Raw genomic sequence first — 72,089 nt, forward strand, 5'->3', positions numbered from 1 at the left:
TTCATTAAGTATGTTTCAGCAATGCTTTTAAAACAAAAATCGTATCATCTGATTAAATCAACGTGGTCAATCCAGAAGAAGACTTGCCATGATGGAGACAGGGCAGTTGCAGGTACGTTCAAGGTCACCCTGGGGCCAGGCATGTTTGACAATTTCATTCCTTTTTGATAGTCAAACAAGTGAGTTTGGAAAGAGGAAACCAACAGCTGCATAACACTTGGATTCCCAAGAGGCATTTTGTAGGGTGTCACACTGGTAGCTAATAGATAAGAGAAGGGCTCTGGAACTGAAGGTAATGTATGAGCATGAATAGAGAGTTTGTGAACATGCAGGACATAACAGTAAGTGTTGTGATTGTGATGAGAGGAGTGCAAAGGATTCGAAGGTCAATGTAAAGGTTAAATTAACCTCAGGGATGTTTTTAAGGGACTTTCAGGACAGATGAGACCATCCATCCTCTTGACAGCTGACCAGCCAGTCTGGCCACCAAATAAATTAATCGCCGTATTGGTCACATGTGGGCAGGCCTCCTGGTGCCTTTACCCCCATGGGCAATATACCAGGAAGGCCGTTAAGGGAAGATGGCGGAGATGGGAAACTGCTTCCATGACATGATGCCCACGTTTACAAACAAGCCCTCCCCACATGACAACCGCGTACACGGAGATGAAGTGGAAAACAGCAGGTAACTGCTCGAACAGGTTTTGTGTTCTTTCTCAGGAAGGTTTTCTTTTAAAAAAGAATAAGCCCAGTGACGTCACAATGGTTTGCCTGTGATGTCATAAACACAAACAAGAATAAACAATAACTGCTGTGTGTCTTCACTTCATGTTGAGACAACGTGAGGTGAACATTGCAGACTTGTAGCTCTGCAGTTTCAAGTGCGAATCGCTTATTTCTTTTCTCTCCCTCATCAGTGTAATTAGAACTAACACTAATTGAAGCGGAGGGAAAGGAGCAATACCTTCGTGGTATCACTCTTGGTTGTGAGAAGAGTTTTGAGGTAATTTGAATTCAATATATACTGGACACTATTTGTAAAGAAATTGGATTTTAGTACGAATTTCAAAGACGGGAAAACTGGAAAAATGATGTGAATTTGGGGTAACCCGATTGAATTAATGCGTGTATGTTGTGGGTCGCAATGGTTCCAGTACTTGCCAAAACCAAAATTATATTGGCCACATTTTTGTGTCCGCTCTTTGATGGAGCAAAATGTTTCTTCTGGTCTTTGCTGAAGGTGATATTAGCAGGAAAAATGTTCATCTCGGATGACCATAAGATCCCATTATCACAACAATTCGCAAAAAAAACAAGAATGGAATTCTCCCGTATAAATCATCTCCTATTTATCCCTCAGTGAATGTTATTTCAATGGAAAAGCTAATCATTACCAATTGTTATTCATGAAAACGTGCTTTCTGCACATTAACCAGTGCCTTTCCTACATTACAGCAGCCAAAAAATAGTATTTAGATGAAAAAGGCCCTTTGGGAAATCATTCCAGATGTTCAAGGTGTTGGATTAGAGCAAAGCTTTGTTGAGTTTGATTTTGAACTGAAGTATCTGAAGGGTGATGTCCTGGCTGCTCAGTTGACAAGTTAAAATGTTAAATTGTTGAAGGAAGACCAAGTAGACAGTGAAGGCGCAAATGAATATTTGACATATGTAATGAGGCTGAAGTCAGCATATTTTTTGGTCTAGTATTTAAGTGTGATCGTACTCTTTCTCTTTTCATGTTGAATTTGGTTTTTACTTTTATGGTGTTTTCATTTGTCTTTTAGGTTTGACGATACTTCACCTTTCTCATTCCTCAGACTCCAACCCACTTTGATTCTGAAAGGTATGAGTTATCATTAATTTTTCACAAAGCACAAGCTTCAATCCAGTTCCTTGTCTCCCTGTGTTCAGTCAGACATCAACTCACTTATTCCAGACCTCACATGGAAATTTGCCTTTAGAGACAATGGGAACTGCAGATGCTGGAGAATCCAAGATAACAAAGTGTGGAGCTGGATGAACACAGCAGGGAACTGCAGCTGCTTGGCCTGCTGTGTTCATCCAGTCCCACACTTTGTTACCTTGGAAATATTCCTGCTCCTTTGTTCCATTTGCTCATACTCATCTGTGACATATTAAATTAGATTAGATTCCCTACGGTGTGGAAACAGGCCCTTCAGCCCAACAAGTCCAAACCGCCCCTTGAAGCATCCCACCCAGACCCACCTTCCTTTCACCCACACACCCCTCAACACTACGGGCAAATTAGCATGGCCAATCCACCTAGCCGACACATCTTTAGACTGTGGGAGCACCCAGGGGAAACCCATGCAGACACGGGGAGAATATGCAAACTCCACACAGTCAGCCTGAGCCTGGAATCGAGCCCGAGTTCCTGGCACTGTGAGGCTGCAGTGCTAATCACTGAGCCACCGTGCCTCCCGTATCCGACGAGATTAAAACAGCAGCGGTCCATCACACCTGTGAAAAGTAGTAGTTGTCAGCCTTGCATCAATGACAGCAGCCTGACCCTGGAGTCAGACAGTTCTCAGTGTAATATCTTTGAGCACAATGAGGACTGATGTGGCAGCCCCCTTTTGCGACCTTGACAGACTGAGCAATAGGTGACCCGACATCTAACTGATGTCTCTACAGTTTCCCAGCTGTTTTCTCCCCACTCCCCACACCGGGTTCGGTCTCCCACTGGGCTGACTGTGTCCCACTCTCTGGACTGCAGAGGTGTGGATTCTGAGAAGCTGACTGCCTCAGGTGTCCATCTGGCAGAGCCCATTACCCTGTATTAATGCCAGAGACTGCTCTTGGTGAACCTATCCTGCATGAAGGCAGCCTCCCTTGCTTTGACTCTGGGTTACTCCCTTTAGATTCTGAGACAGTGCTTCCAGGGTGTGTAGAGTGATTTTTATTCATATATTGATGTGAAAGCTTTGTTGATTTTTATTTTGAGTGGCCTAAAAAGTCTGAATCCTGACGTCCGTGTTGGCTCAGTTAGGATTTTAAAGTTGTGTTTTCTGAACAAGAGCAACATGATATCAGAAGAGCAAACAGATCATGGACACATGTAACTACACTGAAGTCAGCATTTTATCTTTTTTGGTCCAGTATTTAATTTTTTTATGGCAGTCTTTCTCTTTACATGTTGAATTTGGTTTTGTCTCTCATGATGTTTTCATTTATCTTATAGATTTGACTGTTGTTTCCGGTCAGTCAGCTTGCCGAAGCAGTCAGATTTCCGTCATACTACTCAGAATAAAAATGGTATGTACTATCCTTGCTTTTTCACACACAACAAATTCCAATCCCCTGATTACTTATTCTTCATATTCCTATATACCATCCAACACTCACTCACTCGCACATTCTTCCACGATGTGCAAGATGTTTTATATATTTGGTCACAGGTTTGTCCCGTTTCATTTTGAGGGAGCTGAAATGTTTGAAGGCTGATGCTCTCATCTGCTCACTTGGCCTTTTAAAGTTTCAATTGTTCTAAGGAAGAGCAAGGTGATATTGAAAGAGTAAATAAACATTTGTGTTGACCATGAGGGTTCGTCCTTATCAACGTCTCCCCGTGCCTGACATGCAGGTTAAACAACCACCAGCTGTCTCTCTCTCTCTCTCACTGATGTGAGCACAGCCCTATGATGTGGTGTGGTAATGGTGACTTTTTTTTCGAAGGTGGGTCACTTTGGAACAGACAAGCTGGGTTTTTTTGTGATAATCACTGACTGTTTATGTCAGGAAATATCTATTGCTGCACTTTTCAAATCTGAGCGACGTCCGATGGGTGTGAAATCTGGCGACAGACGTTTTTCCAAAAAATGTCGTCCATTGGAGGTTCTGAAGTTGAAGTCTGTTGGGTTCATTCAGAACTTCAAGACTGCCATTTATGTTATGCTAGTGTATTCACAGTAAATGGATAAATGGAATTAAGAGAGAAATGCATCATGATGTGATACAATGGAGCAAACTCAAGAGACCTTATTCCTATGAATTCAAAAAATATAGTTTAAGTTCTGAGATATTCAGCAAGCAAACTGTAAGACAAATGGAGTAACAAAAGTATGCTGTGTACTAGGATAGAGATCTGTTCAAACTTTTCTAATTGTTATTAATTAAGTAAGCGACATGTGCAAATTCTTCTTTTCAATTTAAGACTGAGATAGAATAGTCACCCAATTTACATTCATGATGAACATAGAGCAACGATATAATCATGAAGAGGGATTGTGTCCCTTGATGTAGTGTAGTGGGGGTGGTGAAAATAACTGTCATGTTTTTCATAAATTTTTGACAATCATCATGACTAGAACTAACTTATAGCCACAAACTGGAGTGTGTTAATAGGGGTTAAGAGTGGGCATTAGATGGTGTTTCAATCACTGGCCACTTTCCACTGCTCTGCCACATGCTGTGCCTGGCAACCTTCAGTGAACAAAGTCCAAATTTGAACCAGATTTGCAAACCAGTTCCTGAATTCGAAACAAGAAAAGAACATGTCATCTGTCAGGCAAGCTAGTGTGTTGTGGCATTTTGACTACGAGAGGGAAATAAAACAATGTTCATGTGGAACTCCACTTAATATTTGAAACCTGAATGTGCACACTTCAGTTGATTCTCTCCGCTGCATAATTAACTTCAACTCTTCCATCCTGCTTTTATTGACATATTAATATCTGCTTGAGAGATTTCCTCCATGCCTGTTGATTGCTTACTGACTGCATGTGTACAATATACTGAGAAAACGCAGCAGTTTTGAATTATCGCCGCAAAAACTGTGCATTGAGGGACCGTGATTTACTGCGCTCGATTGTATTTTTTTTTCCTTTTTGCTGGCATTGTGAAAACTTAGAACACTGGAGGGCACATCCTTCCATAGATATCCTGCCCTTTCTTCTGTTACACCGTGCAATGAATGGGAAGGAAAGGAGCGGGAAGAATGATTATGAAGTAAATTTGAGTAGGGGAGCTGATAGCCTTTTACCACAACAGCAGAACAGATGGAAGGAATGAGTAGGCGGGTGAGAGAGAAAGGAACAGAGATTTCACCATTAAAAATGTTGAAGGCAATGTATTGGCAGCTGGTAGCCTTTATTTTAGTAATGTATTGCAAACATTCAATAGTTTTGCTCTTTTAATATTTAAAGATGGACATTACATAATTTCTCTCACTGAGATTGTCATCATCGTCATAAAACATCAATTTATTTTTAATGTTATTTGTCTTACTGGATCAAAATATGATGACACATAAACAAATTGAGCTTCAAAATCTCCCCTTCCCCTACCGCATCCCAATACCAGCCCACCTCGTCCCCGCCTCCCTAACCTGTTCTTCCTCTCACCTATCCCCTCCTCCCACCCCAAGCAACACACCCATTTCCTTCTGTCTAACCTCATCCCACCCACTTGACCTATTCGACCTCCCCAGCCTGACCTATCCCCTCCCTACCTCCCTACCTACAATCACCTCTACTGGCTCCATTCCTGCCTCGAAATTTGTCTGTCTCCTCTCCACCTATATTCTCCTCTACCCATCTTCGGTCCGCCTCCCCCTCTCTCCCCATTTATTTCAGAACCCTCTCCCCCTCCCCCTTTTCTGATGGAGGGTCTAGGCCCGAAACGTCAGCTTTTGTGCTCCAAAGATGCTGCCTGGCCTGCTGTGTTCATCCAGCTCCACACTTTGTTATCTTTGTTTGGAGGTTATGCTTTTCTGCAGTCATGCTTTTTTATACTTGTGTGGGGTAAAGTTCTTAAAACGGCAACTTCATTTAATTGAAACACATTTTGTACAATTTTCTATTACTTGGAACAAGTCTTGGAAATACATTTCCTGTGAATACAGACGATTCATAATTCTGACAGAACCGGTCAGCTACTCTGGCAAAGTTGAGAGGTTCGCATTGGATTTCACATTTCAAATCAGGCTCCTTCAAGAGTGCTCCAATTCCCTCCTTTGCTGACATGCTCCACCCTGACCCCTGCCCAATCCCAAAGGTATATTCATCTGCTGACATGAAGGAAACTGAATTTGATATCGGGGTGCTTGATGTGATTTGAACTATGAAGTTCTTTGTGAGAGTTCTTAATTTCTTTTGCACACTCCACAGTATCAAGTATGATAACCCTTCGGCAGCACATTGGAAGAGACCTTGCATGGCACGAGTTGTGGAACAAAAAAAAACAGAGGTTTCCTTTTATCTTCAGTTTCTCCCTCCTTCTATTTTCCGCCAAGTCAGCAAACATTTTATACCTCTCTGCTTTCCTTCCAGTTATGTAAGCTTGCTTTCAAGAGTAATTAGATTCCTCAAAACAATATTGTTCAGAAATGTGAAGTCAGTGATATTGTTAGCAGAGAATTCAAACAGGATTGAAGCCAGACTGTCATGTTTCCTGTTGCTGGCTGTGGCCTTGAGCTGTAGACAGAAGTTGCTGCACATAATTCCACATTTTCTCTGTTGTGGAAACTTTCTGGCCCGTCTGATGACTGGATTAAAGTAGAAATTGAGAAATAGTGGGTAGTCAGCTGAAGGGATTTAATATTAAATGTTTATTTACTTAAAATGATGGTTTAATATTCTTGAGATCGATACAAAATAACTCCAAGGCTCAAATTTCTGTTTTGTATGAATCTAGCTGGCCATGTTTCTGTGATGTTTTGACTTTAACTTTGTGTTTTTTTGAATGGTTCAAGCAATACATGAAGTGACCAGCTGCTTTATCATTGGATTGAACATATTGTATCTCCTCATCAATGGTATTCCCCTCCAACCCTTCAATGCTCATATCTTTGCACTTCTAATTCCGGCCACTTTGATCTTGCCTGCATGCTTGATCTTCTTTATTCTGTCATTGGTGTGTTCAGCTACCCAGTTCTGGGACACTGTTCCAAAACATCTCCTCTTTGTCCTCAAAACCAATCTTTCTGACCAAGCTTTTGGTGACCTGCCCTAGTTTTAGCTTCATGAATCTTGGAGCGATTTTTAAATGATTATGTAAATGTGAAGCATTTTGAAATATTTCTGCCATGTCAGAGATCGATACAAATAAACGTTGTTCCTGCATCACATTTACTTTTTAAATTTGTATTCTCTGTAGGCATCAGGAGATGAGCTTCCATCCTATCTCGCTGTCGATACCTCCAACGTTCAAATTCTTAACTCTGAGACCTCAAAAAGACTCGTCGAAAATTTTGTAATCGCTCTCATGAACAAGGAGCGTTTCTACATCCGCACATTCTTTTCGACATACAAAGCATATACCACTGCTGAAAGTGTGTTGTACATCCTCCTGGACAAGTGAGCATAAATCTAATGAGCATCTCCTTTGTTTAATGGTAATGATAGAAAAGTATGTTCTGTCGAGTAATTTTTGTTATTAATCCTTCTGGCAATGAATCGCTGAAACTAGCCATATGGAAACAACTCTCAGTAAACTGAGAATCTCCATCCAACCCTCAGTCAGGGAGACGATTTTTTGTTCATTGAAGACATAAACTTACCTGCACCCCAATCCCTTGGACGTTAAGCTCTGCAAATTTGGGCTTTAACTTTCACCCAGTTTCATCAGAAAAGTCCACATTTTTTAAAGTATTCTGGAGGATTTTATCCTCCACACAGATGGTTTTATCCTCCACCTTCTGCCCAAAAGGTCCGGATTCAAATTCTATCTCCTTTGTCATGTGTCATAATAAGTTTGAATAACTTGATTAAAAGTAATTAGACTTGAAGTCCTTCATAAAGAGAGACTGCAGTGGGACTGATGAGCTTGTTTGTTTACAACAAGGCAAAGCAGTCCTGCTTTCAGCTCTCCTGTTTTGTGCCCCCATCGCTTTCCAATATCCCTGATCCCAAATGGTGGCACAAATCATGTTTAAGCACCCGGCTAGTGATTTGGGACAGAAGTGAATAAAACATACTCACAAAACATAATGCTGAGACAGGTGCCAATGTATTTTTGATTATTTTTTCGCAATAACGAAGCGATCGAGAACCAGTACAATACAACGATTGAAAAGTGTGGTGAATGTATTGGGACAATGTCTAGACCTTGGTATTAAAGATAAACAGTGACGTTGACTTCCTTCAATGCTTTTTATGTAGTTTGGAGCATCCTACAACTATGGAATGTTTAAGTTTCTGCATGTAGTGAATGGAAAAATGTTATTTTAATTGAAAGAAGCCTATCAATTGTCTGTAGTAACAAAGTGTGGAGCTGGATGAACACAGCAGGCTAAGCAGCATCTTAGGAGCACACACACTGACGTGTCAGGCCTAGAGCCAGCTTTTGTGCTCCGAAGATGCTGCTTGGCCTGCTGTGTTCATCCCGCTCCACACTTTGTTAATTCGATTCTCCAGCATCTGCAGTTCCCATTATCTCTGATCAATTGTCTGTAAGTCTGTGTTGGGCATAACAATCAAAGTTTGGAAGCTGAGTTCAGGGTGAGGAACCTTCATTGCAAAACTGAAATGTTGGTCAAATGAATGTCTGCTTCCAACTGAAATATGCAGGAATACCACAATTCTGTAATAATGGGTGAAATGTTTTTCAAATGACATCAGTGATGGTTTCTCTTGTCACCTCAGTTTTTATACATTAGTTTTTTTGCATGTTGGGTGAGGATTGAACAGTTTATGTACTTCACAAATGGTGTTTTGGGGTAATTTATCAAAACTCAGTTCGGAGACAAAGCGATTCTCACCACTGCTGACCTTCAATTGATGTATCTCTGACATTAGAGGGATATCCCTGGGTAGGAAAATTTTCCCAAATGTGCTATGGTTATAAAATTTGAGAAAATCAGCAAATAACCAGAGATGATTAGATTTTTCTTCAAAACAGTAAGCTGATGAGCTGGCTTTCATGAACCCAATGGGTTGCAGAAATCGATCCAGCTGGACCTTTCAAAAGTGAATTTGGGTTTCTCTTTTTGCCTGTTGCCAAAATATTCTCTTTCTTTGCCCAACTAAATAAATGTTCCAGCAGAATAATTCCAACAATAAGCTTCTGAGTTTTTAAAAAAAGATGACCCATACTTGCCGTAGAATTTGAAACATCACAGCTCACTCATGTGTCTCATGTTATCTCTCAGAGGTGAGATAGTGGACAACGATTCTTCGCAGGTTATTACTTTCTTATTTGCTTTTGTGTTAGGACCGGATGATGGTATTCTTTTAAAGGTAAAGCGAAAATTTCGTAAAACGAAGGAATCTCAGCAAACTGTGGTTTGTTGAAATTTGAGGAGTTTGGTTCTCATTAAACTCTAAGGTAGCTGTGGTTAAGACAATCATCTGTTATATTTACTGTTTCCTCCTTTCACAATGTAGCTGTTTATTACTTTGGCTGCTTAGATCTCTAACTTGTCCATTGTCTTTTGGTGAAAGTCTCCATCTGCAGGGAGATTCTTGGAGTTTTTAAAAAGTCACCAACAAAATGGCTTCCATGCCATTCAAAAGTTCAAACCCATTTTACCAATTGGACAGATTTTGTGTTTAAGATTAGTGTTTGAGCCAACCATTTTAATTCGGCTAAAAGATCATCATAATTCAACGGATGTTTATAGCATCCGTTCACCTTACATGCACCCGACATTTCAAAATTTTCCTTTATCCGTGGTGAAAGGGAGAAACAGTCTGACTAGATGCTACAGTTATTTTGGTGTTCTGCAATTAGATCCAGGGAATTCATCTCTTTTTACTTGAGTGTTCTCATTTACTGAGGTTTTTATTTGAGACTGAGAATTAACTTGAGTTCAAAATGGTTAGGATCGTATAGTATGAGTATAATTTAAAAAATCTGTTCCTGCCCAAGTTTTCCAAGTGTTGACGATCAGTCCATGACTTCTGAAGGAATGAATTTATGACTGACAGATTTGGTGACGTGACAAAGATGCGCTAAAAAATTAACCTTAGAGGACTTCAGAATACTGCAGAGAAATATAGGTTTAGCAAGTAGTCAACGATCTGACAAATAGAGTTGTATATGGGTAAATTTGAAGTCCATTTTGGCAGAAAGAATAGCAGTTTTGTTTTTATTGAGGGAGATTGCATTGCTCTGAGATACAGTGGAATCTGGGTATCCTCGTGCATGAATCACAAAATGATCGTGTACAGACACATGAAGTAATTTGGAAAGCAATTAAATGTTTTCATTTTATCATGAGGGAATTTAAGCACAAAATTAGGGATCACTGGTGAGCCAATATCTTGAATGATTTTCTCTGTATTGGGAAGTGTATTTCAAGGATGGAAGTAAATATATTAGACACAGTTCAGAGCAGGTTTACCAGAATAACACCGAGACTAAGTGACTTGTCTTACAAGGAAAATTTGCACAGGCAAGGCTTGCGTCAGTTGGTGTTTAGGGAAGGAAGAGGCAACGTGTTTGAAACAAAAAAAAACTGACGATTTGGACAGGGTAGACATGGAGACAATGTTTCCTCCTGTAGAAGAGACTAGAATGAAGGGTGAGTGTCTAAAGGGCAGTGGTTGTCAATTTAAAACAGTGATTTTTTAAAATCTCTCACAATGTAGGTATTCTTTGGAGTTTTCTTCCAGAAAAGATGGTAAAAGCAGAGCTCTGGAATATTGTAAATGCAAAGATAAACAGATACTTGTTGAGGGAGAGGAGGTGAAAGGTCATTAGGAGAGGCAGGAATGTAGATTTGAAGTTACGATCAGATGAGACAGAACCACATTGAATGCTTTACTCTTCCCTGTTTGTATGGGATGTGGCAGGTATGCTGTAAAATGCCAAATTGGAGTTTCAATGCAAAGTATTAACAAACTCGGTAATCAAGGCTTCAAATGCCGAAATCCTGAACCTTCAGATGTTTTTCAGTGGCTGAATGCAAATTGTAGATTCAAGCTTGTTTAAAATCACTTAGTTTGTGCTGTCTGACCAATTGCAGATATGGAAGCTTTGACACCTCAGAGGCAGAAGAGATTCCAGTAATCGATTCAGTGAGCACAAAGTAAGATTTAATCTTATGTGTGACTTAATTAAGTTTCATCCAAAATACAACAATGTTAAAAAACCTGCTGGCACTTCCTGTAAGATCTGTGGAGGGCCTTCCTCCCACAGCAATGCAGCAAACACTAGACAGCAGCAGTCACATTAACAAAGTTAATAAAATGTGAGGCTGGATGAACACAGCAGGCCAAGCACATGAAGGGTCTAGGCCCGAAACGTCAGCTTTTGTGCTCCTGAGATGCTGCTTGGCCTGCTGTGTTCATCCAGCCTCACATTTTATTATCTTGGAATTCTCCAGCATCTGCAGTTCCCATTATCTCTGATACTACATTAACAAAGTTGCTTGATTACATCAAAAATCTACACAGATTTTGTTTGTTTAAAAAGAAAAGTTGTTTCAACAGAAAAGATCCAGAAGTGTTCAGTGAAAAATTGCTCATCCATTCACTATTCAGATCTCCATTTGTCGCCAAACATTTAGATAGCTGAACTCTGAATTAAGGATACAACATGTCGAAGAATTGAGGTTCCTACCTCCTCTCCTCCCCTCAGCCTGCCTGTGGTGTCTTTCAAATCTCCTGTGAAGGTTTTGAAGAAAAACCTACTCCCAGTACATCTGAAGGGTGATCTATTTTATAAAAACAGTTGACCAAGAATGAAATAGAGGCAGAACTGCAATCTTTTCTTTGCTGTTATTCCGGTTGGTATTGCTGAGCTTATACAAAAGAGGTCTGCAGGCCAATGTCCACTGTAGGAGTTGAGGAGCTCCAATATTTGCCAGAGAGACAGACATGTGCACCTCTCAGCTGGTGACTTAATTCATGCCCAGTGTGTCGTTAAGCCGGCTACTTTGCCCACCGCTGACAATACAGTATAATGGTGCAGAAGAGACTTCAGCTTTCCTCCTGAACTCCCCTCCACTTTGCGAAGAATGTCATGTCTCAGGCCAAGGCCAGTTGACTTGGGACATTCAGCCCTGTATGTAGAGACACGATCTGAAGTTCTTCTATATTTGGGCCAGGAGCTCTTTGTTTGAGATATTTTTAGACTTTGCAACAAATATAAAATGTTGAAGAAATGAATCTGTTACATCCTTCTATCTGTCTCTCTCTCTCTCTTTACTACCACACTCCAGTCTCACGGTCTTATCCTGTAAACTATCATTCAGGGTTTTGGGGAGACCAATCATCATATTCTGTAGTTGCGTCTTGACCCGTTGTTAGAAAATTAGCTCTCAATGGCACGAAATGCCGACTCAATGTCTTTCAGGTGTATGGAGATAATTTTCTTGTGGATGTGGATGTTTGCTCAAATTTACTTGATAACACTTTTAGGACCATTTGCAGATCACCTGACGGTGCAAACTACAAGGTAGATGGGAAACCATGCACTCTAAAATCTGTCATGAAAGAGTAAATTTGAATACAATATGTGGTTAAGGTTTGCTTTATTCAGAGTACAAGGAATACAAAGGAAACTACCGATGAGCTAAGAATTACTGGGTACAAGTGTTTGTTTAAAATGACATTCTTCACAACTAATTTCAGCAGCGGAAACAATGATAACATTCCGAGCTGTGAGGAGCTTGAAAATGCAATTCCTCTAGAGACAGTTGCAGAGATCAAAAAGTAAGTATTGATCCAATGTGTGAGGAAATGATGCTTTAATCAGAATACAACTATGTGAAGGGCAACCGCTGGAGGCCGCCATTTTCAGGAACATTATTTAGAGACTTTCTCCTGAAACGTAGCAGCATCTGTGGAGAGAAAGCAGAGTGGGCAATTTGAGTTGAGGTTCTCCTGTTCAGAACTTCGCATCTCTGAAGACGTGTCGCTTGGCTCAACTTGAACTCTGTTTTCTGTCTGTAGATGCTGCAAAACCTGTTGAGTTTCTCCAGCAATGTCTGCTTTTCTTTCAGCTTTTCGGCTTCTGTAGTTTGTTCTTTTACATAAAAGAAACAGTTGGCTGTTGTTCTAATATTTGCTCTGTTCTTAGTGTTGTAAAAAGAAATTTTAGATGGAAGATTGTGGTTCATGCTGCAGGCCTTCTGCTGGAACTGCAACCTGGAGGCCTTGGCGGATTCCAGCGGTGACCAATAAAGAGATTATTGCTGGGTTACTCACCAGTTGACGGTTTGGCTCAGTTTTGACAGCTGCTAGTCCAGTGAAAGGGATGGCAGATCAGCACCTTTCTCAGCCCTACTGTTAATGCTGATTGTCACTGAGGTTGTTTAAGTGGGCGCCATCAGGGAAATGAGGGAGGCAGTCCTTAGATGTCAGGGAGAGCCCAGGTGAAAAAGAGAACTGGCCCATCTCACATAGCTTTGCAATGTGTAGGTGGTAAACTCCCTCCCTGCCATTTTCCTAATCCTCCCACCTCCAATTTAATTGTCAGCGAATGATTGGCCATGCATTAACACACAGTCTTTAATGGAATATTTCTTTTCCAAACATTGGACTGTGCACTGCCGGTAAATATACTGAAAAACTTGACTCTCTAACTCTGTTTGCAGTGTTATTACATGTCCCACCTCCCCGCATCGCCCAAAAAAATCCAGACCATTGTGCTTTGAGAACTTGTGTGAAAGTTGAAATTCCTTCTTCCTTGCAACTCCCCCAGCTTCTCTTCCAGACTCAACTCCTGTCACTTGCAAACCACCTGTTAGAGCTTGGAAGGGAAAAACAAATCTCGATCTATTGTAGTTACATACATCAGAAATGTTGCCTGTTTAACAAATCCAGTTGAATAGGACTTGAAAACTTGAGAGGGCTTGTCATCTGAAGAGTGGTTGAGGGTTTTGGTTCAGTTTGGGATGGAGTTTAGAAGGATGGGAGGGAATTTCATTGGCACTTACAGAATACTGAGAGGCCTGGAAGGATTGTACATGGAACAGAGAAGATGTTTCCACTAGGAGGAGAGATTAGGACATGCGGGCACAGTCGCGGAGTGAAGAGGCCAACCTTTAGAACTAAGGTAAGAAAGAATTTCTTCAATCAGCGAGTGGTTAATCTGAGGAAAACATTGCAGGAAGCCGACGTCATTAGGACTATTTAAGATAGAGAGAGAGATGGGTTCTTGATTAATAAGGGGATCAAGGGTTTCAGAAGAAGGCTGGCGATTGGGCTTCAGAAACATCACAGCCAGAATTGAATGGCAAAGCAGACTGAGGAGGTCGAATGAGCTAATTCTGCCCCTATATCTTATGGTCTTATGGATTTGACACTAAATATTTCATTGGTCCTTTTGTGATGAAGCCACTTCTGGGTGCAAGTGCTTGTTTAAAATGTCTTTAATTTTTGCCTTATATAGTCAGGAAGGCAAATGCAATGTTGGCATTTATTGTGAAAAGACATGAATCTAAAAACAGGGCTGTACCTCTGAGGCTTTATAAGGCTCTGGTCTGGCCATACTTGGAGTACTGCGTGCAGAGTTGTGTCCCATATCTCAGGAAGGATGTAATGTCCCTGGAACGGGTTCAGAGGAGGTTCATGAGAATGGTCCAGGGAATGGAAACCTTAAAATATGAGGAACGGTTGATGACTCTGAGACTATACTCATTGGAGTTTAGAAGGATGAGGGGTGATCTAATTGAAACTTTCAGAACACTGAATGGCCTGGACAGAATGGTTGTTGGGAAGATGCTTCCATTGGTAGGAGAGATGAGGCCCCGAGGGCACAGCCTTAGAATGAAGACAAGACCTTTTAAATTGGAGATTTGCAGAAACTTCTTCAGCCAGAGAGTTTTGAATCTGTGAAATTCACTGCCACAGAAGGCTGCGGAGGCCAGGAAATTTAAAACTGAGACAGATAGGTTCCTGATTATCACGGGGATTAAGGGCTATGGGGAGAGAGCAGGAGAATGGTGTTGAGGAACTTATCAGCCATGTCTAAATGGCAGAACAGACTCAATGGGCCGAATGGCCTACTTTCTGCACCTATGTCTTACGGTTTTGTGGTCTTAAATAACTGCAGGTCTAAAACCTTTGACAGCCCAAACTCTGAGAAAGATGAAGAACCAAGTTCACCAAAAGAGACAGCAACAATTTCAAAGTAAGTTTCATCCTTCTGTGTTTCATTCGTAATAAATACCATGAAAAGAAATTGCTGTGAATATAGTAGCTCTTGAAAGATTATATCGCCATTCGAGACGATAAAAATCACATTAAAGAAACAGCTTTAATCCCTCCGAGGCCATTGCCAGTAATTAAATCAATGACACATTTCAGCCTTTGATCGATAGAAAACATTTTAAAATGTTCAGTGAAAATTTGATTGGCCCTCAACATCCAGACCTTGGTGGTCTAACTTGCAACAATGCTAAACTGCGAAACCTCCCACCTCCCCTCAAATGCACCAGCCGATGTAACTGGAGTGACCTACATATTTTCTCTGAAAAATTGGAAAGCAAACCATCTAGTGTAGTCATTCATCTGGACTTTGACCAAATGAGGACTTGAAATACAGAGCATTTTGGGATTCAAAATTTATTTTCAATGTTTACAAGTCATTTGTAGATGCAAATCCTTTCCTTAATTTGTGCTTAATGAGCACTTGCAGTTGCAGATATTTTGGCCGTATAGATTGTCGGGTGGATGGGAATCAAAGTTTGCCAGGCATCTGTGTAACCATGAGGAAGCAAGTTTGATCGGAAATACTTTTGATATGTTTTAATTCTGCAACATTTGGAATGGAGCAGCGTGAAAAGGGAATGATGGAGAATCATTGATTTCAAAACTTTTTGTGCAATGTAATGAATGCCACTCCAGACTATGGCAGTCACATTAAAGTGTCTGCTGGACTGCTTTCCTAGAAAATTCATGGTAGAGACATTTGCCTTTAATGATAGCATCACCATTGAAGCATCCAAAACACTGAGATGGGAAATTGTTTTCAGTTCAATATTGAGGTTATATTTCTGGACAATGTGGCTCTGGTAAAAATACTAAAGCAATGGGTTAATCTCCTCTACCCCACCTCAGCACTTCTCTGTGTTCCTCCTTCCTGCTTCAGCTGCGCCCTCCCCACAAACGCCCTCCAAGTTCATTGAAGTGTCCTCCAAACGTCTGTGACATTTGAAGAAATATTTCTTCAATTAAGAATGTGACCTGCTCCCCGTGTCCGAGCCTTGGTATTTCTCCCATACAATATTGCCATTGAATAATTTGCATTTTGAATTATCTAAGTTGGCCATCTGCCATTTGTATCCATGGAGTCAGGCAGAGACCTGGAATTAATCCTGAGTTTATTCTGTCCAGGTCTTTAAGGAAACTCAGAACTGTTAAAGGAGCAGGAAAGAAAAATGATTTTTTTTTTCAGCAAAACAGCCAATGGTGACTAATCTGACCTTAAGCTTCAGTGAATTTGAGCAATGACAAATTCCTACATCAGTTCTCCGAATCAAACTATGAGTTACAAGCTGTGCTTGTGAGGGTTGAATTGTCAATAGTCTGTAAAGAGCTTGAGTTTCTTTGTCAGAGATGAGGAAGTTAAACTTAAATCCTCTCTTTTGGGATGTTTATTGTCTGTCCCAGTGCAGAGGTTCTTTATTTGACCTCTTTACTCCTCATCTACCCACTGGCTCCCCCTCACAGCCAAAATAAGATGAGTGCCAGAAATTAAAAATGTGATCATGTGCACAAGTAAAATGATTTATTTGGTGTTTTGTGACCAGTTGCAGCTGTGAAAATATTGACATGTCACACTGTGTGGTGGGTAGAAACCGAAGTTTGTCAGAAACTGAAGGAGTAATTGACAAGTAAATTTGATGTGACGACAGATTAAACCTGTTGTATGGTATTTGGAATCTAATACTGTGAAAGCAAGCTGTTGGGATTTGCTGTAAGATTATGTCAGGGTTGCCTCAGGAAGATACCCCAATTGGCAGTGCAGTGAGCACCAATCCAGACAATAGCAATCACATGAAGCAACTGCTTCACTGCTTCTGCAATGTTTGGCTTATTTTGGGAGGTGAGATAATGTTGAATTAGCATAAAGCTTTCAAAGCTTTTCAATGGTAGACTGAATTTTGCTTGTCTTTCAGTATCAAGTTCTTGCACAGCGCAGGAACGGCTTTCAACAAGGGTGAAATACTGAAGAGATAATGGGAACTGCAGATGCTGGAGATTCCAAGATAATAAAATGTGAGGCTGGATGAACACAGCAGGCCAAGCAGCATCTCAGGAGCACATCCTCTCTGATGAAGGGTCTAGGCCCGAAACGTCAGCTTTTGTGCTCCTGAGATGCTGCTTGGCCTGCTGTGTTCATCCAGCCTCACATTTTATTATCTTGAAATACTGAAGAAATGGTTTTCTCTCCTTATTGCCCTGCTCTATCTCTTCCAACCCCCACCCCAGCACTGCCTCAGTATGAAGGCCTGAGGGCATCCTGTGGAAGTCAAAAGAACCCCTCTCTCAAGACTGTGATTTTTTGTTGTTGAATTGGGTTGGATTTAATTCTGGACGGGTTTGCCTGTTCTAAATGACTTAATTTGTTCTCTTTGATCAATTGCAGTTCTGGAAATGTTGACAGTGCAAATGGTGAGGAAAATGGAAGTTGTGGTTCTTCAGGATCCAGCGAAATAATTGCTGAGTAAGTTTAATTGCATGCATGACAAAGTGAATCATTATTCAGAATATGACAAAGCGGTAGGAAATAGCTGGGGAGCTAGCAGTTTGTGCAATGTTATACAGCCATCAAATGGTATTAGCCCAGAGACAATGATTTGATGTTTGTACCAGCTCTCAAAGAGGGATTTGCCTACGTTCACTCCTAAGTCCTTTTACTGTGTAATACTGCGAAACTTCTTCTTTCGAAAATTGTAGTTCACTTTTGAAGACCGCAATTGAAGCTGCATCCACCACACTATTCGGCAGAGCTTTCCAGTTCCTGAATAGTCTATTGAAAAAAAAAATTCCTTGTCACCATTGGTTCTTTTTGCTGATCATCTTAAATCAGTGTCCTTTTCTCCTTAAGTCTTCTGTCACAAGGCACCGATTGTTCTTATCCATTCTAACCAAATCCCTTATAATTTTGAACACTTTTAAAATCACTTTTTAGTCTTCTCCAAGAGCAGCCCAATCTCCTTCAGGCTCTCCACAGGGCTGTCTAGTTTGTCATCTCTGGTAATATTTTTTGGGAATGTTTTGTGCACCCTCTCAAATCCCTTCCTGAAGTGTGGTTGGTAAATACCAGAGTTGAGGGCATATCAGGAGTTTTTTTTATAATGATTAGTCAGAACATATTTGTTTTTCATACAATGCTCCAATTTTTAAAGTTCAGAATCCTGATGAGATCTTCAACCTGCACTACCACTTCTATAATTATTGTGCACACACATACACACACACTATCGATCAAATATCAGACATGGATCATTTCAGGAAGCACCATATCATAAGGTATTTATTTTGGCTCCAGAAGAGAGGAAGGAACAATCCAGAATAATTTTGATTTGGAGGAGGTCCAACTTCAAAAGGAGCAATAAGGCGTTTGCAGCAGGTAAATTTCAACACAAGTTTAGGCAAAACTGCAATGAAACAGCAGTCTGTCTTACAGCAGGAGGTTGTTTAGTGACAGTGTCAGAGTGTTCCCACAAGCAGGAGAGAGTGGCAAATGGTACAAATGATGAGGATTATTGATGACCCCAATGTGTACAGAGTTAAATATAGGTACTTCAGAAGGGAAGTGTAGAAGGAAAGGAGACTGGCAAACATTTTCAGGTGCCTTGCAGCATTCAGTAATCTCTTGCTAAATGTGGATTTGCATGCATAAGAGATTTAAAGGACCCACAAAATATTGTGCCATATTAATGCAGTCAGAATGATTTCACGGGCAATACACAACTGTTCTAATTTTCAAAATGAAAAGAAAAGAGATGTGGAATCCAGTGTGTGACGTTCATTCTGCTTCCCCGACATTTACATTAGATTTTATTTTCTCGAAGATGAACTTGTAACTATTTTGGGCTCTCCCATTTCCTGCAGGAATCCTTGACAACATCCTGTGATGAACTTGTTTGTTTACAACAAGGCAAAGCAGTCCTTCAGTTCTCCTGTTTTGTGCCCCTATCCCCTTCCAATATCCCTGATCCCAAATGGTGGCACAAATCATGATTAAGCACCCCGCTAGTGGTTTGGGACAAAAGTGAATAAAACATACTCACAAAACATAATACAGAGACAGGTGGCAAAGTATTTTTGATTAATTTTTCGCAATAATGAAGTGATTTTGACCCAGTACAACACAAAGTTTAATAAGTGCGGTGAATGTGTTAGGACAATGACTAGACCTTGAGATTAAGGATAAAATGTAACGTTGACTTCCTTCAATGCTTTTTATGTAGTTTGGAGCTTCCTGAAACAATGTTTGGGATGTCTAGGTTTCTGCATGTAGTGAATGGAAGAGTGCTATTTTAATTGAAAAAAATCTATCAATTTCTGTAAGTCTGTGTTGGGCATAACAATAAAAGTTTGGAAGCTGAATGCAGTATGAGGAGCCTTGTTGCAAAACTGAAATGTTGGTCAAATGAATGTCTGTTTACCACTGAAATATGCAGGAGTACCGCAATTCTGTAATAATGGGTTGCATATTTTTCAAATGACATCAGTGATGGTTTCTCTTGTCACCTTAGTTTTTTTTAATACATTAGTTTTCTGAATGTTGGTGAGTATTTAACAGTTTATGCAATTCACAAATGGTTTTTTGGGGTAACTGATCAAAACTCAGTTCAGAGACAAAGCGATTCTCACCGCTGCTGACCTTCAATTGATGTGCCTCTGACATTATAGGGACACCCCGGGGATGAAAAGTTTCACAAATGTGCTATGCTTATAAAATTTGAGAAGATCAGCAAATAATCAGAGGTGATTAGATTTTTCTTCAAAGCAGTAAGCTCATGAGCTGGCTTGCATGAACCCAATGGATTGCAGAAATGATCCAGCTGGTCCTTTCAAAAGTGAATTTGGGTTTCTCTTTTTGCCTGTGGCCAAAATATTCTCTTTCTTTGCCCAAGTAAATAAATGTTCCAGCAGAATAATTCCAGCAATAAGCTTTTGAGTTTTAAAGAAAAAGATGACCCATACTCGCCCTCGAATTTTAAACATGACAGCTCACTCATGTGTCTCACATTATCTCTCAGAGGTTCAATAGTGCAATTCTTCGCAGGTAATTACTTTCTTATTTGCTTTTGTGTTGTGCCTGTAGTCGTCTTAGATGATGGTATTCTTTTAAAGGTCAAGCGAAAAATTTGTAAAACGAAGGAATCTCAGCAAAATGTGGTTTGTTGAAATTTGAGGATGTTGGTTCTCATTAAGCTCTGAGATAGTTCTGGTTAAGACAATCATCTGTTATATTTACTGTCTCCTCCTTTCACAGTGTAACTGTTTATTACATTGGCTGCTTAGATCACTGACTTGTCTATTGTCTTTTGGTGAATGTTTCCATTTGCAGGGAGATCCTTGCGAGATTTTAAAAAGTCAACAACAAAATGGCTTCCATGCCATTCGAAAGTTCAAATCCATTTTACTAATTGGACAGATGTTGTGTTTAAGATTCGTGTTTGAGTCAACCATTTGAATTCGGCTAAAAGATCATCATAATTCAATGGATGCTAATAGTATCCATTCACCTTACACACATCCTACATTTCAAGATTTTCCTGTATCCGTAGTGAAAGGGAGAAACAGGCTGACTAGATGCTACAGTTATTTTAGTTTTCTGTAATTAGATCCAAGGAATTCATCCCTTTTTGCATGAGTGTTCTCATTTACTTAGGTGTTTATTTGAGACAGAGAATTAACTGGAGCTCAAAATTGTTCGGATCACATAATTTCAATGTAATTTTAATAATCTGTTTCTGGCCAAGTTTTTGAAGTATTGACGAACAGTCAATGACTTACGAAGGAATGAATTTATGGCTGACAGATGTGCTGAAGAGACAAAGATGCATTTAAAAATTAACCTCAGAGGACATTGGAATACTGCAGAGAAAGAGAGGTTGAGCAAGTAGTCAAAGATCTGCCAAAGACAGTTGTACATGGGCAAATTTGAAGTCCATTTTGGCAGGAAGCAGAGCAGTTTTTTTTTGTTGAAGGAGATTGCATAGCTCTGAGATACAGTGGATTCTGGGTATCCTCATGCATGAATCACAAATTGCTTATTACATTAAGTAATTAGGAAAGCAAATAAATGTTTTCATTTTATCATGAAGGAACTTAACAACAAAATTCGGGATCACTGGTGAGCCCATATCTTGAATGTTTTTCTTTGTGGTGGTCAGCCTTATTTAAGGATGGAAGTAAATATATGAGAGGCAGTTCAGAACAGGTTTACCAGAATAATACCGAGACTAAGTGACTTGCCTCACAAGGAAAATTTGTACAGACAAGGCTTGCATCAGTCGGTGTTTCGGGCGGAAGGCGCAATGTGATTGAAAGAAAAAAACCTGAGCATTTGTACAGGGTAGATATGCAGACGGTGTTTCCCCTTACAGAAGAGACTAGAATGAAGGGCGAGTGTCTAAAATTCAGTGGTTGTCAACTTAAAACAGTGGTTTTTAAAAATATCTCAAAATGTGGGTATTCTTTTAAGTTTTCTTCCTGAAAAGATGGTAAAAGGAGAGCACTGGAATACTGTAAATGCAAAGATAAATAGATACTTGTTGAGAGCAAGGGAGTGAAAGGTCACTCAGATAGGCAGGAATGTATTTTTGAAGTTACGATCAGATGAGGCAGAACCACATTGAATGTTTTACTCTTCTCTGTTGTATGGGATGCGGCAGGTATGCTGTAAAATGCCAAATTGGAGTTTCAATGTAATGTTTTAACAAACTCGGTAATCAAGGCTTCAAATGCCGAAATCCCGAACCTTCAGATGTTTTTCAGTGGCTGAATGCAAATTGTAGATTCAAGCTTGTTTAAAATCACTTAGTTTGTGCTGTCTGACCAATTGCAGATATGGAAGCTTTGACACCTCAGAGGCAGAAGAGATTCCAGTAATCGATTCAGTGAGCACAAAGTAAGCTTTACTCTAATGTGTGACTTAATTAAGTTTTATCCAAAATACAACAATGTTAAAAAACCTGCTGGCACTTCCTGTAAGATCTGTGGAGGGCCTTCCTCCCACAGCAATGCAGCAAACACGAGACAGCAGCAGTCACATTAACAAAGTTGCTTGATTGTATCAAAAATCTACACAGATTTTGTTTGTTTAAAAAGAAAAGCTGTATCAACAGAAAAGATCCAAAAGTGTTCAGTGAAAAAAATTGCTCATCCATTCACTATTCAGATCTTCATTTGTCGCCAAACATTTAGATAGCTGAACTCTGAATTAAGGATACAACATGTTGAAGAATTGAGGTTCCTACCTCATCCCCTACCCTCAGTCTGCCTGTGGTGTCTTTCAAATCTCCTGTGAAGGTTTTGAAGAAAAACCTACTGCTGTCCATGAACACACTAAATCTGGAGGGTGATCTTTTTTCATAAAAACAGTTGACAAAAGGATGAAATAGAGGCAGAGCTGCAATCTTTTCTTTGCTGTCATTACAATTGTCATTGCCGAGCTTATAGAAAAGAGATTTGCAGGCCAATGTCCACTGCGGGAGTTGAGGAACTCTAATATTTACCAGAGAGACAGACAGACGCAAGTGACTGTCAGCTGGTGACGTGATTCATGCCCAGTGAGTCATTAAACCAGCTACTTTGCCCACCGCTGACAATACAGTATAATGGTGCAGAAGAGAGTTCAGCTTTCCTCCTGAACTCCCCTCCACTTTGCCAAGAATTTCATGTCTCAGGCCAAGGCCAGTTGACTTGGGACATTCAGCCCTGTATGTAGAGACGCTGTCTGAAGTTCTTCACTGGAAAGTTGGTTGCCTTTCTATATTTGGGCCTGGAGCTCATTGTTTGAGATATTTTTAGACTTTGCAACAAATATAAAATGTTGAAGAAATGGATTTGTTGCATCCTTCTCCCTCTCTCTCTCTTTCTTTACTCCAGTCTCACGGTCTTATCTTGCAAACTACCGTTGAGGGTTTCGGGGAGACCAATGACCATATTCTGTAGTTGCGTCTTGACCCGTTGTTCGAAAATTAGCTGTCAATGGCACAAAATGCCGACTCAATGTCTTTCAGGTGTATGGAGATAATTTTCTTGTGGATGTGGATGTTTGCTCAAATTTACTTGATAACACTTTTAGGACCATTTGCAGATCACCTGAAAGTGCAAACTACAAGGTAGATGGGAAACCTTGCACTCTAAAATCTGTCATGAAAGAGTAAGTTTGAATACAATAAGTGGTTAAGGTTTTGCTTTATTCAGAGTACAAGGAATACAAAGGAAACTGCCGATGAGCTAAGAATTACTGGGTACAAGTATTTGTTTAAAATGACATTCTTCACAACTAATTTCAGCGGCGGGAACAATGCTAACATTCCGAGCTGTGAGGAGCTTGAAAATCCACTTCCTCCAGAGACAGTTGCAGAGATCAGAAAGTAAGTATTGATCCAATGTGTGAGGAATTGATGCTTTAATCAGAATACAACTATGTGAAGGGCAGCTGCTGGAGGTCTGGCATTTTCAGGAGCATTACGTAGAGGCTATCTCCCGAAACTGAGCAGCATCTGTGGAGAGAAAGCAGAGTGGGCGCTTTGAGTTAAGGTTCCCCTGTTCAGAACTTCACATCTCTGAAGAAGTGTCACCTGGCTTCACTTGAACTCTGTTTTCTGTCTGTAGATGCTGCAAAACCTGTAGAGTTTCTCCAGAAACATCTGCTTTTCTTTCAGGTTGTCGGTGTCCGTAGTTTGTTTTTTTTACATTAAAGAAACAGTTGGCTGTTGTTCTAATATTTGCTCTGTTCCTCGTGTTGTAAAAAGAAATTTTAGATGGAAGCTTGTGGTTCTTGCTGCAGGCCTTCTGCTGGAACTGCAACCTGGAGGCCTTGGCCGATTCCAGCAGTAACCAATACAGAGATTGCTGCCGGCGTTACTCACCAGTTGACGGTTTGGCTCAGTTTTGACAGCTGCTGGTCCAGTGAAAGGGATGGCAGATCAGCATCTTTCTCAGCCCAACTGTTAATGCTGATTGTCACTGAGGTTGTGTATGTGGGCGCCATCAGGGAAATGAGGGAGGCAGTCCTTAGAAGTCAAGGAGAGTCCAGGTGTCAAAGAGAACCGGCCCATGTCAACATAGCTTTGCAATGTGTAGGTGGCAAACTCCCTCCCTGCCATTATCCTAATCCTCTCACCTCCAATTTAATTGCCAGTGAATAATTGGGCATGCATTACCCACGGTCTTTAATGGAATGTTTCTTTTCCAAACGTTGGACTATGCAATGCAAGTAAAAGTATTGAAAAACTTGACTCTCTATCTCTCTGCTTTCCAGTGTTATTACATGCCCCACCTCCCCCCATTGCCCAAAAATAAACAGACCGTGGTGTTCTGAAAACTTGTGTGAAAGGTGAAATTCCTTCTTCCTTGCAGCTTCCCCCAGCTACTCTTCCAGACTCAATCACAATCACTTGTATACCACCAGTTAAAGCTTGGAAGGGAAAAACAAATCTCGATCTATTGTAGTTACATACATCAGAAATGTTGCCTGTTTAACAAAGCCAGTTGATAAGTACTTGAAAACTTGAGAGGGCTTCTCATTTGAAGAGTGGTTGAGTGTTTTGGTTCTGTACAGGATGGAGTTTAGAAGGATGGGATGGAATTTCATTGAAACTTACAGCATACTGAGAGGCCTGGAAGGATTGCACATGGAACGGAGAAGATGCTTCCACGAGTAGGAGAGATTAGGACATGCGGGCACAGTCGTGGAGTGAAGAGACCAACCATTAGAACTCAGGTCAGAAAGAATTTCTTCAGTCAAGGAGTGGCTAATCTGAGGAAAACATTGCAGAAGCCATGGAGGCCAAGTCATTAGGTCTATTTAAGATAGAGAGAGAGAGAAGCGTTCTTGATTAAGAAGAGGATCAAGGTTTCGAGAAGAAGGCTGGAAATTGGGCTTGAGAAAGATCTCAGCCAGAATCGAATGGCAAAACAGACTCAGTAGGCAGATTGAGCTATTTCTGCCCCCATATCTTATGGTCTTATGGATTCCACATGAATTTTTTCAATGTTCGCTTTGTAAGGAAGCCATTTCTGGGTGCAAGTGCTTGTTTACAATGTCTTTAATTTTTGCCTTATATAGTCAGGAAGGCAAATGTAAAGTTGGCATTTATTTTGAAAGGATTTGAATGTAACAGCAGGGCTGTACCTCTGAGGCATTATGAGGCTCTGGTCAGGCCATACTTAGAGTACTGCGTACAGACTTGGGCTCCGTATCTCAGGAAGTATGCACTGTCCCTGGAACGGGTTCAGAGGAGGTTCATGAGAAAGGTCCAGGGAATGGAAAGCTTAAAATATGAGGAACGTTTGAGGACTTTGAGACTACACTCATTGGAGATTAGATGGATGAGGGGTGATCTAATTGAAACTTTCAGAATACTGAATGGCCTGGACAGTGTGGATGTTGGGAAGATGCTTTCATTGGTAGGAGAGACCAGGTCCCGAGGGCCCACTTTTAGAATAAAGAAGAGACCTTTTCAATTGGAGATTTGGAGAAACATCTTCAGCCAGAGAGTGTTGAATCTGTGAAAGTCACTGCCACAGAAGGCTGTGGGGGCCAGGTCATTGAGTACATTTAAAACTGAGACAGATTATCAAGGGGATTAAGGGTAATGAGGAGAAAGCAGGAGAATGGTGTTGAGGAACTTATCACCCATGACTGAATGGCAGAACAGACTCAATGGGCCGAATGGCCTTATTTCTGCTCCAATGTCTGATGGTCTTATGGTTTTAATGAATTGCAGGTCCAAAACCTTTGACAGCCCAACCTCTGATAAAGTTGAAGAACCAAGTTCACCAAAAGCAACTGCAGAAATTTCAAAGTAAGTTTCATCCTTCTGAGCTTCATTCATAATACATACCATGAAAAGAAATTGCTGTGAATATAGTAGCTCTTGAAAGATTATGTCGCCATTCGAGACGATAAAAATCACATTAAAGAAACAGCTTTATTCCCTCCGAGGCCATTGCCAGTAATTAAATCAATGACACATTTCAGCCTTTGATCCATAGAAAACATTCAAAAATGTTCAGTGAAAAATTGGTTGGCCCTCAACATCCAGTCCTTGGTGGTCGAACTTGCAACAATGCTAAACTGCGAAACCTCCCACCTCCCCTCAAATGCACCAGCCGATGTAACTGGAGTGACCTACATATTTTCTCTGAAAATTTGGAAAGCAAACCATCTCGTGTAGTCATTCATCTGGACTTTGACCTAATGTGGACTTGAAATACTGAGCACTTTGGGATTCAATATTTATTTTCAATGTTTATAAGTCAGTTGTAGATGCAAATCATTTCCTTAATTTGTGCTTAATGAGCACTTGCAGCTGCAGATATTTTGGCCGTATAGATTGTCGGGTGGGTGGGAATCAAAGTTTGCCAGGCATCTGTGTAACCATGAGGAAGCAAGGTTGATCGGAAATTATTTTGATATGTTTTCATGATGCTGCATTTGGAATGCAGCAGTGTGAAAAGGGAATGATGGAGAACCATTGATTTCTTCAAAATTTTTAGTGCAATGTGACGAGTGCCACTCCAGACTATAGCAGTCACATTAAAGTGTCTGCTGGGCTGCCTCCCTCGAAAATTCATAACAGAGACAGTTGTCTGAAATGATAGCATCACCGTTGAAGCATCCAAAACACTGAGATGGGAAATTGTTTTCAGATCAATATTGAGGTTATATTTCTGGACAATGTGGCTCTGGTAAAAATACTAAAGCAATGGGTTAATCTCCTCTACCCCACCTCAGCACTTCTCTGTGTTCCTCCTTCCTGCTTCAGCTGCACCCTCCCCACAAACGTCCTCCAAGTTCATTGAAGTGTCCTCCAAACGTCCGTGACATTTGAAGAAATATGTCTTCAATTAAGAATGTGACCTGCTCCCTGTGTCCGAGCCTTGGTATTTCTCCCATACAATATTGCCATTAAATTATTTGCATTTTTAATCATCTGAGTTGGCCATCTGCCATGTGTATCCATGGAGTCAGGCACTTTCCTAAGTCAGAGACCTGGAATTAATCCTGAGCTTATTCTGTCAAGATCTTTAATGAAACTCAGAACTGTTAAAGGAGCAGCACAGAAAAATGATTTTTTTTTCAGCAAAACAGCCAATGGTGACAAATCTGACCTTAAGCTTCAGTGAATTTGAGCAATGACAAATTCAGACATCAGTGTTCCGAATCAAACTTTGAGTTACAAGCTGTGCTTGTGAGGGTTGAATTGTCAATAGTCTGTAAAGAGCTTGTGTTTCTTTGTCAGAGATGAGGAAGTTAAACTTAAATCATCTCTTTTGGGATGTTTATTGTCTGTCCCAGTGCAGAGGTTCTTTATTTGACATCTTTACACCTCATCTACCCACTGGCTCCCCCTCACAGCCAAAAATCCCAATGTTGATAAGAGTGCCAGAAATTAAAAATGTGATCATATGCACAATTAAAATGATTTATTTGGTGTTTTGTGACCAGTTGCAGCTGTGAAACTGTTGACATGTCACACTGTGTAGTGGTTGGAAACCTAAGTTTGTCAGAAACTGAAGGAGTAATTGACAAGTAAATTTGATGTGACGACAGATTAAACCTGTTGTACAGTATTTGGGATCTAATACTGTGAAAGGAAACTGTTGGGATTTGCTGTAAGATTATGTCACGGTTGCCTCAGGAAGATACCCCAATTGGCAGTGCAGTGAGCACCAATCCAGACAATAGCAATCACATGAAGCAACTGCTTGACTGCTTCTGCAATGTTTGGCTTATTTTGAGAGGTGAGATAATGTTGAATTAGCATAAAGCTTTCAAAGCTTTTCAATGGTAGACTGAAATTTGCTTGTCATTCAGTATCAAGTTCTTGCACAGCGCAGAAACGGCTTTCAACAAGGGTGAAATACTGAAGAAATGGTTTTCTCTCCTTATTGCCCTGCTCTGTCTCTTCCAACCCCCACCCCAGCACTGCCTCAGTATGAAGGCCTGTGGGCATCCTGTGGAAGTCAAAAGAACCCCTCTCTCAAGACTGTGATTTTTTGTTGTTGAATTGGGTTGGATTTAATTCTGGATGAGTTTGCCTGTTCTAAATGATTTAATTTGTCCTCTTTGATCAGTTGTAGTTCTGGAAATGTTGACAGTGCAAATGGTGAGGAAAATGGAAGTTGTGGTTCTTCAGGATCCAGCGAAATAATTGCTAAGTAAGTTTAATTGCATGCATGACAAAGTGAATCATTATTCAGAATATGACAAAGCGGTAGGAAATAGCTGGGGAGCTAGCAGTTTGTGCAATGTTGTACAGCCATCGAATGGTAATAGCCCAGAGACAATGATTTAATAATGTTTGTACCAGCTGTCAAAGAGGGACTTGCCTACGTTCACTCCTAAGTCCTTTTTCTGTGTAATACTGCAAAATCTCTCCTTTAGAAAATTGTAGTTCACTTTTGAAGACCTCATTTGAAGCTGCGTCCACCACACTATTAGGCAGAGCTTTCCAGTTTCTAATGATGCTATTTAAAAAAAAAAATTCCTTGTCACCATTGGTTCTTCTTGCTGATCATCTTAAATCAGTGTCCTTTTCTTCTTAAGCCTTCTGTCACAAGGAACAGATTGTTCTTATCCATTCCAACCAAATCCCTCATGATTTTGAACACTTTTAAAATCACTTCTTAGTCTTCTCCAAGAGCAGCCGGAGCTTCTTCAGACTCTCCACAGGGCTGTCTAGTTTGTCATCTCTGGCACTGTTTTTGTGAATGTTTTGTGCATCCTCTCAAATCCCTTCCTGAGGTGTGGTTGGTAAATACCAGAGTTGAAGGCAAATCGGGAGTATTTTTAAATAAACATTTGTCAGAACTTATTTGTTTTTCATACAATGCTCCAATTTTTAAAGTTCAGAATCCTGATGATATCTTCAACCTGCACTACCACTTCTATAATTATTGTGCACACACACACACACACACTATCGATCAAATATCAGACATGGATCATTTCAGGAAGCACCATATCATAAGGTATTTATTGTGGTTAACGAAAAGAGGAAGGAACAATCCAGAATAATTTTGATTTGGAGAAGGTCCAACTTCAAAAGGAGCAAGAAGGCGTTTGCAGCAAGTAAATTTGAACACAAGTTTAGGCAAACTGCAATGAAACAGCAGTCTGTCTTACAGCAGGAGGTTGTTTAGTGACAATCTCAGAGTGTTCCCACAAGCAGGAGAGAGTGGCAAATGGTACAAATGATGAGGATTATTGATGACCCCAATGTGTACAGAGTTAAATATAAGTAGTTCAGAAGGGAAGTGTTGAACTAAATGATACTGGCAGCTAATGTTAAAAGGGAAACCGAATGTCATCCTCCATTGTGAGCAGTGAAAGGGTCGCAAAAGTGGGGCTAATGATCATAAATCCACTGTTTAATCTTCAGGTAAGGGCCTGGCTGAGATACTATTCAGAAGAAGTTGATGTCCAATTCACGATGAAAAGTAAATAGTTGAGACAAGGATGAGCTGAAGTTAAACAGCATTTTGAAATGTGAAAATAAAACAAGTGCAGATGCTGGAAAACTGAAACGAAAATGGAAATTGCTGGAAAAGCTAAGCAGGTCTGGCAGCATCTGTGGTGAGAACGCAGAGTTAACGTTTTTGAGTAATTTGAACCACTGAGCTTTAACAGCAATTTCTGCTTTGATTAGAATGGCTGGTTGTCCTTGGTGTTGGTAACTCAGAAGGAAGTGAATTGTAGACAACTGAGGATACTGAGAAAGAAAAAAATAGCTTGAGGCTGCAGTGGCACTTTGCACAACAACCTAATGCTGTTTGAATGCAGGGGTGGTATCAGAGGACTGGAGGATTACAACATGTACTATGTTTATGTTCAAAAGTGTGTGGATAAATCCAGCAACTCGATTCATCTTATTGGTGGGACAGCATCACAGGAACTGTCATCCCAGTCTCAAGCAAGAATACTTGGGGAGCATATGGGCTCACATTTTATGCTGACTCAGAAATCTTCACCATCTGGTGTGTAACCTGTTTAATAAAACCATCTGATGGAGGCTTGTAATTCTGAATCTTCAATTTTCATGGGTTTTTTAATGGATTTAACTGAAGATGAAAGGGTTTGCTTGAAGTGTTTTAAATTGTTCTTCATGTTCATTTGCAGCTGTGAAAGTGTTGAGTCTGAACACTGTCCGAATTCTGATGAAATTCAGAATTTAAGTTCACCAGAAAAGGGAGCGACAGTCAAGAAGTGAGTTTGATCCAAAATGTGACCATGTTATGCTTCATTTGCAATACAGTAGTGTGTAAAGGGAATGGCTGGAGAGCTGGTGGCCATAGGTTGGATAAGCAGAAATCTCTTCATGAAGGCAGAGATGTTTCCATGCTGTATGACTCTGTAAGACATCCCACAGAAACAAAAACACGGATATCATTCCAGATCATGGCACATTGATGAAGAAACAGCTTCTGAGTTCTTTGCATATTGTCTGCCTAATCCCAGGGAACAAGCAATACAAAACACTTAGTAAAGCACAAGCAGCAGTTGTGTGTGAAGGTGTTGAGTTTATCTCAGACTGAAATTTCTGGACTAATAGCAAATGTAAGCTATTGAAGAAGTGGCTTCACTCCTTGCACCTGCTCCTTTCCCCTGTTACCACCAGCCACCACCACTGCTGGCGAGCTGCTTTGGCCCTCAAGGGCATCTCTGGTAAACTTCCTGAGGAAATTTAAAGAACGTATTCACTATTTGATGCAGTTTTACATTTAGAGTGTGACTTTGTTTCATAAAGTTAGCTGATCACGGCTTGGGATGCAGAATTTTGAGACTTCATTTTTTATTTTACAGCTAGCAACCGATTGCAGACCCAAACACGATTTTAATTTGCTTTTTCTTTTGTGGTTTATGATCAATTGCAGAAGCATAGACTTCAACAATTCAAGCTTTCTAGAAGAATATAATTTCAGTCCTGCAGAAAAGGAAACACTAATGAAAATGTAAGTTTGATTTGACATGTAGTGAAATTGTATTTTCAATGTGAAATTTAAGAATGTGAGAAGAATTGCTGGAGAGCCAGAAAGACCTGTAAAATAATGTAGAGCCTTTGTCATGAAGATATGAGGCACCCAGAACAGGAAGGCAAACAGCACTCCAACCCATAACAATCACATTCATGAAGCTAAACAATTACTGAAAGAATCACGGACACTGCAATTCAGGGACAAAAACAAAGTTTTTGGAAAAGCTCAGCATTTCTGGCAACATCTGTGAAGATAAGAATGGAGTTAATGTTTCAGGTCTGTGTGACCCTTCCAGTTCTGAGGGAGGGTCGCTGGACCCAAAATGTTAACTCTGTTTTTGCATTAAAGAAGCTGCTTGTCTTGCATGTCCAATGATTGCATTATTCCTAGAGATTGGCTTGTTAATATTTTTCAGTGTAAATCATCCAAAATTCTTTATCTTTTGGAATTGTTTGTCCTACATTATCACGCTTTTGTGGTTGTTTATCTCAGATTGTCATTAGTCTAGTTTGTGATAATGATGCATTATTGCAGGAATGGTTTTCCTCTTCACACCACTTTATTAGAAGTTATCCTGCAAACTTCCTGTGAATAGTTGAAACCGAATGATACCGCTATCTAGAGCAGTCATATACTTGGCAAGTGGTTTGTTTGTGGTGTCCTGACTTTGGTAGCCCTCCCACTCCATGCTGCTGTTGTACGTTTTGCACATAATCGACCTTGAATTAATACTTCCTGAATCTATGAAATCCAAATAATCTCGTGAAATCATTTTTCATGTTTGAAGTTTGTCAACGAAGTGCTTTCAAAGATATTTGACTGTAGAAAGCATCGCATAAATGCATCTCTAGCTGGAATTCTAGTTATTTTTGAGCTATACCAGATTGCTGAGGTTGTTTTACTGCTCTGAATAAGATTAGATTACCTGCAGTGTGTAAACAGGCCCTTCGGCCCAACAAGTCCACACTATCCCTTGAAGCATCCCACTCAGACCCATTCCCCGAACACGAAGGGCAATTTAGCACACGGCTGATCCACCCAGCCTGCACATCTTTGGACTGTGGGAAGAAACTGGATCACTTGGAGGAAACTCACTCAGACATGGGGAGAATGAGCAAACTCCTCACAGACAGTCACCCAAGGCTGGAATCAAACCCGGGACCCTGGAGCTGTGAGGTGGCAGTGCTAACCACTGAGCCACCATGCTGCCCTGCATGTCACTTTGGCAGCATGGGGTTAAAGATGGGATTATTCTGGTTTGTCTGGCCGTTCGATTAAACTCTGTGCTTTTTGATTAAGACGAAAGAACATTTAACCAATAGATTTGAGTGCTGGACTGGACTTGGGGACTTTAAAGTTTGAAATTCTTATCTTTATATATACAGTGATTTATTTTCTTTTGTACATGGTTTGCTTATTCATTTATTTTGATTTCTTGAGTTGATATTGTTTGTCATTTTTATAATCAAGAAAGCCAATGCCTGAAGGGCCCAGCACAGATAAATTACTTGTGAGCAAATACAAAGGCAATTTTTTGCAGTATTGCATTGAGAAAAATGGTCAATTTGAGGGAGTGAGGATTTTCATGGAATATTTTTACTTCAGATGCAATAGCAAGCGTTCACAACTGGGCTGCACTGAAGTTTGAAAGAAAGCTCAAACAATTTATGAAAAATGCAGCAAAGGAAAAATCCCTCTTGTTAATCAAACAAATAGGACACAGTTGGCCAGGCAGCATCAGAGGAGCAGGAAAACTGATGTTTCGGGTCTGGGACCTGAAATGCCAGCTTTCCTGAGCCCCTAGCCTGCTCGCTTGCTGTGTTCATCCAGTTCCGCACCTTGTTATCTCAGACTCCAGCATCAGCAGTACCTACTAACTCAGAACACAGTTGGGATGCCTTGTGCATTGCTATTCACTCTAACCCACCCAGTTGTCTTTTTAGGTAAATGAAACAAAGTTTTAGAAATCTAAGCCACAGGGATTAGTGGTTATCTGGACACTTTTCTCCAACACCTAGCTATTCATGTTTGGATGAACACAGCTAATTGTGGACACCAAATTGGTCCTGATTAATTTCACAATATTCCTGTACTAATGTCTGAAGAAACATATAGGGATGAAGTGTATGAAGGAACCTAAATTATCCTGATCCCCGATTGAGGACAGTGTAATCCTCATGAAAGTAATGTGCTGGTTTGGCATGTTATTTGGTATGTTAATCTCCTTTTGAATTCAAGTTTTTTGGGTTGAGTAAAGTAGAAAATTATCATTTTTGTTTTCTACAGGATAGTAGCTTACAACCTGTCAGTTTGACATTGAAGAAAACACAGATATTTTGGGGGTTGAGTAAGAGCATGGTCAAAACATGGTTTTAAAGGAACATCTTGAGTGAGGGCAGAAGAGGCAGGAATATATCCAGTGAAGTTGTCATCGATGAAACAATTAATCTCAGATGCGCAAGTGGCCAGAATTGAAAAGAAAGACAAAAGTGCACCTGTACATAATTATTTCAATTCTGGAATACTCTAATACTTTAAGAATACACTTCTCTCCAGTGCCATTGCAATCTAAGTTTATGTTGTGCTCGCTTTAGGAAATGATCCTTTTAGATGGTGGAAGGATGATAATGAGTAATTAAATGAAATGATGTTGTACACTGCAGCTGATTAGAGGTTTCATATTACTAGGTAGGGATGTAGTAACTTGTTAATGAATCTATTGGAAACAGAGACTTGAATTCTAGTGGGACGACAGAAAAGTGTTTTGGGTCAAATTTTGGACTCTACACAGTACTAATTAAGTTCTACCATATTGTCAGCAGGGTAGAGGCTCTTTAGCTCAGCAACTTATTTCCCAGCCACAAAGGCTTTCAGTAGGATATGGAATTTTTTGGTTTTGTGATCTTTTGAATTGATTTTTCTTTATATATATTTTTGGAGGGTTACTGTTCGAGTGTTTGTAATGTGATCGAAGCATTTCTGAAAGATTCAGGACCAAATGAGCCCAGGCAACTTCCTTAGGTCACGTTACCAGTGTGTTTCAGTTAGTCACTGTTTCCGAGAGGTAACATAACAAAGAACATTTCCACAGCCTTGTCCCTCCATCTCTGCAATTTCCTTGTGTCCACTTCAGACGTTTCTCTTTTTTCCTGTCCAGTTTCACTTTTTTGCCTATCCCAGATTATGTTTGTCCTGTTGTTCCCAGCCATGGCTTCAGCTGTTTAGACTCTAAAATCTGAAATGCACAGTATGCTTTTCTCCATTTTTTAAAAAGCTGATTAAAAACTTCACCTTTTATCAAGCTTTTCATAATTCTTCTGACCTCACTGAAAAACAATCTCTTGACATTTCCAAAAATGAGTCACTTCATTTCATAATTTGCCATGTTCACTAGTTAATATCATTCAGCACCTTAACAGTGTGGGCCAGCTGTGTTTTTGAATCATTGCAAAAGAGTACAATTGTGCCAACTGACCTGAAAGCAGATGAAGTCAAAATAGTCCCTCCAGTGTAAACTATTTCTAAGTCATATATCTTTCTCAAACAACAAGAGGCTGCATATGGCACTATGGCTGCCTAGCACTTCCTACACCAACCGCTGTTTAACAGGAATGTAGCTGGTAAGATCTGAGTGAAGCCCCAATGTCTGTGTGTAATGTTTCACATCATATAATTTCTGTGCTGTAATGATCTATTATGAACGGACTCAAATAAGTGATCAACTGTTTCAGTGTAGGGCTGCAGATAAGGAAATTCCAAATTAAAAACTAGAACAGCACTTTCAGCGTAAAATGTTCCATGTAAATTGGCGATGCTAATCAAACAAATGTTTACTTTTTGGAGTCTTTGGAACGTCAAAGGTTTCTTCTGCCTATTGCATCATAGACCATAGCTGCAACTCAGTCCATCTCCTAATTCACAACAAGACTCATCATTCTGATGTTTGCTGGCCCACGTTGTCTCTCAGTTGACCAATGTCTGAACTTTAGATTTTTTTTCAAAAAAAACTTTCAATTCTTGTGTTCACATCCTTTCATGTTCTTATTTTGCTTTTGTCTGGAATTATTTTAGGTCCCAAACTTTGCCTGGTACATTTCTGTTTTGCCACGTCCAGTGTGCTGTGTACTTCTTATTTTTTTCATCAGCCCACCACCGTTAGTGCTACTTCCTGCAGATATATAGTTTCTTCCTCTAGACATCACCATCTCTCGCCTTTAAGAAACTCATGAAGAGTCACTATGACCAAATGTTTGGACACCTGTTTGAATATCTCCTCCTTTGTCAGTTTTTGTATGGTTAATCTGCTGTGGGAGTTTTTCTGTGCAAAGGGTTCGATTTCAGTGGTGTGATGACTTCGCTGTGCCGCTGACATCTTGTTGCAAAAAAGTAACCATTGATTTACCTGTGAAATAATGCTACGTGGCCTCTCAGTATTAGCCAGACAGTTAAAATAAGTGAATTGAAAGCTGACTATGTTGGAGTATTTCATTATTCATCCTCAGCTGGACCCAATTTATCCATGTTACCGAGGTATCCAAGTACTGGCAATGCAACTCCCAGAACAAAGGCAAACAAATCATCATTATCCTTGTGTTCTTCTTTGTTCATCTGATTTGTCCCATTTGACTTTTATAAAGAAGATTTTTGGTTAAAGCTCACTTTCTTTTTACTAGCAAACTCTAAACACCAAGAGGTCCTGCTGGTGTAATAAGTAACCTCAGACACATGTGAAATCACTTTATACGTGAGCCTTAAGCTTACCTGTGCAATCTACATCGAAGAAAACTTGGAAACATGGCCAACTTGCAGTTTCCATCCATGGCCAGCGTAATTCGAACTTGGACAGTCATTTCTTCATCATTGGGTCAAAGTGCCACACAGCCCCCCTCTGATGGCACAGCAGAATCACCATTGCCATGTGCACTGCAGCAGTTCAAGATGGCAGCTCATCTCCTGTGCGAGCACGATGACCCCATATTCCAACTTTAATCTATGGCATTTACATTTGTAGAATTAGAAGCTTTTTTTCCCCACATGTTTTGCTTCCCCGATGAACTGTTATTAACTCTGTCTTTATTTCCAGTGCTATTCCTGAAATTCTCGAAATCTGGCTGGAGGAGTCTGCCGAAGACTTTCGTCAAGTTCCAACTTACTCTTGTCTGCGGAAGGTACTTTCCTACTTGAACCAGACAGTGCCGGGGTCAGATGCTGAACATCGGGCCCAGAAACTCCTGAGTCGGTTTTTGGCGGAGGAAACAGCGGAGAAAGAGATGTTCAGTAAGATTTACAATTATGTTGCAAAAATGTGGTTTTAATTCAGGGTGCCTCCCTCCAAGTTTGTGTGCGGCTTGCCCCTCTGTCTCAGGATTTAGTTCATTTTGGTTTCCTTTGACAAGCTTCAAAATTACTTCCAAATTTTTGGATAAACGAAGTTAATTAAAATTATTGCTGAGTGCTTACCCCTGTACTAATTGCATGATGTACAAGACCAAATTCTGCATAGAATTGATACTCTTATATGGTCCGATAAGACCCAGCAGCATGTAATACGACTTTCTGGACAATTTCCTTTTGAACTGTTTTCGTCAATGACATTTTATTTTATAATCTGATGTAATAATTTTGCAAGTTATTGTGAAACAATAGATTGTGATTCAGAATACTTCCTAAAGCCAGAAATTGGGATGGGAATCTGTCATTAAATACAAGTTCTTTTGCAATTGAGATGCTCCCAACAAGAGGATTTCAGTGCAATATCATATTACTTTCACCAAATCTAGATTTAGAAGTATAAATATTAGATAACTATTGTAAACCAATGCACAATTTCTAGTCACAAGTTCGTGAGATATTTTAGAGCAATGTGAACTTTGGGCACAAAATACATGTCTATCTTCACTTGCACAGAAGGCTACCGTAGAAGAGTCAGATTCTATGTGGGAGAAGAACACGACCAAACCATTGAACAAGTTGACGAAAAGCTCCTGTCCTACCCATCACGCTTCATTGCAGAGCAGCTGACTTTTATGGATGCTGTGAGTAAACAGGAATCTGGCGGCCAGTCATTCTGAATAAGATATTTCAGTCAGCAGTAGGCATCTGAATCTCTCTGTATTGTTTAATGCTATTACTGCTCCACCAGTCATTATAACTGAATTCCCTTCAAAATGCAGTCTTCCAAGATGTTAAAATGTGTTGTTTGACGTGTGACTTCAGTATCTCGCTTGAAATACCTGCCAACTAAAACTTCAGCACTTGTCATTTGTTTTGAATGAACGCCATGTGAAATAAGTGACCCAAGAGAGCACTGAAAATCCTTTGTAACTTAGTGTTGAAACTTTACAAAATGAATAGTATTTCAGGGTAAAAGTTTAATTGTTTCATCATAACAGTCACTGTTTCTTCAAGAGTCCACTGATTTTGTTTGTAGTATCCAGGATGGCAATTTTGTTGTTTTCCCAGAATCTTCTGGAGTGGGATCAGCCACGGGGTATTCCAGTCTAGTCTCCGAGGTGGCTTGATGCCTACCTCTACAAAATGAGACTCGTGGTTGCTGAATCAAAATTTGAGTTATGTCAAAGTCTGGTCATAGGTTTAGGCTTGAAGTGGAAGTTCAGTGGTCTGTATGACAGCATTGGGTGTGACTCTAGAATGTAAGTAGTCCTCTAGGTCTCAAAAATCCTAAGCATATGTTCATGTTCAGAACAGGGGTGCAGCAATCTCATCTGGAAGTGACCAGTTTGTCAAAAGTAGGTTTTGGTTATGGGATAAGAGATAATGGGAACTGCAGATGCAGAAGAACCCGAGATAACAAAGTGCAGAGCTGGGTGAGCACAGTTGCTCCGAAGATGCTGCTTGGCCTGCTGTGTTCCTCCAGCTCCACACTTTGTTATCTCAGTTTGTTAAGGGGCAGCTGCTTTTCTGCACAGAGTTCCAAAGGTAACTGTCTGTTTTGACTGCAGTCTCTGTTGCATATGTGTATGTATATACCGACTGGCACTTAGAGTCTAATCATGTGACATAATGATGACAGCAGCCATTTTTGGTGGGAAGCAACCTAGCTGGGTGTCTGTTGAGGAATGTAGCTGCTTTTCTTTTGTTGAACCATCGAGATCTGCAGTGAGGGTTGTGAGTCTTTGTCAAATCAGTGGTTTGACCTGGTGAATATTAAAGCGGTTTTTTTGATCCTCATCGCTAGTTTTTTTCTTTACCATGCAGAGCCAGGGGGCTGAAATGTTAAACAGCAGGAGTTTTATTATGTAGTTTACTGTCGAGGCAGCAGGGTTAGCCTAAGCTATTCCTTGCCGGAAATGATCGCTGACATCATTGTGGCGTGATCAGACTGTTAAAAGTGAGAGCCCACCATGCTTGCATAAACATGCAACAGTTTCCCACTCGATGGTTTCTGAGCACTCCTTTCTACTGCAGCTTGCCACAGCCAACTCTGGCTTTGAAAGTGACGAGACTGACAAATTTCTCCATTCTGAATGAGTTTACGGGGATCCGAAGGAGCTATTTGCCGTTGTGTTAACTTTCACTGTCGGAGCATAATTGTTGATGGGAGTTGCTCATCTTGAAGAGGGAGACAGAAGGACACAATGTAATCTGAATGACCAGTTGACAAGCTTGGACGTTTGGCAATATTTGTGTTCAGCATGAAACCAACAGTGGGGAAGTGTTGACATTGAGGCCTGTTGAACCAACAGAGGGCCAGGCTGCCATTGTGTTCTGTCAACCTGCCTTGGTGCGAGAAGTAGACATGATGCAGGGCCGCTATACTGATGCCCAGCCTGTCTAGCCTGTGGGCCACCAGGGCTGAACATCTGTAGCAGTGACTATTGCCAGCAGAGCCGTGCATTGATGGTGTGCGTGGAGCCAACAGTCGGAGTTGGGTGGAGATAACCAGTGATTTTAAATCTAACCTAAAAATAGGAAGCAGATGACTGAAAATTCGAGGGTTTTGATCTGTCTGAATAGCCTATGTGCCCTTGTGCATCAATGTGAGTATTATATAGCCAGTCGTTGACAATATAGCATGCAGTTTTAATGTACAATTGCAAACTAGCAGGATGAATGTACCCATGGATGGACAAATCTTGTTTGTCGTTCATTGCTTAAAACATGGCACGACTGACACCTTTAACCTTTGTTTCCTTTTTATTTTTGATCAGGATCTTTTTTGGAAACTTGTGCCCAGCCAATGTTTAGGGTCCATCTGGTCTCAACGAGGGAAGGAAGAAAAACAGCATCTGGTATCAACCGTCCAGGCCACCATGACACAGTTCAATAATGTTACAAAATGTGTCACCAGCACCATATTAAGACCTCAACAGTTGAAACCATGGCAGACGGCTAAAATCATTGAGAAATGGATTGATGTTGCCCAGGTACACTATTCTTTATTGGTTTTTAGCCTTTGTGACATGTTAAAGTCCACAGTGCATGAAACAACCATGGTGGAAGAGAGCAAGCCATTAACACTATGTGTTGATATGTCCAAGGTTTGAAAGCCTCTTGAATTGGTGAGCAGAATACTTTTCTGAATAAGAGTTGAATGCTTCATGGAAAATCCTAGCATTCATAATTTCTGTAGTGCTGGCTGCTAATAGTTCTTGCCTCAGTTTACAGTTGCATTGAAATATTAATGTAATTTTTTCTAATCAAAAATATTTATGTGGATAAAAAAGGCAAACTGATTTCAGATTTTTACTGGCCCTTCAAAAATGAAGTTAGTTATTGGGCATTACATAGTGTTATTTGCCTCCCTTCCAAGCCGTAATCAGTTTATGAAACAGTGTACATTTTATTCCCAATGTTCTGCATTCTGTGTGCCTACATGACGGCCCTTCAGTAACTTGCCTGGTTGTCTGTTTCCTATGTGTTTGCCAAAGGAATTTGTCTCAGCATGTTAGTCAGCAATCGGGAAAAGAGTGAGGAAGGGCTGTCAGATCTGATACCAGGTTTGTACTTGTCGCCAACATGTGGCATTCCCACTCGTACATTTGGAAAGGATCAGGATAGGAACCGAGTAATTAACTCATTAAGTAAAGGAAGTAATTGATTCTTCCTGATTTTATAATCCAAAATTGCACTGGATTTTGCAACAAAACTGTACTTTCAATGTATTTTCCCGTATACACGTGACAACAAAATATTCATTCATTCGTAAGGTTTGGAATGAAAGTTCACAATAATTCTGTTGCCAGCTAATTTAGAGAAGTCTGGTTTGGGTCTTGGCAACACTGCCTGCATCAGTTTTGACTCGTTAAGAGTCTTGAGGCATTAATGGGACCTTGATGGGGATTTGAAAGTCTGTCTCCAGTTTTACAATATGGAGCAGTTCAACCGAATGTAGGCTGACTCCCAGTAGTAGACATGGATGAAGGAGTTGCTGACATATACACTGGTGCTATCAAAGGCTATTCTGAAGAGGAATCACCACCTTACTTTGATCACTTGGCTGACTTTTCTAGTTCTGATTTTGAGTTTTTACAATAGTTGGCAAGGAGTGGCTTCCATGTTGAAGTGCCCTCCATTACTTCCATTTTACTGCAGCAGCTTTATTTCCCTGAAGCCGGAAGACTCTGGGCTGGAGAACCTACCTGCTGGCCTTAATCAGATAAGGCACTTATGATTATGCCAATTGACGCACCTTCAAAGAAATCCCAAATGGTGTGATCACCCTGCCCCTCCCTAGCCTTCCTCCCCAAGCAGAAGTGGCTTTGAGACCTGATAACAAACACTCGCAGGCTTCCTCCTCGTCTCCACCACAACCCAAAGTACACATTTGGGAGGTTTGATTTGATCCAGTTTTCTCCCTACCTCCAACAGGTTGGGGGGGGGGGTCGTGGAAACAGATGAAGGACATTCAGCTGCTAATCTAGGTAAGATTAGTTAACTCAGTATCAATAACGTAGTGATTCATAAAAGTAGACCCAATTTCCTGATTTGTCTGTTTTCCCTCGAATGAGTATCTCACGTGACTGGTCCTGCCCTCCTATTCTGTCAGATAATACAACCTATCATTCATTTATGAGCAAAATGTGATGGATATAACAAAGATGATTACCCCGCCTCCACCCCCCTACCTTCGCCACTTCTACCACTCAGATGTCCATGTCTCAATCCTACTCATTTTAAGCTCTCCTTTGGTGTCAGTAATCATATCTCACCAGTCACAGGCTGGCAGTAAGTGAACTGAAAAGGTTGTCTCAGAGGGATACAAAACTAATATCAAGGTTTGAGTTGCCAAGAATCATGGAATTCTTTCCCTCAAAAAGTTTGTTTGTTAATGCTGTTATTTTCTCAGCTAACATTTTTCTGATAGAACCTTTTTAAAAAGTCTGAGGTGTTGGGTAATGGGGAGTCACTGCTTTTTCCACAGAACTCACGGCTTTTTTTCTCTGACAGGAATGTCGGATCTTGCAGAATTTCTCGTCAGTGCATGCTATTACCACTGCATTGCAATCAAATAGTGTGTTCAATTTGAAGAAGACTTGGGCAGCCGTGTCAAAGTAAGTCATTGTTCAGAAAGAGCCTTGTAATATTTATTTAATAAATATGAGGTAGGAAATTGCAGGTTTGACCTCCAGGTTTACTTGCACAAGCGATCTTCACACGCTCGGTGCATTAACAGGATTACCAGAGGCACTACAGTGCAATCCTAACAATTGGCTAATTGGCAGAATCTTTCATTCTTTCACGAAGGAGCGAAGAGTTAATTTGTTTAAGTGGAAAAAGAAAACTGTTTGGCAACTTGAAATATTTAACTATCGTGTTCCAAAACTGATCTGCTGTTGGATGTAACGTAACACAGTTTCCTGTGGATATGCTGTGATGGGGTGATATAAGCCGGAGGTTTGTGTGGGATGCTAAAATACAAAGACAACAATTATTTTAATCACCCAAGAAAGCACTCTATAACACTTTGAAGTGCACACCTGTAGTTTATGTTCGTGTGCCTCAGACCATTTGATCATGGTTGTTTTTTGTAGGCAGCTTGGGAATGAAATCTCTCTTGCTGCAATGAGATTCACCAAAACGACTGCACTCAAGAGCTTTTGCGGCACAATGGCAGTATCCCCATCCCTGGGTTTAAACAATCAGGGTTCAAGTTCTACCTGCCCCAGAGATTGCCAAAACATTTCTGAACAATTTGGTTAACATAACTATACTTATTGTAAAAATGCTTCACTGCCATTCACTCTCTGTATTACTTGCTTATTTGTCAGATTCCGTATCAGCTGTTTGTTATCTTGACTCTATTCTGTCAAGAGTAATTTGTCTCATTCTCTTGACTAGGAGCAGTAAGATAACATTTGAAGACCTTTCAAACAATGAAGAAGATAACTTTATAGCAAGTAGAGAGCTGCTAATGGAGGTAAGGTGTTGCACTTGGCCCAGTGTGACTATATTCAGGGCATGATCAATAGTTTCTAGTAAAATATCTGCAATGAACTCAGTTGGTGACTGAATGCATACAGATTCTGTCAATCAATACTGCAACAGGTGTATATGTATTGCAGTCCAGGTGGTCTGGCTTGGCTGAAGTCTTCCAAGATTGTTTTGTCATGATTCTTATAATTGCTGATGATATTGCAGTTAACATTTTAATCGACATCTAATTTGGTGATACTGCAGTGATGCAGCCTTCATAGATTATCTTTCTCAGTGTTCATTATCTTGGAAATTTGAACTGAAGCAATGTCTATGATGCAGTAATGCAGCCTTCATAGATTATCTTTCTCAGTGTTCATTATCTTGGAAATTTGAACTGAAGCAATGTATATGATGCAGTGATGCAGCCTTCATAGATTACCTTTCTCAGTGTTCATTATCTTGGAAATTTGAACTGAAGCAATGTCTATGATGCAGTGATGCAGCCTTCATAGATTATCTTTCTCAGTGTTCATTATCTTGGAAATTTGAACTGAAGCAATGTCTAAAGTGCGATATGTGCCAATTTCTTTTTCTTTTGCTTTGTACACCTCAAGGGCCTTGTAATTAATAAAAGCCAAGGCAAAACATTAAGAGATTTAACTGGTTCTCATAAGTGTTTTTACTCAATTACCATGTCTTCCTTTTCCTGTTCTCTGCAGTCAGAACTATTTGCTGCGTAGGAATGGAGAGATATTCATATCTCTTTGTTCAGTATTTCAGACATCAACTATCTAGTTTCAACTAGCTTGGACGAAAACTGACAAGTTTCTAGCCATTCCTCCTCACTCCTTTTATCATGCTCTTTGTCCACTCATTTTGCTCCTGAATTTGACAAAATAACAGAATAATTGGTCAGATATAAATATTTTGGTGCCACTTTACCAAACTAGTTGTCCAGCTCAGAAAATAGTCAACGTTTTCTTATTCTCTAAATCATTCTTAGATGGAATTGAAACACTTTTAAGCTGGTATTTGAAGAGCGAGAAATGCAGTAATCATGCTAGCATGTTGTCAGTTTGACAGACACTCCATTTTTCAAACTGCTCAATGTTCTAGTTGCAGTGAACTATCTTTTTACATTGCTTTCCAGATGTTTGCCCCAGAATTTCTACTGCCCTGCTGTCACACTTTGTTTATTGTGTGTTGTGATTGGTGCACTGTACAGAATTTCAACATATTTTTCTGATCTAGATTGAATCTAAAAGTAGGTTTGCTTTTATAATCAAAAATGTGTGCTCTGCATGATGATTGTTTTTGTGGTGCAAAATTCTGTAAGTATACAGGGGAAAATGTGAGTTCATGATTGGACAGTTGTATAACTTCCATAAAGCTTTCTCCCAGATTATGCAGCGAATTACAGTGCATGGTTTGCTAATCTTTCAGCATCTTACACAAATGTGCTTTGGCAGTGGTGCAGGGCACCGCAATAGTTCTTGCTGTGTGTACATTAATGTTCAAGACACAAAAGCTCCAAGTGTGAACAGCAGGTTCACAGATGACACAAGAATTGGAGCGGGAGTAAGTAGCAAAATGCCTTAGTTTTGAGGCACACATTGTTCCAGCTGTGGCTCAACTAATGTTATTTACAGTTCCATCATTACCCCTTTGCTGTTATATTCAGGCAAGTATCCAATATTTTACCAACTTATCCACAGGTCCTCCTGCCTTCAAGAATATGTTTATGCACACACCAAAGTCCTTCTGATCCTCTGTCATCCAGACCCAAAACATCAACTTTCCTGCTCCTCTGAAGCTGCCTGGCCTGCTGTGTTCATCCAGCTCCACACCTTATTATCTCATTGAACATATATTCTCCTGACCTATTAGACCCCCAAAATGCTTCACCTCACACTTTTCTGGATTGAATTCTATTTGCCTCTGTTCAGGCCTTCTAACCAGCCCATATGCGTAACCCGAGAGACTAAGGCTTTTTGCTGTTCACAACCGTCCAATTCTTGTGTCATCTGTGAATCGGCTGTTCATACTTGGAGCTTTCGTGTCTTCAACATTAATGTACGCACAGTAAGAACTATTACTGTACCCTGTGGTATGCTGCTGGATGAAAGCATCAAGTTGCCGAAAAGCCCTTCAAAAATCACATTTACTTCCTGCCGCAAACCCAATTTTGGCTCCAATTTGCCAATTCGATGTATCTCCTAGGCTCTTAGGTTCTGAACCAACCCACCATCTGAGACCATTAAATTATTTCTTCAGGTAAGAGAGGTGTCTAATGAAAAGACATTGAGAAGAATTATATTCTTGAGTTTAGAAAAAAATGACGTTTAAACTTGTTGAGACAAAGTTTTGGAGATCTGGTGAGGTAAATTGTTTTTATCTTCAAGCGAAATTGCACGTTACGTAGAAAATTTCCAATCTCCAAATGATGAGGTTACACAAATATTGAGTTTGGTTTCCAGTTCACACATTTTTATTCTGTACAGGTAAATTGGTTACCTGGATGTCACTGCCTATTGAGCAGTTGAACAGCTGAGAATGTCTTCAGCTTGGTACTGACCTACTTGACTGGAGCAAAGGGCTCTATGTAGTGTCCAAGATATGACCTGGTGGTATGACAGATCATTTGTGATTGGCCTTTGACGATATACTAAAATGGAACCAAGTTTACAGAGCTTGTGTTTCACTTCTGATCTTTTAAATTTCATGATCTTGTTGTACTGTTTGATCTTTGTACATTTGAATTAATTTTCTTTGTCCTTGTCTATCTCTTACAGAATGGCTTGATCAACTTTGACAAGAGACAAAAAGTTAGTCCTGAAAATTGCACTGTACAAAATGTTTGGAATTGTATGAAAGGGGAAAAGCATGCTTTTCAATCTTGTGCTGCTTTATTTGCTTGATGGGGGTGTAGGGGGAGTCCCCAACAGCATCCTAAATGTATATGGTCACTAATAAATCCAATAAAGAATTAAGGAGATGCTTTGTTACTCAGAGCAGCCAGAATGCAGAAGCTGCTGCTACCAGGACTCGTTGAGAGGATGAGCACAGATGTATTTGAGAGAAAGTTAGATGTCAGAAAGGACACAGCGGCATATTTAGAGTTTGAAGCAAGGTGGGAGAGGTGTATAGATCAGCATGGAGCAGTTCAGTCAAATAGCCTGCTTTTGCGCTGCTAATGTGCTGCAATTTACCTTTGAACAGTCACAGCCACGCACAGGATATGCTAGGCGTTATGTGAGTGAAGATGTTGTTCAATTAATCTCAGTGTCATGGAAGCTATTTCATTATTGAAGACACTGGATAAACAATCTCTCCATATTAGTATTTTCCTTTAGATGAGAGACATCATTTCGTCATGGGATGTCAGAAATTGAGGGAGTGCACCTGTTTGGATTCTCACTGACTGGGCAGTATGTTTTACTCCATATTTCTGAATTTGGTAATACCAAATTCTCAAACATCCCTGTTGTCATGGCTACTGTTGAGGGTATCATCAACTCCCTATAGTGTGGAAACAGGCCATGCAGCCCAAGAAGTTCATAGGGCCACTCTGAAGAGGGTCCCACCCAGACCCATTCCCCATGTCTAACTCACTGAAGCTAAATATCCCTGGGCACTACGGGCAATTTAGCGTGGGCAATCCACCTAACATGCACATCTTTGGACCTTGGGAGGAAACCAGATCACCCAGAGATAACCCACTCAGATTGTATTTTCATCTTGTACTGCAACATTCAGCAGGCAACCTGAGAATATGAATTTGAGAGGAATTTGACCTTATGGCAAACAATGAATTCTTGCTTACAGAGCTGTAACTTGAGGTCCCTATGAATAGAATAGGTTCCAATCAGAAGCAGCTGACGCTGAATTTGCCAAACTGGGCCATGTGATGTAAAATCAGCTGGGTGGCAAAATAGGCATCCAACGCTGTGTGACTCCAATTCACCAGCTCGGAATGTAATCTGTCAAATGGCCCGCCATTTGTCGTGGCTGATGTGGATGTAGTGAAGTGTTTCTTTTCACTGACCTGTTGAAAACTGGCTGGCACTTTACAACTTGGCAGTAACATGTTGTCAGAGTTTGACTTAGAAAGGTCTGCCCCTTTTTACATGTCAAATTGTGACAAGATTCAACCAAGAAGCCACTGTGGTTGAAAGAAAATAGTCCAGTAACTTCGAGCTGCTCATGGCCCATTCAATTTCATGGTGGTGCAACCTTGAAAAATTAACTCAACATTTTCACCGTCTGTCTTGGTATCAGTTACTATAGATCAGCCACTTATTTTGTACTTGGCAGACTTCCTTTTGCTTGGATGAATGATCTTTCATAACATTTCTTGTCTTCACCTTAAATCAGCTTATGGTTCTTAAGTGAATCTTTTTTTAAAATAATCCATCTTTGAAGCACTGTTTTGGGAATTAGTGTCCTGAAACCATCCTGGATAATCTGTACAGAAATTTATCCTTGAAAAGTCACATTTGTGTCATTTATTTCCAAAGCAGAAATATTTTTGTGACATGATGTACTGTGCACTTTGAATAAAGTTATCGATGCTGTTCAAAATACCACGGACTAGGATTTAGCAGGAGCAATTATAGCAGTTTAAACTTGCCTTAACAGCTCATTATTTATTTGTGTTCTTTCAGGAATATGAAATAATTTTGGGTATCAAATCCCTGCAGTTTGCTTGCTCATCTTACACCCTTCGTCCAAACGAGAATTTTCTAGACTTGTTCTTTATGCAACAATACTTAAGTGAGGATAGCGAGTACGTAACTGGTATTGTAGGAGTGTGCAGGTAAAACAGTTAAGGGTTGTGTGTGAAATCTTCTCTCGTTATAATTGCTGTTTAATGCTAGTGAGCTGCCAGATTGTTTACTGTCTTCCTTTTCCTTGGTTTCAAAGCTTTGACAATGAATTCTGACCTATGAGGATAAAGCCAGTTGCTCAATGAATCAATTCTGTTGCGTTTCATTGGTATATAATAGTGCAGAGTATACTATCACTAAGCCAATGATTGCAGGAAAATGCAAAAAACTTGATGAGTGACCAATTTTAGCAACATGTCCAAGAGCTCCTATTGTGGGTGCACCTACAAATCCAGATGTAAATTGTACCAGTTTTGAGAAATGTTTCTTTTCCTTCCAATTTCTTTTCAAATACATGATCCTATTACTAACATAAAATTAACAATAACCCTACACAATTGGTCAGCATTTTAAAGTATCTTTCAATGGTTGCCTAAAAACATCATTCCCTCATCTCGAAATAGCCACAGTATATTTTTAATAATGCAACCAAAAATAATGTCCAACTGAAAAACAAAACACTTTGCCATTCCTGGACCAGAGTTGATTAAGGAACCAGATTATAGATCACTGAAACTATTTTTTAGTTTTGACAGAGCAGGCTTTGTAATAATTACATTGTTTGAAAACAGTTTGCTTCTTCATAAATTGGTGGGCAGAAGTTCTTATTTAAAATGTACCTGATGTAGCAATTTACATTCCTGCTTTGAAAATCAAAGCTCACTATTAAGCCCATCCTCAGGCTATGGATGACCATGTGCAGCAAGCACCTGGCATTATCGTCAGTTCCATCAGTGGCACAGTCAGAATTGGGCCAACTTCAAACATGGTATTTATTTATAACAGTAATTACAAAATGTTACCGAAATTCACTTTGCATGGATCATAAGTTATATTTAAAGTTCTTTTGGACCTCTCGGATAGTTTGGTTGATTTTCGGACAGTTTGTCTGAAAATATCAGCAACAGAAAGTCTGGTCAAGAGATATACTCCTCATTTTACTACCTCCGAGATGTGGCATGTGGTGTTTCAGTCACCTGAAGTGACTGATTCATGACTACCTTTCATTGCTTGACATTGTCTGTACATTCACTTGACAGTGTGGATGAGGCCCAGAGAAAATCCTGTATAACTTTACAACCTATTGTATCACCTTCGGCACTGGAAGTTTGATTCTCATGTTTTCCAGTTAACTTTTTTCAAGCCCAGTCCTTGTTAATTTTTTCTGTACCTGCTGTAGAAGTTCGAGCATTTTGTTCAATTCCACGTGTTCTGCAAAAAGACTGAGGGGGTTATCGTCTTGGTAAAAAGTTACGCAAAGGAACCGCAGATGCTGGGAATCAAAAACACAAAGAGAAATTGCTGAAAACATTCAGCAGGTCTGGCAGCATCTGTGGAAAGAAAGCAGAGTTATCCTTCGGATCTGGTGACATTTCTTCAGAACTCTTATTGTCTTGATCTGCTGTTCATAAAGCAGAAAAGATCGATGTGCCTACAGTGAGAACTTTTGTCGCTCATTACTCAAAGTAATGTTCGGTGTTCTCCTGCCTGAAAACACGTGCCTTTTGCAAACAAAATTATCATTCTGCAATTTCAAATCTATGTAAATGATTGATTTTGCCATAAATAATAAGAATATTGAACAAAAGCATCTGATTCTTTTTAAATGAATCTTGTCTGAAAATGTTTATTTGCCACCCTGCAGCTCCTCTGAACTCGAGAAACCGCCAAAGCCCAAAAAGAGTGTGTTTAAACGCCTCAGCTGGTAAGTATCCCATGTTAAGCACCACAAATATCTCATTATTTCCTTTATTATTGGGATGAATGGACAGAAAGGTAATTACATCTGTTCCTTGACAAATAGAGACATTTGATGTGTGGTCATTATTGCTTCATTGGAGTGAGATTTTTTAGTAACTGTTCGAGTAATTTGAGATGATGCAAGGAGTGGTGCTGTTATTCTCACCTCGTGCATGTGTCTCGTGTAGACTGATTGATAGAGATTCTTTGCTATGACCATGAGTGTCGAATGTGGACCTGTGATGAGCTTGGTATTGCCTAGCGATTCTCATTTGTCCAGAGAAGTTTCTGCACCATGGCTAAATTTCACCGGAATAAATTTGTTTATGAGAGACAAGTAAGCAAAAAAGGTGTTACAGTGAATTAAATTTGCATATTTGTGGGCCTGTATAATGAAAACTAGCAATGTTTAACAATTTTGAGTGAAAAATCAGATTTGTGTTCTACTTTGTGGGTCAGCAGGCAGCAGAAATATCTTCTGTTGAAAAATTATCAGACATGCTTCTCACATCTGAAGCTCCACCTCAAAATTACTGTCTCAATGGAGTCAAGTTAGGTAAAGGAGAAGCACACGAGATCTAGGCGTTCTTGTACATCAGTCAATGAAAGCAAGCGTGCAGGTACAGCAGGTAGTGAAGAAAGCTAATAGCATGCTGGCCTTCATAACAAGAGGAATTGAGTATAGGAGCAAAGAGGTCCTTCTGCAGCTGTACAGGGTCCTGGTGAGACCGCATCTGGAGTATTGTGTGCAGTTTTGGTCTCCCAGTTTGAGGAAGGACATTCTTGCTATTGAGGGAGTGCAGCGTAGGTTCTCAAGGTCAATTCCCAGAATGGCGGGACTATCATATGTTGAAAGATTGGAGCGACTGGACTTGGAGACTTGAGTTTAGAAGGATGAGAGGGGATCTGATTGAGACGTATAAGATTATTAAGGGATTGGACACTGTGGAGGCAGGAAGCATGTTTCCGCTCATGGGTGAGTCCAGGACCAGACGACACAGTTTAAAAATGAGGGGAAGGCCATTTAGAACAGAGTTGAGGAAAAACGTCTTCACCCAGAGAGTGGTGGATATGTGGAATGCTCTGCCCCAGAAGGCAGTGGAGGCCAACTCTCTGGATGCTTTCAAGAAAGAGATAAACAGAGCTCTTAAAGATAGTGGAATCAAGGGTTATGGGGATAAGGCAGGAACAGGATACTGATTGTGGATGATCAGCCATGATCACAATGAATGGTGGTGCTGGCTCGAAGGGCCGAATGGCCTACTCCAGCACCTATTGTCTATTGTCTATAAAACTCAAATCTCTTTCCATGTAGGTGACATGAAAGTATGTGTTTGTGTTGTTGTGCATACATGTGTAAAGACTTCAAAGTTATTGTTTTTGATAATTTTCCTGAGTTGGGGATATTATCTTATATTTCTGTTCAATAGGGAAGGACTGACCAGAACTCAGCAAAGTCAGATTTTACACCACCTACCCGTGTAGAGTTTCAGAGAAGCAAAACCATGCCTTGTTGCTGTGTTGTGCCTTGCAGTGATCTGGACTGTGACATGTGACTATTGTTATATAGAAACCAAGAAAGAGAAGGGAAACACTTATTCACTTCCTAGGATATCTTCTCTTTACATGAGTGTGGATGTTACATGGATGTGATTTAGGCTTCCGTGGCTTAATTGTGATTCTCGAAGTGCAGGCAATCAACGTTGCAGCATTCGTGTGCAATCTCACATTTCAGCAGCCATCTGCTCTTGCTCCCTGCACTATTTAATGCCCAATATACCAACAATCAGGATTTTCAGTGTGGGAATTTTTTATCATGCCATCTGCTGCACTTCTTTTGAGAGTTTTGGAAAATTTTCGATGTTAATTATGCAATATAAATGCAAATTGCTGAATAGAAATCCTAACGTTTGCAGTACCAATATACTGAAGGCCAAATTCAGAGTTCACTGTCCTACCTTACAAAGTGTTGTATACAGTTTTCTATCAATTATCAATGGTGTTACTTTGTTTTACGTTTTATTTTTAATAAACTGCAGCTTTCAGGATGAAATTACATACACATTAGCATGTGGCCAGGTTGGGGGAAATTTTCCACCCTGTGGGTATTCAAATCCACATTTTTCCTTTCATGAGATTGAAGTTGATAGCAGGTTGAACAAACACTGCAAAAAGCCCAGATTCTTGTGCCATTGGAATATGCAAACATTGTAACCTATTCACATACTCCCTAACTATTAGACAATGTAACGGTGTTCAATACTAGTAATGCGAGCTCTTGGTGTGAGTGTGCCACTATTAATTTCTCACAGGTCAAATGTGGCGCACATCAAACTCCTGGTACTCACATCATCAATATACCTTCATTCTAGTTTAATTTTTTTAACAGTTTCTCTAGAATGCAATGACATTTTCATGTTTGTTGTGTCCCCTTTCCCTTGTGCAGCCTGTTTTCAAAGAGAGGTGTTAAAATACAAAACACTCAAACTAAAAGCTCTGAGCAGCGAGCATCCCTTCAGAATGAGGATTCAGACGACAGCGTTACCGCAGCCAGCATTTTATCCGATTCCAGCCACTTGGAAATGGAAGAGCCGAGCACTTCGCAAAAAGCGCCGGAAAAGGTGAGACAGTGAGGCACTCATCACGTAAAATATGTTGTTCTTGGAGACTCTGGTTTGTCTAATAATGTCCAGACACTTTTTTTCTTCTTTCTTTCCTTCCTTTCTTCTGCCTTCCTGCCGTCTTATTATCCTGACTACACTTTGGCAGTCAAGAGGATACAAGGGTACTCAGTGATACCGTCCCAGCCATTGGAGCTGGATGGCTGCCTAGCCAATCTCCTTCGCCTTTCTTTTAAGAGCTATTAGCCGAATAGCCATTTTGATGTTTCAGCCAGACTGAAATCCTTAAAGTGAATGCCGTTCCACCAAGCATCTTCATACCTGGCTGCTGCCAGCAATTTTCCGTCCCAGGTCCCACTTGCCAAAGTTGGGTTACTTGCTTTCAGAACGAAGGCAAGACAGCTGTGCAATTCCCAGCCAAATTCAACCTTTGTGCTGGTTACTGAAGCATTTGATTCCAGAAAAGGTATTATTCGCTCACGAAGTGAGAGCTGATTTTATTTGTTTTTTTTGAGTTGTGCTGTTGGCTTTGTTTTGCTTAGATATTTTATATGATTTTATACTAATAGCCAAAATATTTCATCTTTAATTATTCACAGCATGTTTAATTTCTACACAGTAAATTTTAGTGCATGGGGTACATCTGTCGCAGCTTGAAGCGCACTGCCCACAAAAACAGTATTTAGAGTATGTTGGATAGGTCTTGATCCAGCAATTGCAACAAAGTAATGCAGCTCTCTGCATGGAGTCCTCGTGACTGCACGTTTTGTTTTTCTTCAATATTTGGGCTTTGAGCTGTTGATTAGTGCGTTCTCTGCTGAAGACCATTGTATCTTGGGAGATTATCAAAGTTGTGTTATGGTTATTGTTTACAGAATATGTCTAGGACTTGTCCCAGGGATATTTTCATAATGTATTCCCCTAAGAATTGGGCTAAGTATTATTAGGTCACATTTAGGTGTTTTGGAGTGGTATTTCTTTGTTTCAAAATACCCTCTTCCTTTTTATGGATTCTCCTGTTTAGTGTTGTGACTCCCTGTATATTAATCATAAACTGAGAGCTGTAGTGACTTGGATGATTTCATTCCGGTTTCTTTAGTTCTCTGCTGTATGTGGTTTGCTGTTGCTGTCTGTCTTTCTTTCTGCCAGTGGTGCTGTGCCGCACACATTCTGACCTGCACAATGCACTGGTTGGCCCATTCGCAGTCACCCGCAATTCATAAATGTGTTTTAACTTCAAACAGTATAGTTGTATTCAAGATTTCTGTGCGTAGCAGGGTGAAGTGGGCAAATAAATATTTATGTAAGCATGTTCACATACTGAGTGCAAACTGAAACCCCAAAGGGTTTATCTGACAAACTTAGAATTGAAGCACCAGTTTACATGGTCAAGTGAAATGACCACAATGTTATTGTGCTGAGGGAAACTAATTAGTAATTTATGGGCATGCTAAGTACTGAATTGTTGATGTTGACTGAACAGCTAGTAAACACAAGCGGGAGTATAATTCCTCAGAAGTGATCTTTACTGGTAGAGGAAAGAACTGCAAGTAAAATATTTCACAAGACAGCAACGACCAAGAATTCATGTGCAACTTCATGTTCTTGCAATTAAGCTGCGTGCGCAGAATGCCTTCACCTTTGTGGGCAGCAGGACAGCATATTTTGTGTAATAATAAATATAACTGGAAAGGGGGAAGTATCTAATATGCAACAATTGACAAACGTTTTCTTAAACAAAATAATTATTCCACAGTCATTAAAATCCGTGGATACTGCCTCCTCTGGAGGTTCATCCAACAGTGGTGCACCAGCAAAACCAAATTACGACATTGCCAAGTCTGGTAGGCGTGCGGGTTTGGGCAGCTGCTGGTGTGCAACACGTCGGAGGGACAACCGCCAGAAAGAGAAAAACTGCCTCATCCGAGTCCGATTAGAGGAGGACAGAGCACAACAATTCAAAACTATTTTGGTAAGTCCCTGGACTGTTTGCTCTCGTCATGCTCGGTCCAAATAATTGCCAATGCTCTCTGCCAGTATCGCAAGAGGAATTTTTATCCCAATTATTTGTTGCCATGCAGTCATATTCAGTGTGTATTTTCCACATTGCTGAAGTCTTTTTTGGTCAATCGGAGTGCTTTGACCGTCATTTTGATCCTGTTTTGTAATGCAGTAGCAATGTTTAGGTTTTAGGCCTGAACACATTTTCCTTGCATTTCTCCTTTAAGTGTACATGGCAAGGTGCAGCACTCTGTTGCCCCATTTTGGGGACTGGCTGATAACTATTGAAGAGGAAATATCACAAATTAACACGCACCATTAACTGTACAATAAATCAGCAAGGAGTTACCAGATCTTCAGTTAGCTGACCACAGGCACTTTGGTCCATCTGTAAGCCAATCGAGTAATACTAACAGAGATATTGAATATTTCTTTCCTGGCTTTGGCTCATGTGAAATTTAAAAGGCTGGTGCATGGAAGAAAGCACATCAAAAATGGGTTGGAGAAGCACATAGAACATTACAGCACAGTACAGGCCCTTCGGCCTTCGATGTTGTGCCGACCTGTCATACCAATCTGAAGCCCATCTAACCTACACTATTCCATGTACGTCCATATGCTTGTCCAATGACGACTTAAATGTACCTAAAGTTGGTGAATCTACTACCGTTGCAGGCAAAGCGTTCCAATAGCAAGAGTGCAATCCAAAACAGAATAATTGCCTATTGGCTAGTTCAGGGAAGTCGAAGGAATATTGGCCAAATTAGAAGGCACATAGGTTGTTTTGTTTGATCATGCATTTTCCTTGACAGGATCAGTCGTACTCTGATTGTGCCTCCACAGAGGTCAGTGTGATGTGTGGAAATTGCTTCTAGTGTTTAAATATTGTTAACAAACAGCGCCTCTTTACTCTGGTGAAGAGAACATTTGTTAGCTTGTCAGTGAGTTGGAGATGGGGCAGAACCAGCCTAAGATCTGAGGCAGAATTTGGATAAGCAAATGGCAAACAGCTTGTTTAAATTGAACATCTATGAAACACAGAAAACAAAATTCTCAACCAAAATGACGAAAATGTCTCCTGCTGAATGTGCAACAAATTGTTGCCAACTAATACAGTCATGAGAGGCCAACTAGAGAATCGTGGAATGTTATCACAAAGCAAAAAAAAAACTTGAGTTATTGTGTCTGTGTTAAATCTCAGTGAGAAGTAGCTAAATTCGCCACCCATCTCCCCCACCACAACCACCATTGCCCTTTTTAGCCCTGCCCTGCAAATTTTGCTCCATGTAATTATTCAGTTGTCTTCAGAAAGTTATTTAATCTGCTTTAACCACCTATTCGTACATTGCGGTTTGGAAAAAGCAGGATTCTTTTTTGTTTTTGCTTTTTCTCCCCATCAATGACCTTAGATTTTGACCTTGGTACATAGTGTCAGAAGGACCAGTAAACAGTTTCCCTCATTTACTTTAGTTAGCCTGAGCAAATGACTGTTCTTCATGATTCTATGTTCTAATCCTTACCCAATTTTGTGTCTATACCACCACTGCCCATTTCATTCCACAGGCTTCAATTTTGCTTGCGCACTTGTGTGGCACTTCTTCGAACATAATTTGGAAAATCCAATTTATCACCAATGAATCACTAAAATTAGTGATTAATCATTTAAAGTCTGAGCATACAGAGTGGAAAAGGTATTGGTTATTCAAAAAAGATCACTTTTGGGGATGTTAGTTGATGTAAAATAACAAGGTGTCGAGCTGGATGAACAGAGCAGGCCAAGCAGCATCAGAGGAGCAGGAAGGCTGACGTTTCGGGCCTAGACCCTTCCTTAGAAAGATAATGTAGTTCATCTAATCTCTAGGTGTGTAATATTTGACTCTACCACTTATAGAATTGTCGAGACGTACCGAACAAAATATCCCCCCAAACCTTTCCTATTTATGTACTTATTCAAATGTCTTTTAAACATTGTAATTGTGTCTACATCTGCCACTTCCTCAGGAATTTAATTCCACTACATTTTTTGGATTTTTCAGATTTGCTATCCATTAATATATTTAATATGATCTTTGCTTTTGACTGGGTGGCAAAAGTAGTTTTTTTAGCCATGAACTATAGCAAAATTAAAGTAGAATTAAGTGTGAGTTTACTCAACCAGAAAACATTGCAGTTCTCCAGAAGAAACAGAAAATTTACTGGTGCATTTCATCTTCCAGGTCATTGCTCAAACTTGAGCTGAGAAAAGCATTCTCCAAATATAACAGAGAATTAAACAAAAGCAGACAATTGCCCAAAAAACTGGTCTTCTCAATATCCTGCCTATCAAATATTATTCCTGTACAGTCACATTATGATTGAATATTAAATATTTGCACTGTCTTCAAATCACAAATTGCTAACTGTTTCAAACTGTTAAAGCAATTTTATGAATAATTTATATGAATAAGCATAACATTAGGAAATGTCAGACTTCACAAACAACATTGAGCCATTTGCTGTAATGACAATAAATGTTAAAAGCAGGCAAATTGTATGGGGGTAACAAAGTGGGAAGCTGGATGAACACAGCAGGCCAAGCAGCAGAGCATCTCAGGAGTACACAGTCTGGCCTTTCAGGCCTAGACCCTTTTCTGATGAAGGGTCTAGGCCTGAAACATCAGCTTTTGTGCTCCAAAGATGCTTCTTGACCTGCTGTGTTCATCCAGCTCCACACTTTGTTATCTTGGATTCTCCAGCATCTGCAGTTCCCATTATCTCTGATACAATTTTAACCTCATTGTGAAGCCTCTTCCAGGGATACCTAACCTGAAGAAGTTACCCTCCTCTCTCTGGACAAACCTCAGTGGATCTCTCTCCCACTGCAACTCTCTTGTAATCTCTTCAGCCTTGAAACAAAGCTTTTCTGTTGAAGGATCTGTGCCCGAAACATCAGCTTTTGTGCTCCTGAGATGCTGCTTGGCCTGCTGTGTTCATCCAGCTCCACATTTTGTTATCTCGGACTCTCCAGCATCTGCAGTTCCCATTATGTCAAATGGTATGGGGGTTTTGGGTGGGAGGGGATGGAAGTGGATTATTTAAATTATGAATTTCGTCATTAGTTACTTGTTTCAAACTGTGTGTATAGGTAAACTTGATCACTGGGCTCTGTTTCCATTCAAATTCCACCCTTTACTGTTCACAGTAACTGTGTTATGGAGCATCAAATGCAGATTTTACAATAACTGTCCTACCAGATATTATTTCATTAATGTAACTTTTACAGCTTTCAGTGTAATGCCCCAATTAGTTTTCTGGGTGAAAGCAGCAATATTTATAAGCCCTTTGGAAATTGAGGCATTATATATTTCATTTGGTGTGTGTGTCTAATGCATTAATGAAAAGTGAATGTTGTTTTAATTAGGTGACTAATCAAGATCGTGTATCTGAAGTTCTCAACAAAGCCATGACCGCGCTCAAATTTGAACCCAAGCATCCTCAGGAATTTGATCTAGCACAGATCATTGAATCAAATAAAGGTGAGCAGTGGAAATTGCTTCAATTTAAGTTAAATCTATTTCTGAACAGCATAACCACTGCAAGGGAATTGATATTTTCTTTTGATTTCACCAAAAAGCTGCAGATATCTAAATTTGTATCATTGAACATACCCAAGCATGTTCAGCAGGATTCAACTCTGAGGAATGTAAAGCCAATAAACAACTAATACCTGCACCTAATAAAAGCAAATTATTTCATCAGATTGCCCTAAAGCCAAATCAGAACAAAGAACCACAAATGCTGGAAATCAGAAACTGCTGGAAAAGCACAGCAGCAGTAGCAGCACGTGTAGAGAGAAGTCAGGGTTAGTGTTTGGAGTCCAGTAGCCCTTTTGTAAAACTACCTAAAGCCATATTGAGTGAAGGATGTACATCAGGATTTGGGTGTGGCATTAAATCCTGAATTATTCGCATTGTTAGCACATTGTTCTGCTTTGTTCATTCTTATTTTAACTGGTTATTCCAAAATAAATGTTTCCTGTTGCTGAAATTAATCTGTTCTTCCCCTCTTTTTGGCCCGTGGCTGAGAGACCAGAAACATGGATGGAGTCACTGCTGTCAAGTTGCTAATCTGTCGCAACCCTCCCCCAACCATTTCCTGGTGAAAAGTAGAAACGAGGTCTCATGGGTTTAATTCTGCTGTGGTTTAAAACTTGCCATCCAGGCTGTGTTAAGCAGAATGCCTTATGAAAATGAAAGGTCCCAATGCCTTTGCAGCATGCTATCCCTGTCAGATTTCACAGAAAAGAAAAATCAGGTACCTGGACGTAAGTCTCACTGACAAAGCTGGAATTTATTCTGCATCCATTATAGCCCTCAGAAAATGGCCATTCACTGGATCACTAACTCGTGTTTGATTTAGGTGCCCTCAGTGGTGTTAGTTTCAAGATTCCAACACAATGCTGAAGGAGAGGATAGCTTTTCTCAGTGTTTTCGCATTGATCACACTGCACCTTTTTGTGTTTGATGCTGGTATCAGCAGAAGTGACCATGTAGCTGCTGGGTCATTCGTGAATCAATTGGGGTTTTGCGTTGTTCTGTAGTAAGGAAAATCTGACATCTTTACCTGGGCTACTGTATGCTGACTCTTCACAGCCTCATATCTGGTCTAATAAAGCCACTCAATTGTACAAACTGTCATGAAGAAGGCATGTGCCATCGGACAGTGAGAGGTTTGAAATGGATTTTAGTCTTGACCAACAATGCTCATCCTGAGAATGGGTCTCAGATATAATGGTTTTCAGTTATTGAGTTTACCTAATTTGGTATAACTCCAAGATTTTCTCTTGTGTTTTGTAATACGTTCTGAATCCTTGCAGTACGTTTGTTCTGTTCCTCCCAGCCATTGATATTTCCGTACCCAGGAAGCAGTTGGACCTGTGCACAATTAATATGATGAAAACACGTGTGAATAATAATATGCTTTCCCTCTGCTTTTTCAGTGCTCATACTTCCGGCCGATGCCATCCTGTATTACGCAATGGACAAGAAAATGAATCACGACTTCATCCTGAGATTCACCGAAAGAAGATCTTCATGTCTATGCAAGTTTTAGCTGTAAGAAACATAATGTTTCATGGGACTCTGTTGGATCTAAAATCTCTGCTCAGTATCAAAAACCCTGCAATATATGAATAAATTACTTTGGCAGTTTTCTACTTTAAATTATTGGACAATTTGGAGAGAGTGACTTGACTTCAGACAATTGCTTAACATTAACTTTTGAGTCCAGTGCTTGTTTGTCCTTTTCAAACATCTTGCACATCAGCTATTTTTCCTGGAGTGCTGGAGAATTGAACCTTGCCACCTGTCTTCTATGAACATCACAGTCATGTATCAATTGGTTGGATGAGAAAAAGAATCGTTTACGTATCAATCTTGTTGACCAATTGTGATTGAATTTGCCTGGGTTCCTCAATGGTTGTTTGGTTAAAAAGCAAACCAGCCATTTGTTCAGCCAATGGTAGGATGATGAATACTTCAACTGAAGTGTTTGGTTTGGCCTTTAAACTCTTCAGCACTCCATTCCTGCCTTCAATATTTTTATTTCTCCAGTGGTTTAAACTAATTTGGACAGAATGCCATTGACATGCCTTCAACAAAGGGTAACTACAAGAAATAATAGAGTTGTTTATTACTGCCAGTCATATTGCACTTGTTTGAGACCTTAACTGTTTTTACTTAATGTTCAATTTTACAACAATTTAACATAAAATTATTGTGTCATAGTGGGACATATGAGTGAGACTGTGTGAGTGAGAGTCAGAGTAAGCGATGTGTGAATGAGACTGTGAGTGTGTGTAAGAGTGAGACTGTGAAGTTAGAGTAAGACTGTACGTGTGAGTGAGACTGAATGACAGTCAGTGTGAGACTGTGTGAGTGATACTGAGAGTTTCTGTGTGAGTGGGTGTGAGAGAGTGGGACTGTATGAAGTCAGAGTGAGACTGTGAGTGAGAGCATGTGTGCGAGTGAGACCATATGTGTGAGTGAGACTGAGAGAGAGAGTCAGAGTTAGATTGAGAGAGAGAGAGTAGGAATTTGTATGTGAATGAGACCATGCATTTGTGAGAGTGAAAACATGTGTGTGACTAAGAACATGTGCGTGAGTGAAAGAGTCTGAGTGGGCCCGTGTATGAGTGGGCCCGTGTCAGAGTGAGTCAGAGTGAGACTGAGAGAGAAAGAGTAGGAATTTGTATGTGAATGAGACCGTGCATTTGTGAGAGTGAGGCCATATGTGTGTGTGAAAGAGTCTGAGAGAGACTGTGTGTGAGTGAGACTGTGTTAGTGAGACTGCGAGTGATCCGATGTGAGTGTGACTGTGAGTGAGAGGTTGAGTGACACAGTGAGATTAATTGAGAATGTATGATTGAGTGTGAGACTGAATATTAGTCAGACTGAATAAAATTGTGTGAGAATGTATGAGTGAGAGAGCATGTGTAATTGAGTGAGTTTGAACAAGACCATGTGTGATTGAGACTGTGAACTCAGAGTGAGATTGTGTATGAGTGAGACTATGTGAGTGTGAGAGGCAAGGTGTGTGAGAGTGAAATCGTGGGAAGTCAGAGTGATACTGTGTGTTTGAACCTCCAAGTAAGACCGTGTGAGGGTGAGACTGTGTGTGAGTGAGTCTATGTACGGGTGAGACTGCATGCGAGTGAGACAGCGTTATGAGTGAGACTGTGTGTGAGTGAGACTATGTACGGGTGGGACTGCGTGCGAGTGAGACTGTGCGCAGGTGAGACTCTGTGTGAGTGAGTCTCTGTGTGGGTGAGACTGTGCACTCCGATGAGACTGGCTAAGAGTGTCAGAGACAGCCTGTGTGAGTGAGACTGAGTTGGTGCGTGAGAGTCAAAATTGGGCATGTGTGTTATTGAGCCTGAGTTTGTGCATGTGACACAATGTGAGTGTCTGTGTGGGAGGGAGTCAAACTACATGTGTGAGACTGTGTGAAGTGAGAATGAGACTGTATGTGTGAGACTGAGACCATGTGTGTGAGTGAAAAAGTCAGAGTGAGACTGTGTATGCGTGTGACTGAAGCTGCAAAGTCAGCGTGATACTGTATGAGTGAGAGTGTGTGAGATTAGATTGGATTCCCTACAGTGTGGAAACAGGACCTTTGACCCCACAAGTCCACACTGCCCCTTGAAGCATCCCACCCAGACCCATCCCCCTACAACCCACACACTCCCAAACACTATGGGCAATTTAGCGTGGCCGATCCACCTCACCTGCACATCTTTGGACTGTGGGAGGAAACCGGAGCACCCAGAGGAAACCCACGCAGACACGGGAAGAATGTACAAACTCCACACAGACACTCACCGGAGGCTGGAATCGAACCCGGGTCCCTGGCGCTGTGAGGCTGCAGTGCTAAACACTGAGACACCGTGCCACCCTTGAGATTGTGCTTGTGATACTGTGTGAGACTGAGTGTGAATGAGACTGTTTGAGAGTGTGAGGGAAGGGAGTCAGTCCATGTGTGTGAATGAGTCCATATTTGTGAGTGAGGCTGCGTGAAGTGTGAGTCAGACTGACTGAGTGTGTGTGAGCGACTATAACAGGCTGAGTGAGAAATTGTGTGTGTAAGTGTGAGACTGCGAATGAAACTGTCAGAGTGTAAGAGTGAGGGAGTGTGTGTATGAGAGGATATATGAGAGTAAAGTGCAAGCCATCTCAGGGGAAAAAAAAACTAACAAACTAACCATTTATCCAGACCATTAGGTGGGATGATGAGTACTTCAGCTGGTTTGTTTGGCTCGGCCTTTAAAGTCTCCAGCCAACCTTTTGTTTCCAGAGGCTTTAACTAATTCTGCATTAAAAACCCATTGATGTTTTTTAACTCACTGCAACTGCAAGAAATAACAGCACTGTTTATTATTGCCAGTGGTATTGCACTTGTTTGAGACTTTAATTAATGCTCAGCTTTATAATGAATTTATTTTGAATGGTTATATTGTGAGATGTGCGTGCGTGTGTAAGAGAATATATATTTGTAAAGTGCAAACCATTTTGGGGATAAAAGGTATTTAAAAGATGCACAGGGGACCAGATCACCTCAGACATGAATACTGTAATACACTTGTTGTTCCTAGTTTATCTGCTTATGTTCCATTACTAAGACCTGTCATTGTTTCAAGTGGGTCTCATTGGTTAACAGCCTAATCTGAAACTCATTCATTGACCTTTTCATCTTCATGCAATCACATCTCACGTGCAGGACAGCGTTGGTTATGTATATTCACTTTTCAAATGGATCCAAAACAAAAATCCATTCAAAGTAGCAAAATATCAGGAATTTTTAACAGTATTTGAGTCTCTGTCAAATTCACATTTGCACGATGTATAAATTAACACCAGGAACAACAAGCACTTGAACATTTCTGGCATTCCTTTCTTCCACAGGCAATGTTCGAGCCTCCTTCCCAATGTGAATCAATGAGCTCTGGTGAGGAAGGGCTTCAGAGAGCTCACCGCCCTGATCTTTGAGAGGTCGTATGTATTTTGTTTCCTTCTCCTCCTGTAAATCGCTTGGTGCTCGACATCGGATTCACTAATTAGACATTTACACATAACCACTTTAAAATTAAAATGGTTCAACATCGAGGCTATGCCAACAATACCAGCCACAGGTAGAAGAGAAAATCATCTGAGTTCGTTGTCTAAGTTTGTTTCTAAAAATAGTGTTCAGTAAATGTTTTCAATGTTCTTACATTTGTTTTAAATTAAAAAACTTAAATTGCAATCTTTTGTTTCATTCTTTTGAAGTAGAAGACAAATTCTAGGCTGAGGGAGTATACTTCATCTCTAATTAGTGCTGCTTCACTAAATATAACCTCCAATCAGCAATTTGTGTTGAGAGCTCACCTCCACGAACCATGTATCTGGGGTAATTGACAGTCATAATCCTAGAGAGCAAGGCAGGTACCTTGGCACCACACAGGAAATCTCTATTGGGGGGGCAGCTGATGGAGAAACTGGTTGAACAAATAATGGCTCTGCCAGGATTGGAAGAGTTTGTTTGCAATATGTGGGAAAGGTGCCTCCATTAAAAACGGCCTCTGATATCCGTCTACTCACTTGCATCACTGACCCCATGCCATTTGTAAAATGCAAGCTTCAGTGCAAAGGCCACATTGGCCTTGATGCACTTTCAAAGAGTTTCTGTGCAAGACTGTTGTATAATGGTATTTGCAGTGACTGTCACATCAGCGCTGTGGGGCAACTCGTGCTGGCACAAGCATTGGTGGGACAGATAAAAGAGTTAGCTCCAGGAATAGTGGGTGTACTGTTGTAGTTTTCCTCATCTTTGGATTCTGGGGAGGTATCTGGAAAACTGCCAATGTGACACCCCTATTCAAAAAGAGAGGGAGGCAAAAGGCAGGTAACTTTGGGCCAAACATTTAATGTTGAAAAGGTGTTGGGATCAATCATTAAGGAAATAATAACAGTGCATTTGGAAAGCAATAATCTAATTAAACAGAGTCATCATGACTCCATGAAAGAGAAATCATGTCTGACTATTAGTTTTTTGAAGAATGCTGAACCAGAGCAGTTAGGGGGGAACCAGTACATGTGTTATATTTGGAATTCGAGCAGGCGTTCATCAAGGTACCTCACAAAAGGTTAAGCCTTACAGTAAAAACCATGGTGTTGGAGGTGATAAGTTGACATGGATGGAGAATTGGCTAACAGCCAGGAAGCAGTGAACAGGGATTAGAGGTTCTTTTCCAACTTGGTGACCTGCGACCAGTGGAGTTTCACAGGGATCAGTACTGGGACGGCAACTGTTTACAACAAATATAAATAACTTGGGGTAATGAAGTGTAAGTACCTGGGCCGAATTTGCAGAAAATGTAAAAAAAAAGTAGAAAAGTGGGTTGTGAGAGATGTACACACATTTCACATTGAAATATTGATATCTGAATAGACAAAAAGCAAATGCAGTATAATGTGGGAAAATGCAAAGTTGTTAATTTTGGAAGGAAGAACAAAAGAGTTGTTTTATTCAAATGGAGAAAAAAAAGCAGAAATCTGCAATAAAGGCAGTTGAGGTCCTTGTGCACAAAACACAGGAAGTTGGCACACAGATGCAGCAGATAAACACGAAGACGAATCGAATATTGGCCCTTGTCTTACATTCCAACCACTTAAAATGAGGGAGTTGTGCTGGTGGGATACATTTGGACTATGTCAGCAGTTTTTCCTCCCTTATTTAAAAGATATCATTTTACTGGAGGCAGCTCAAAGAAGGTTCACTAGATGATCTCCAATGTGTTGGGATGACCTTATGAGCGAAGGCTAAACAGATTGGGACTCTACTGTCCGGAACTTTTTAAAAAATGAGGATGTGATTTCAGTGAATCGTACAGGATTCTTAAGAGGCCTGACAGGGTAAATGTGGAAAGGATGTTTCCTTCATGGGAGACTATATGTCCAGAGGGCATAGTCCCCAAATAAAAGGTGCCACGTTAGAATTGAATCTGAGAAGTATCTTTATTGTCACATATACTCAAATGTCACAGATCAGGCCATTTCAGGTACAGAGGTACCCAGGTTAAGATTCTTAAGTACAAATTCTTGGTCAGATTGACAATTAGAAAAATAAAGAAAGAAAAGTTCCAGGATTATAGATCAGAGTAATAAGGGAGAACAATAAGCAAGAAATTCACCGTGATAGTTCATAGGAATAAATTTTAAAATATCAGTAAGAAGTTCAGAATGTCAGTCCTTTTAACCCAGTTCGCGCTGGCACCGAGCCTCCAGTCTGAGCCTTAACTCCTGACCATGCCAGGCTTCACTTTGAGCCTCTCGAGGCCGGGAGACTGCTCTGGAATCACCTCAAGGCCAGAAGTCCATGCTGAGGGCATGTCAGCCAATGGATCACCTTGCTGGGCCTACACTGAGGCTGGACATTCAGGGCATCACCGAGAAGAAAGAAGCCAAAATAGGGAAAACAAAACAGAAAAGAAATGGCCAGAGTTGACAGGTCCGACTCCTCAGCCTAAGACTGAGGCGAGGAGGAATTTGTTCTGAGACTTAAGAGTCTCTGGTACTCATGGAGTCATCGAGCTCTACAGCACAGAAACAGACCGTTTGGTCCAATTGTCCCTGCCAACCAAATATCCTAAACTGATCTAGTCCAATTTGTCAGCATTTGGCCCATATCCCTCCAAACCCCTCCTATTTATATACCCATCCGCATTCCTTTTAACTGTCATTGTACCCACTTCCACCACTGGAGTCAGGCTCACCGGTCTATAGTTCCCTGGCTTTTTCTTACCACCTGTCTGAAATAATGGCACTGCGTTAGCCAACCTCCAGTCTGCTGGCAACTCGCACATGGTTTTTGATGATATGAATACCTCAGCAAAGGTCCCAGTAATTTACCCGAGCTTCCCACAATGTTCTGGGTTACACTTGATAGGTCCCAGGGACTTATCCACCTTTATACATTTTAAAACCTCCGGCACTTCCTCTGTAATATGGACTGTTTTCAGGACATCACTGTTTATTTCCCCAGGTTCCCTAGCTTCCACGTCCTTCTCCAGGGGAAATACTGATGTGAAATATTCATTTAGTATCTCACCCACCTCCTGCGGTTTCACAGCAATTTCACACAGACGGCCTTTTTGATCTTTAAAGGGCTCTACTATCTCCCTCGTTACTGTTTTGCCCTTATTATTGTTATAGAATCTCTTTGGATGCTCTTTAACTGCACTTGCCAAAGCCATTCCATGTCCCTTTTTTGCACTCGTGGCTTCCCTCCTAAATATGTACTTATTGCCCCTATGCTTGTTCAGGGAGTCACTCAATCCCAGCTGTCCAAACCCAATATACGGCTCATTTTTCTTAACCGGACCCTCAATTTCTCTATTCATCCGGCATTCCTGGCACCTCCCAGCCCTACCCTTCACATTATCGTCAACAAACTGTCTCTGGACTCTCCTTAACTATTTTTTAAAGGAGTCCTGATTCCCAATCTTTACCTGCAAATAATCTCTCCCAGTCAAATTTTGAAAGTAAAAACCCTGAAGAAACTGCGGATGCTTAAATTGGAAACAAAAGCTGAAATTGCTGGAAAAGTCTGACAGAATCTGTGGAGAGAAATCAGTGTTTGCGTTTCGGATCGAGTGACACTCCTTCAGAGCCTAGGAAGGGTCACTCGACCTGAAACGTTAACTCTGATTTCTCTCAACAGATGCTGCAACACCTGCTGAACTTTACCAGCGATTTCTGTTTTCATAACTTTTGAAAGTTCCTGCCTAATTCCATCAAGATAGGGCTTTTTCCAATTTAATTTTTTGATCAATCTGTCCTTTTCCAGACCTATTTTAAAACTATAGAATTATGATCACTTTCCCAAAGTACTCCCTTACTGTGACCTCAATCATTTCACCTGCCTTATTCCCAATAGGTCAAGTTTTTCTCCTTCTCTTGTACATACATCCACATACTGAATAAGAAAGTTTTCTTTCACACATGCAATAAATTCCTTCCCATCCCACCTCTTAACACTGTGCCAGGCCCAGTCTATGTTTGGAAAGTTAAAATCCCCAACCATTAGAAACCTATTATTCTCACAGATATCTGAGAATTCCTTCGATATTTTCTTCTCAATTTCCCGTTGACGACTGGGGGTGACTTTTGTACAATCCCAACAAGATGGTCACCCCTTTCTTATTTCATAGTTCAACCCAAATAATTTCCTTGGGCAAACTCCCAGAAATCCTCCCTAAGTACTCGCTAAGTACAGCCATAATGTTATCCCAACCAAAATCACCATTCCCCCTCCTCTCTTTCCTCCCCTTAAGTCCCTCGTATTGTCCACTAACAAAACTGTTTAATCCTGCTGTCAAATTTAAGCCCTTTAATAAATTCCCAATATGTGCCAATATTTAACCCCAATCCGGAGGTCTAATTTTGAGTATTAACCTATTTAATCCTTTTTATAAAATCTTGCTGATGCTTTCTGAAAGTCTAAACATATTACTTGCATGAGGGAAGCAGCAGGGACCTGAGGGGCAATATTTTCACACAGAGGGTGGATTGCATGTGGAATGAACTGCCAGAGGAAGTGGTACAGACAACTACAGCTGAATTCTGCTTCTACATTTATAAGACATTTGGACAGTTACCCAAAGAGGAAAGCTTCAGAGGGGGATAAAGGCAAATGAGGTTAGTACAGTTTGGGAAACTTGGTCGGCACGGACAAGTTGGACTGAAGGGTCTATTTCTGTGCTGTATAACTCTGTGACTCTAATAAATGCTCTAAGTTGAATGTTTATATTACTACGTTTCATTATTGGAACTAGTAGATTTTCGTGCAATCCTGAAGTGAAAATATTAAAAGCAAACTTGCTTTCAGTAATGTATGTTTCCCATGGCCTGATATAGATGTTTGCAAAAATCTTGAGCTCAGACATCCTCACCAAAAGATTTAACTTGGCTGCAATGGCAAATGTGATGTGTCCTGTTCTGCAGGGAAACCAGGTAATTGCTTACGTTGTGAAGGTGACCCATGGCAGCTGATATGGGGGATTTTCTCAATAGTTCCAACATGAGGGTATTGATATAATCTCAGCTGCATCACGCTTGGCAGTCATCAGCATAGTTTCAGAACACAAATGGCAGGTTCATTAACGTAAATTGTGGTATTTATCAAATCAGATGATCACAATATGTTTGATAATGCTACTCAACCAGTTTCTGCTCATTACTGAATTGCTCAGCAAGGCTCCCTGTCCGTACCACTTTAATATTTTATATAAAGTGGAAATTATTCTTCAAGGTTAGTGGTGGAATTCCGCATCTTATAACTTCTGCATACTGACCTCTGTTTAGAGCATTAGATAAATCCCTGGTCATGATGCTTTGCTAACAAGATTTTTATCAAAATGTTGTTTGATGCTCATTGCTTTTTCCCTTTTCTAAAAAGGAAAGCTGCATGTTTATTTTTGCAGTGACTGAGCTCTGAGGTGGTGAGGCTGTTTTATCGGAAAATGCATCTAGGACCAAAGCAGGGCGAAGGAAATGTTAGCTGAAATGTTTGCTGAAATGTTAGTTTTGTTGCTTCACAGATGTTGCCTGAGTATTTCCAGCACTTTCTGTTTTCCCCAATTTCCCCACATTCTGATTTCCTGCTTCTGTAGTATTTTGCTTTAATTTCATTTAGGTTGAGTTAGCCTGTGAAATACATGATTAACTGTTACATATTAACAAAAATACTGTTCCAGTAGGATCAAACAGGTTGGAAAACATTAGTCTTTCAACAGCAGACCCTTAACTATTGAAACAGCCATTCTTCATCCCTGTTAAATTTCTGTTGGAATATGCAATTCACAACAAGCAGAATATTCAGTTCTTCACACAGGGTTGGTTTGGCCCCTACAGTGATTATGTGTAGTGAATGAAGAATTGAAAACCAAAAGTAATTTGGAAGAGGATTGCATTGTAGCAGCACATATTGTACATTTCTGCAGAGATAGCTAAAACAGTTGGAGCAGCAAACAACATATTTTCTGATGAAGGCTTGAAACGTAAATAGGATTCGATGCAGCTAAGTCAGGCTCCACATGGTTTACATAGAACATGGAACATTACAGCACAGTACAGGCCCTTCGGCCCTCGATGTTTGTCTCTGTCCTGTCCACAGTTAGTTGCTATTGAAATATACTGCATGGAAAAAAAGACTAATAGTCCAGGAGTCTGCAGCATGTTCTAAACAGTTTAGTTTCCTGGATGACTTCCTGATGTTTACCTTTAGAATCCCAAATTGGTCCTGTGGGAATTGTGGTACTGTCAACTAGACTGAGAACTGGAAAATACATCTTTTCAGTTTCTAACAGAATGTAGGAACACGAGTGAGCTAGTCGGACCCCTCAGCCTGCTCTGTCATTCAATTAGAACATGTTTCATCATCTACAATAAAGCTCCATTATCCCTTGATGCTATCAGTGTACAAACATCTTTCCATTTTTGTCTTGAGTGTGCTTAATGTCTGAGCTTCCGTAACACACTGTGGTATAGAATTCTAAAAATTCAGCAAGCTTTGAGTGCAGAAATTCTTCATACCTTGGTCTTAAATGGCCCATCTCTTATTCTGAGATTATATCCTCTGCCTTTAGCCTTGCCAGCTAGAAGAAACATTTTATCTGCATGCATGCTGACAATCTCCATGAGATTTGTATTCGTTACAATGAGATCTCCAAGCATTCATCGAAACACGAGAGAATATTTATTTTGAGTCATTCATGGGATGAGGGCATCGCTGGTGAGACCAGCATTTATTGCCCATCCCAAATTGCCCAGAGGACAATAAAGAGCCAACCACATTGCTGTGGGTCTGGAGTCACGTGAAGGCCAGACCAGGTAAGGATGGCAGTTTCCTTCCCCAAAGGACATTAGTGAGCCAGAATCATTTTCCCAACAATTAACAATGGATTCGTAGACATCATTAGATCCTCAATTCAAGATTTTTATCGAAATCAAGTTCCACCATCTGCCATGCGCATGGTAGGATTTGAACTGGGCTCCCCAGAACATTACCTGGGACTGTTGGTTAATAGTTCAGCAATAATACCCGCTAGGCCTTCACCTCCCCCAGGGAGGTCAGCTTCCTCAATCTATCCTCATAAGACACACACACCATCACAAGAATTAGTCTGCTGATCCTTCATTGCACTGTCTCTACTTATCCTTTGTTGGAGAAGGAGCCCAAAACTGTGCGCAGTACAGTCTCACCAATGCCCAAAACAGTTGCAGCAAGATGCCTCAAGTCCTGTGCTTAAATCCCATTGTGATAAGGGCCAATGGTTATCTTCCCAACAGCTTGCTGTACCTGCTGCTAACTGGGAGGCTCAAGATAGCCAGGTCCTTATAGACAGCAACACTTCTCAACCTTTCACTATTTAAGAAAGGCTCTGTCTTTCATTTTCCCTCATTCCAAAGTGGAAAATTTCACATTACATTCCAATTGCCGTGTCCTTACCAAGTCACATAAACTGTCCAAATCCCATTCAGATTCCCTTCTCAACTTCACTTAGAAGCATTAATATAAAAGTAATCCAACTTCAAATGGCTGTGTGTATATACTACACTGTGGCTCTTTGTGACAGATGTAAGTAAATCTGTGTTGGTTTTATGCAACCTTTCGATGCCATATACCAGAGCCAGTCCTAAGAAGATCAGTGTTCTGTCTATTTGATGCTGATACAAATGGAATCACACTTACAGCCACTAGGAAAGCCACAACTCTCCAACTTTCCAGTTCAACAACCCCAGCCTGTTTCAATCCCTTTGGGAATGGCACCACCTCATAAAAAATGACATCAGACTATTAAAATATTGTACGGGTAAAGTCTTGCAATGAAAATTTGGCAGAATGAAACAATTAATGGTCTGTAGTGTTGGCTGGTCAGAGAAAGCTTCAAGTGAACCAGGTAACTCAATACAGTATGGAAGTAGGCTATTCGGCCCATCGACTGTACACCGACATTCTGAAGATCCCTGAACCACCTGCATTGCCCATGTCCACACCACCTAACTTGCATATCTTTGGAGGAAACTGGAGCACCCAGAGGAAACCCACACAGACAGGAGGAGAATGTGCAAACTTCACACAGTCACCTGAGGCCGGAATCAAACCTCAGTCCTTTTCCGACACCATATTGATATCCACTTACTTCTTGATAAACCTAACTAAAATGTTCAGGGAAATCATAACACAGTTCTGGAGCAGGTGGAGTTTGAACGCAGTACTCCAGGCTCAGAATTAAGGACACTACCACCATGGTTTCACTTTCTGATCGACAATGTAAGTAGCTAAAGGCACAACAATAAAACAAATCATCTTAAACTTGAAGGGATTGTGCACTTTGGGATTAATCACGAACTTGTGAAAATGTAAAGTTTCTCAGTGACTTTATGTACAATGCAACTAGTTAACCCTTGGAAGTTGACCTACGGTGGTATGTCAGAGCGAGTTTAATGCCTGCATTTTGAAGTTGCAATGCAGATCAAACTGTGTTTTGCCTGTCAATGTTCCAAAGCCGGAATTGATGTAATCACAGGAGGGGAACTCTTGCAGTTTGTAAGAGAGGGGAAACTGGAAATAGGAAATTTTCAAAATCAATATGATCAGTTCTTTAAAAATACATTTAAACCTAATTTGACTGGGAAGCCAAAAATTCCAGCTGTAAATTTAATGCAAGCACTAAGAAGTCGCAGGCAGCAATATTAGACAGTTATGAAATGAAAATTACAATTGATGAGCTTTCCATTTCAAACTGTTTGAAGATATTTCTCTGATAGGCATAGGTAATGGAGAACTAGTGGATGTGGTACATATGGATATTCAGAAGGATTTTCCAAGAGATCGCACAGTGAGTTAGGAAATTGAAGCAAAGGGTGTAGGGAAGAACATATGCAAACTGAAAAGTGAAAGTTAGGTTTCCCTTCATTTGCAGGGTATTGGAATACAGCAATAATGATGTCTCGCAGCAGTTCCATAGAATGTTGGTGAGACGGTACTTGAAGTATTGTGTCCAGTTTTCTGAGAAAGAATATACTGAACAATGAGGAAATGCAGTGGGTATTCTCGAGATTACTCCCACAGATGGCAAAATTGTCTGATCAGAAAACTCATTCTGTGTTCTCCAAGTTTAAAAGAGTGAGAGTGATCACAGTGAAACTGAGAAAATTCACACAGACGGGACTGACTAACACAGGGACATGGAGAACAGCAAGCAGGTGAGATGAGGGAGAATCCGAAAATATTCCACATGTACATCAAGTGGAATGGAATAATCAGGGAACAAATAGGGCCCACCAGAAACAAAGGGACAATCTGTGTGTGAAGCTGGAGAACCATGATAGATGAGTATTTCACGTCTGTTTTAATTGGGAGAAGGAGGATTCGGGGACAGAATTCAAGAAGATGAACTGTGAAGCCCTTTAGCAGATGGATATATGATGCAAGCAGTGATTGATGGTTTTGGCAGGTACAAAATTGTACAAATCCCCGAACCTGGCTGATTTGCAACAGAGGAAGCTGTCGGAGACAGGAGAGGGAAACCCCTGATCCAGATTTATAAGAATCGCCGCAGGGAGGCATCAGAGGATTGGAGAACAGCTAGTATAGTACCTCTTTACAGGAAGGTGTGCAGAGATAGACTGGGCAATAATAGACCAGTGAGTATCAGATCAGTGTTAGGGAAACAGTGGGAGAAAATAGGAAAGCAAAAAAAAAGTTCTGCATTTAGAGAGACAAGGTTTGATCAGGGATAGTCAGGATGACTTTATTAGCGGGAAGTCATGCCTAACAAATTTCATTGATTTCTT

The 72,089-nt window shown here is 40.4% G+C and overlaps 1 protein-coding gene across 2 annotated transcripts; it reads left to right on the forward strand.

Moving 5' to 3' along the window:
* The first annotated feature begins 1,776 nt into the window (after positions 1-1,776).
* LOC132210170 (ral guanine nucleotide dissociation stimulator-like 1) lies at positions 1,777-51,595 on the forward strand. 2 transcript variants are annotated; one of them, XM_059649588.1, is made up of 20 exons: positions 1,777-1,843; positions 3,203-3,276; positions 7,117-7,316; positions 10,928-10,990; positions 12,537-15,039; positions 17,500-17,577; positions 21,940-22,002; positions 23,396-23,476; positions 25,835-25,912; positions 28,188-28,271; positions 30,232-30,318; positions 30,987-31,064; positions 36,172-36,365; positions 36,996-37,123; positions 39,260-39,475; positions 41,499-41,602; positions 42,390-42,468; positions 45,260-45,292; positions 48,999-49,058; positions 51,540-51,595. In XM_059649588.1, the coding sequence occupies exons 5-19, from the start codon at positions 14,849-14,851 to the stop codon at positions 49,005-49,007; spliced, it is 1,503 nt and encodes a 500-aa protein (XP_059505571.1). In that variant the 5' UTR covers positions 1,777-1,843; positions 3,203-3,276; positions 7,117-7,316; positions 10,928-10,990; positions 12,537-14,848; the 3' UTR covers positions 49,008-49,058; positions 51,540-51,595. The 2 variants fall into 2 exon arrangements, with proteins under 2 accessions (XP_059505571.1, XP_059505572.1); XM_059649589.1 differs by lacking the exons at positions 1,777-1,843; positions 3,203-3,276; positions 7,117-7,316; positions 10,928-10,990 and having other exon boundaries at positions 11,238-15,039.
* Positions 51,596-72,089: the final 20,494 nt, after the last annotated feature.

The sequence above is a fragment of the Stegostoma tigrinum genome, chromosome 11 (genome assembly GCF_030684315.1).
Source record: "Stegostoma tigrinum isolate sSteTig4 chromosome 11, sSteTig4.hap1, whole genome shotgun sequence".
Classification (NCBI taxonomy): domain Eukaryota; kingdom Metazoa; phylum Chordata; class Chondrichthyes; order Orectolobiformes; family Stegostomatidae; genus Stegostoma; species Stegostoma tigrinum.

What these genes read in the sequence shown, in the direction of transcription:
- LOC132210170 (XM_059649588.1), top strand. Translation starts at nt 14,849, where the DNA reads ATGGTGTTGAGGAACTTATCAGCCATGTCTAAATGGCAGAACAGACTC. An exon ending in GCAACTGCAGAAATTTCAAA is followed by an intron (nt 25,913 to 28,187) that starts GTAAGTTTCATC and finishes CTCTTTGATCAG; the next exon opens with TTGTAGTTCTGGAAATGTTG. An exon ending in AATGGATTGATGTTGCCCAG is followed by an intron (nt 39,476 to 41,498) that starts GTACACTATTCT and finishes TTTCTCTGACAG; the next exon opens with GAATGTCGGATCTTGCAGAA.